The sequence below is a fragment of the Hibiscus syriacus genome, unplaced genomic scaffold, assembly GCF_006381635.1.
Source record: "Hibiscus syriacus cultivar Baekdansim isolate YM2019G1 unplaced genomic scaffold, ASM638163v2 tig00110410_pilon, whole genome shotgun sequence".
Classification (NCBI taxonomy): domain Eukaryota; kingdom Viridiplantae; phylum Streptophyta; class Magnoliopsida; order Malvales; family Malvaceae; genus Hibiscus; species Hibiscus syriacus.
The window spans coordinates 8,031-80,119 of NW_024062726.1; the positions used below are offsets into that span (position 1 = coordinate 8,031).

At 35.0% G+C, this 72,089-nt stretch overlaps 3 protein-coding genes, 3 long non-coding RNA genes and 2 pseudogenes across 6 annotated transcripts in view; 3 read left to right on the forward strand and 5 right to left on the reverse strand.

The window, feature by feature from the left end:
- Positions 1-9,654: 9,654 nt before the first annotated feature.
- LOC120124072 lies at positions 9,655-10,202 on the reverse strand. Its single transcript, XR_005516247.1, has 3 exons — positions 10,060-10,202; positions 9,858-9,949; positions 9,655-9,699 (listed from the first exon to the last, which is right to left on the reverse strand). It is a non-coding gene; the product is annotated as an uncharacterized LOC120124072 (long non-coding RNA).
- A 60-nt stretch (positions 10,203-10,262) lies between these two features.
- LOC120124059 lies at positions 10,263-12,750 on the reverse strand (annotated as a pseudogene).
- A 10,865-nt stretch (positions 12,751-23,615) lies between these two features.
- LOC120124020 lies at positions 23,616-25,521 on the forward strand. The gene is made up of 6 exons (XM_039142789.1): positions 23,616-23,829; positions 23,971-24,176; positions 24,297-24,415; positions 24,835-24,901; positions 25,279-25,333; positions 25,436-25,521. The coding sequence occupies exons 1-6, from the start codon at positions 23,616-23,618 to the stop codon at positions 25,519-25,521; spliced, it is 747 nt and encodes a 248-aa protein (XP_038998720.1).
- Positions 25,522-29,656: 4,135 nt separating this feature from the next.
- Positions 29,657-30,121, reverse strand: LOC120124063. Its single transcript, XM_039142821.1, has one exon. It carries the CDS (start codon positions 30,081-30,083, stop codon positions 29,766-29,768), a length of 318 nt encoding a protein of 105 aa, XP_038998752.1. The 5' UTR covers positions 30,084-30,121; the 3' UTR covers positions 29,657-29,765.
- Positions 30,122-36,565: 6,444 nt separating this feature from the next.
- LOC120124017 lies at positions 36,566-39,389 on the forward strand (annotated as a pseudogene).
- A 26,517-nt stretch (positions 39,390-65,906) lies between these two features.
- LOC120124048 (non-specific lipid-transfer protein-like) lies at positions 65,907-69,884 on the forward strand. Its single transcript, XM_039142808.1, has 2 exons — positions 65,907-66,285; positions 69,751-69,884. Exons 1-2 carry the CDS (start codon positions 65,946-65,948, stop codon positions 69,765-69,767), a joined length of 357 nt encoding a protein of 118 aa, XP_038998739.1. The 5' UTR covers positions 65,907-65,945; the 3' UTR covers positions 69,768-69,884.
- A 373-nt stretch (positions 69,885-70,257) lies between these two features.
- The window catches only part of LOC120124006, a 7,341-nt gene continuing 5,509 nt past the window's right edge, over positions 70,258-72,089 (reverse strand). The window contains exon 3 of the long non-coding RNA XR_005516241.1: positions 70,258-70,359. This is a non-coding gene — a long non-coding RNA (uncharacterized LOC120124006). The remainder of the gene's footprint in view (positions 70,360-72,089) is intronic.
- Positions 70,651-71,463, reverse strand: LOC120124005. The gene is made up of 4 exons (XR_005516240.1): positions 71,425-71,463; positions 71,047-71,212; positions 70,881-70,941; positions 70,651-70,780 (listed from the first exon to the last, which is right to left on the reverse strand). It is a non-coding gene; the product is annotated as an uncharacterized LOC120124005 (long non-coding RNA).

Here is a 72,089-nt window from a genome sequence, read left to right on the forward strand (position 1 = left end):
AAGGATTATAAGGATGTGCAGATTATAAGTTTGATTAGAAGTAAGAAAAGTATGTAAGGTTATATGAAGAGATTATGTGTATCGTAATATAGACAATGATGAAAGAATGAGTAAAAGTTTGGATTGTGGCGCATTAATTAGAAAATGAGGAAAGGAATCAAATTGATTGATTTTTTTGATTTGAGTGATAAGAATTGATGTTAATGTCTACAGGATGAGTAACATTATGTGGATTTTAGAAAGGTCAAAGGAAAAATGCATAATCGAATGAGAAAAAAAAATAGAAATGGATTGATGTTATTGGTTATTGTTTATATGATAAGAAACAAAAGATGAACGTATAAACGAAAAAGATAGTTGGAAACTAAAGGATTGAAAAGTAAGTTTCTGATGATGACAAGAAAGAATAAGTCAAGGAAGCAACATAAGAACATTAGAAGGTATGTTCTTATTATGATGTGCAGTGAAAATTCGAGGACGAATTTTCTTATAAGGAGGGGAGAGTTGTAACACCCCAAACTATGGGTTAGTGACTAAATGGTAATCTTTCAGAATTTGGTGATTAAAGTAGAAGAATGGATTAGTTCAATGATTTATCTGGAAATAAATCCTAAAATATGTTAGTAATTATAAAAGGTATTAAAGAGCAAAAGGGTCATTTGACCAAGAGATGAATCAAATAATGATATATATATATATATATATATATATATGGATAAGGATGAGAGATTTTCCAGAAATCACTTCTCTCTTTTCTTCTTCATTTCTTCTTCCCCCTGTGAAAGCTCCAAGGCAAAGGTAAGATTTCTTGTTAGCTGATGATTTGTTGATTTTAAGAGTGGGTTTTGATCCTTAGGTAATACTTAAGATTATGGAAAGCCTAGGTTGTCCTAAAATCAAAAGATAAAGGAGATAGAGAAGATTAAAGATTAGTGGTTCTTGAATAAAATCTTGAAATAGAGTTTATAATAAGATTGAAAGTTGGATTTGACTTGTCATCAATCTAAGTAAGAGATATGAAGTAATATAATTGGATTTGAAACATGTTGCAAAATTGATGTAATTATTGAATTACATATGGAAGATAGGATTTTTAGGTTTAAGATGAAATAAATGAGTATAGATTGGTTTAAGTATTTGTACTAGAGTTAAGAATGAAAAAGGGGATGAAACATGAAGGATTTAAGCCAAAATGAATGAATTTTCGGGTTCAAAAAGAGGATTCTGGGCAGAGTGCATCGATGCATCAAGGTTAAAACCCAGAAATTTGTTTGAAGGTGTATCGATGCACAGGTAGTGCATCGATGCACTCTTTTAAAATAGAAACATCGAATGCAATTAGTGCATCGATGCATAAGGCATGCATCAATGCATCCCAATAATAATACAACATCGAATGTATTTTATGCACTGATGCATCAGTAGTGCATCGATGCATACCCTTATTGAAAGAAGAAATTGGCATTTATCTTAATCTAAAGAGTGAACCATTAGAGTATATTAGTTATAACACTAATATAGATCTATGTATGATTATGTAGATATAAAACGTGATCCCGTTCTGAATCAATTGAAGGATTATAATCGAATCAAAGCAAAGCTAAGGTGAGTGCACATTATTTAGTATATGATGTTAAATGGAAAATAAGACTTATGATAAGTATATTTCCAATAGTAAAATGCATGAATTCATAGAGGTATGTGTTTGTTATGATTTATATGTGTGCATGAGTATATGTGTTATTGATATGATTCTATGATCATAGGATGTAAACTATGTGATAAGTGACTATATGAAATTATATGAGAACAAGAGATGACAATGATTTACATGTCATATGAAAACTAGAGAAGGGTTATAAGCAAAGTGACATATATGTGATAAATGAATGATATGAAAAGTGAGATAAACAAAGTATGGTTGATATAGGGTAATATAAGAATAGCTCATAGGTTATATGATAAAGATGGAACCATATAGGAACATTAATTGAGTACTTGATAATAAGTCATAAGGTTATAAGCATACGTAATATAAGTTATAAGATGAGAATATATATGAATATCAAATAAGTTATGAGATAAGTTATATGACATTGATATATAGGCTAAATGAAAGTATACACATGAATACATATATAAGTTTATATGTTATTTTATATGCTATGGGATATACCCATGAACATATGTGATGTGATATATGTTATGAGAAATGACCCATGTGACTAAGTGTGAATTGATATAAGTATGTGATATGAAGTTATGTGTATATGTGTCATATGTTATTATAGGTGATATATATGAGTTTATGCGATATAAAAGTGTATATGTGAAATAACATGATAGGTGATAAAACCGTGAGCCTATATGATTATGTGTTATATGTTACATGATATGACATGCGAGTTATATGAACAAATGAGAAATGATATAAGTCATATGAAACGATCTACGTGAATACATGCACTTGTGATACAAGTGATATGAAATGTTATAAATGATAATGCCCATGTTATGTGATATGAGAGCTAGGGGTATAGTTGGCATGCCAAGAGTCGAGGGTATACCTATGCTCTACGGAACATATGAACATAATTACCTATGTCTTTCGAGACATATAGACAGTATACCTATGTTATAAGGAACATAAGAACAGTTGCCGAGGATCTTTATGACCTCTGGATAGTTACCGAGGATCTTTATGACCTCTGGATAGGTTCTTCGGGACATTGATCGAGCTGTGGTGACATCATATGTGTGCACAACCTCAATGTACTCACATACCTTAAGTTCTCACTAGTGTACATGGGCTAATAAAGAGATTAAACAAATATACTGAATGTGATATGTATACGATGGGTTTATAAATGGTTATCAAAAGTAAGTGGTTTGAAATGTGTTACACGAACCATATGATGTTATATGTGTTTCTTAATGATAATGATAGAGATTATGATAATGATGGTATATGTTTATGTATGCTTTATGTTATATGAAATATTATATGTTTTATATGCCTCACTAAGTCATCGACTTAGCGTGTGATTGTTTCACATGTAGGTTTGGAAAGCGAAAAGAGAAATAAAGAAGAACAAGACATGTCAGTTCTCTTTACCGAATGTCAGATCAGAAGAGAGGTGAATAATATGTATTTTTGTATATAAAGTTCTAGTTGGCATGTAATCAAAAGAATAAATTGTATAAGCTCTGAATAGTTTTGTAAATGTTTTGAATAAGTTAAATGTTATAAAAGTTTTTAAAATTACTCACTATTTTATATGAATAAATGTTTGAAAAGTCAATGTGACACTTCGGACTCGTATCCGGGTCGGATACGGGTTAGGGTGTTACAAAAAATCATCCCCAGAAAAAAACCATTAAAAAAAGAGATTTACCTTTTCTTCAAAAGCTCGAACTTGGAAGAGGATGAGGCCAAATAAAATCAGAATGTAAGCCTGTTCAGCAAAAACTTCGAAGGATGAGGCTAAATATGCTATTAAAGATAAAGGAAGAAGTAAAAAACAGTTTGATGTTGGTTTCTTACAAGTTGCCAAATACCCTGAATGGGTAGAAAACATAGTGTCGGTCCCAAAGAAAGATGACAAAGTTAGGATGTGTGTTGACTACCGGGATCTCAATCGAGCGAGCCCCAAAGATAATTTTCCACTCCCACATATCGACACTTTGGTTGACAATACGGCTGGTCATGCTCTTTTCTCCTTCATGGATGGCTTCTCAGGGTATAATAAAATCAAAATAAACCCTGAAGACATGGAGAAGACAACGTTCGTGATAGTGTGGGGCACTTTTTGTTACAAGGTGATGCCCTTTGGACTTAAAAATGTCGGGGTAACATATCAAAGAGCCATGGTTACTTTATTCCATGATTTGATGTACAAAGAGATAGAAGTATACGTGGATGATATGATTGCCAAATCATAAACTAAGGAAGAACATGTGAAGGTCTTAAGGAAGTTGTTCTTGAGGTTGAGAAAATACCAGCTCAAACTTAACCCAGCCAAGTGCACTTTTGGAGCTACTTCAGGGAAATTATTGGGATTTGTAGTCAGTGAGATTGGGATAGAGATAGATCCTGATAAAGTCAAAGCAATATTGGAACTACTAGCCCCTAGAACGCAAAAAGAAGTACGGGGGTTTCTAGGGAGCTTAAATTATATTGCTAGATTCATCTCTCAGTTAATTGAGAAATGTGATCCAATTTTTCGTTTACTGAAAAAGCTAAACCCAGGAGAGTGGGATGATAGTTGCCAAGAATTTTTTGATAAAATTAAGAGTTATTTGACTAATGCCCCAGTCTTAATGCCACAAATCCCAAACAAACCATTGATCTTGTACTTGACTGTATTTGAGAAGTCAATGGGATGTGTATTGGCACAGGATGACGAAACTGGAAGAAGAGAATGAGCTATTTACTATCTCAGTAAGAAATTCACTAATTGTGAGACTCGATATTCCTCGATTGAAAAGTTGTGTTGTGCCTTAGTATGGACTACTAAGAGGATGAGAGAGTATTTGTTGTATCACACCACCTGGTTGATATCAAGGTTGGATCCACTAAAATATCTGATTGATTCAACGACTTTAACTGGAAAGATGGCAAGATGGCAAATGTTGCTATCTGAATTTGATATAGTCTATATGAATTGAAAAGTGGTGAAAGGAAATACTATTGCCGATTTCCTAGCAAGCAGAGCATTAGAAGACTATAAGCCAGTGAAGTTTGATTTCCCAAATGAGGACTTAATGAGTATATTCACTGCGGAAGAAGATGCTCTGAAAGATGAAACCTGGAAAATGAACTTCGATGGTGCCTCGAATGCTGTGGGGCATGGAATTGGGGCAATACTAGTTTCACCAGAAAGGGATCATTATCCTTTTACTAGTAGGCTTGCCTTTGAATGAACAAATAACATGGCAGAATATGAATCATGTATCCTGGGTATTCAAGCAGCAATTGAGCGCAAAATTAAAATCTTAGAAGTATTTGGTGATTCTGCTTTGGTCATTTATCAACTTCGAGGGGAATGTATGACTTGAGACTCTAAATTAATAGAATACAAGACTTTATGATGAATTTGATCAAGGAGTTCGAAGAAATTTCTTTCACTTATCTTCCTCGTGAAGAAAATCAAATGGTAGATGCTTTGGCTACGTTGGCAACCATGTTTAAGGCCAATAATCAGTTTCGAATGATGCCTATTCGAATAAGTATAAGAGAAATGCCATCTCATTATTGTAACATTGAGGAAGAAGAGGAAGACGGTATCCCTTGGTATTATGATATTCTCCAGTATGTGAAGTATCGAGCTTATCCAGCTGAGGCAACTGAAAATGAAAAACAAACTTTGAGAAGATTGGCATTGGAGTATGTTCTCGATGGAGACATTTTGTACAAAAAAGCAAAGATCAGGTGCTTTTAAGATGTGTGGATATAATTGAGGCCAAGAAAATAGTTGAAGAAGTCCATGAAGGGGTTTGTGGAACACATGCAAATGGATTCACAATGGTTAGAAAGATCATGAGATTTAGATATTACTGGTCTACTATGGAAGGAGATTGCATCAAATTTGCTCGAAGATGTCATAAATGCCAAATCTATGATAACCAAATACATGTTCCCCCTTCACCACTCAATGTAATGAATGCACCTTGGCCATTTTCAATGTGGGGCATCGATGTCTTTGGAACAATTTCACCGAAGGCTTCAAATGGATATCATTTTATCTTAGTGGCTATTGACTACTTTACCAAGTGGGTTGAAGCTGCCTCATATGCTAATGTCACAAAAAGAGCGGTTTGCAAATTTTTAAAAAAGGAAATCATTTGCAGATATTGAATACCAGAAAGGATCATCACAGATAATGCGTTGAATTTGAACAATGATTTAATGAAGGAAGTATGCACAAAGTTGAAGATCAAACATCACAAAAATGAATGAGGCAGTGGAGGCAGCAAATAAAAACATCAAGAAGATCATCACAAAAGCAACTGAAACATATAGAGACTAGCATGAGAAATTACCTTTTACACTGCTTGCTTATCGCACATCTGTTCGTACATCTACTGGGGCAACACCATTTTCTTTGGTATATGGGATGGAAGCAGTTTTACCTGTTGAAGTAGAAATCCTTCTTTAAGAGTATTGATGGAATTGAAACTTGATGAGGTTGATTGGGTACAAAGTAGATTTTATCAGTTGAATTTAATTGAAGAGAAAAGACTGAGAGCTATTTGTAATGGCCAAATGTACCAGAAAAGGATGATGCGAGCTTATGACAAGAAGTTCAGGCCTCGAGAATTTCATGAAGGTGATTTTGTGCTAAAAAAGATCCTCCCTATGCAAAAAGACTTTCATGGGAAATGGATGCCAAACTAGGAAGTTCCTTATGTTGTAAAAAATGCCTTTTCAGGAGGAGCTTTGGTTTTAACTGAAATGGATGGAGAAGATTTGCCTAATCCTGTGAATTATGATTCAGTCAAGCGATATTACACTTGAAGAAGAAGAGAAAAGAAAAGAATAAAAAGGAAAATAAATAAAGGAGGGTTCAAGATTAAAACCTAAAATGGGTATCTTGAAACCAAAGGAGGATTCGAGTTGAAAATCCATAATGGGTGGCTCGAATATTCAAGATTTGAGATGACATATTCCCTTGAAAGCCTAACAGTTCAGGGAAAAAATTCTCATACTCGCACATCTTTTGTATGATCTGAATCTTCGAGACACATGTCAACTTTCAGGAAAGATTTGGATGAGGAAATATAGTGATTCAACATTTGATATCCATTGTATTTATTCCTTTGTTCTTCTTGTAATGTTTACTGTTTCTTATCCTAAAGGATTATACTTTCTCATTACCTCTTTTAAATGAAAATTTTGAGTTTTATTCATTATTCATTACATTTAATCACCAAAACAGTGGTCAATAACAACATTGTTTATTATTCTTTACACTAAAAAGTGTCAGAGTATGGGGATTTCAAAAACAGGTGTTTATCGGAGAGCACATACACAAATGTGATCATTGAAAAAGAAGGGTTAAATTGAATAAATCAGTTTTAACCTAATCTTACCTTTCCCAAGCAAAGAAGTCCCAATTTGAAGAAGAACAGTAAGAGAAGTCATTCATTCTGATTGGATTTCTCAGAAAATCAACTAGTGGCTAAATAATCAACAAAGCAAGATAAACTTTCTCGGGATGGATCATAGAATTCAAGTTCATGAACGAGAGGTTAAGAAAGTAATTCAAAGTCATAACCTAGACATTGAAAAAAGATGAAACTTCATGTGTTTCAATCAAAGAGCACGAGAGAACTCAATTGCCAGTCTCGATTTACACATAACCCTTTAAACATGCATGACAACTCACATACATTTAGATCATCTTTAGGGCATGAAATCATGGCATATGACATTTTTTACAGGATCTTCAAGACTTATATCATCAATAAATCAATCATCATCAGCTATGACTAGATCTCCTCATCACGTAAGAGCCGTGTCAACTCTGGGTAACCAATATTCACCATAGTATAAGCAGTGACGACCAACTTTCCTCATCGTATAGGAAATATGTTACCCCAGATAACCAGCCGTCCTCATTACGTAGGAACCGTGTTATCACCTTTAGATGGCCAGAACTCTTCATCACGTTTGAGTCATGTCATCACCTAACCTGATCTCCCCATCACATAGGAGTTGTGTCAACCTTTGATAACCAGTCGTCCTCATCGCATAGGAATCGAGTTACCATCCTTCTTAAAGATGGCCAAGAACTCTTCATCACGTATGAGTAGTGTCATCACTCGACTAAATTTCCTCATTATGTAGGAGTTATGTCAACCATTGATAACCAACAGTCTTCATCGCGTAGGAACCAAGTTATCATATTTCTAAAAGATGGAAAAGAACTCTTCATCACGTATGAGCAGTTTCATCCCTTGACTATATCTTCTCATTATGTAGGATTCTTGTTACCCTTAGACGACCAGAACTCTTCAACACATATGATATGTGTCGTCTCCCAAATCAAACAACAAAACCAAAAAAAGAGAACCGGACAAAAAACTGGTTGTTTTTTCGTCTTTGCCTTATTCTTGTTAACCCAAGAATGTACAAAGAGGGGCAGCTGTAAACACCCATTTTTGTCCGAGTCTCGCCTTCAACTTGTCAGCCTCTCCACCGACGAGTCACCAAGGCGAGTCACCTCCGAGCAAGTTGAAATGTCATCATCACTCATGTCAGCCAACTGAACAACAAAACAAATAAAAATTTTATCAAAGTCAAAAGCAAATCCATAAATCATACCTAAACCCGTCAATATCCTACCAAACACAAAGAAAATGCAGATGCATCTATGGAGATTAGGTGAAGATTTCAATAATAAAATTGAAGAGGAATCAAGCAAAAAAGGGAGGAGGATGAGATTCGAACAAAGGGGGTCTGGAACGAAAAAATGAGAGAGGAGATTCAAACAAGAGCATTCGAAAAAAAGTAGAACAATAGCGTTCGAAATGAAAAAAATCATCCAAAAAAACCATTAAAAAAGAGATTTACCTTTTCTTCAAAAGATCGAACTTGAAAGAGGATTTTCGGTCTTCAAAGGTAATTGTTCAAAATCGCAGCGTTTACTTTAAAAAAATCCTTTGATGATTTTGGTATTTTACCAAAGGGGTAACAATGGTTGTTTGGGGATTTGAAGGAGTTCTCTGGAACTCTCTCTTTATCTATTTTGAGTGGATGAAGTAAAATCCTTAAAAATGATTTTTTATAAGCCCCACGTGATGTAGTTTTTGCTACTAGAGAATTGCCTTGCTTTGGTAAAAGTGGAAACTACGTTTTAGATCCCTATTACTCTCACTACATCAAAATAGAGTTTTAGTGGCGTTTTTTAGTTCTATAGCGGCGTTTTTATGCGCCGCTAAAAGCACTCGCGGCGATAGTAAAAACACAACAAGAAGCGCCGGCTATACCAGCGCCGGCCATACCAGCGCCGCTAATGTTAGCGGCGTTTGTGAAATAAAAACGCCACAAAAAGTCAAGATCTATAGCAGCGTTTTTGAAACAAACGCCGCAAAAGGTCAGATCTATAGCGGCGTTTTTGTATACAAACGCCGCAAAAGGTCAGATCTATAGCAGCGATTTTGTATACAAACGCCACGAAACTTCAGATCTGTAGAGGCATTTTTGGATACAAATGCCGCAAAAGGTCAGATCTGTAGCGGCGTTTTTGGATACAAACGTCGCAAAAGGTCAGATCTGTAGCGGCGGTTTTGGAACAAACACCGCTAATTACCATTCTTTAGCTAAGATTAATTGATATTTTGCATATTTCATTTATGCTCTACATCACCTAAATTTAATATCATGTAACTTTATATAAATAACAATAACCATAAATTTTAACAAAATAAATTAAAATTTATAAACATTAAAATTAAATGTAATGTAGTTTGACATTGTTCTCTAGAAGTTAGTCTAGGTTATTTCACTTTCAATTAAAAAAAATATTATTCACTATAATTTAGTCTTCATTGCTCCAGTTCATCAAGAAGACTCCTTGCACGCTTCAATGCTTCACTTGAAACAGATAACGATCTTCCACCTATAGTATGAAAATTGAGAATTAGCAAATTTCAGTTCTCATCTCATCCATTGTTTTGTCAACATCATCTATATTCCTGTAAAGAATGCAAATTTCAGTTTAACTGTGAGAATTAGCCTCTGCTCATGCTTCATGAAAGACCCAAATATAAGTGCTAATTTAGACAGCATAAACCGCAGGCCAACAAACATCAATGATATGGTAATGATATAATGAATTTAACGGAATACATACATTGCTTTCTGCATTGCTTTCATTACAGCAGCTCCAATTCTCAATGCATCTACAGTTTCGGTTGTGGCTTTAGCACATTCTAACATTATCATCTGTGGAAATTGATATATACAATTAAGTAATGCTATAGTTATAATAATAATAATAAGCCCTCCAAGGGAATAGTTAAAACAATGAAAAAGAAGAAAAAAATCAAGCTCACTTGATCATGAATACGAAGCTGGAAGTTCCCAAGCTGCTCTATTTGTTGTTCATATAATCTCTTCCTCTTCAGGCACTGTATAGCAGCTGTACAAGAATAGCAGTAATGAATAAAAAGTTCGCTATAAATTTAACCAATATGGTTTTAAATGATACATAGCAGTAATGAATACAAAGTTCGTTATAAATTTAACCAAGATGGTTTTAAATGGTCAGTGACGTAAACATAACATAGTATATGGGAGAAACAACGGTTGTGTTGAAAGTATCAAGTGCCTGCAATTATGAAGGCAAAATAACAATAACAAAAAAAGGAATCAGACTGTGAAACTGAAGTCTTAAATTAGCTAAAATCAACAACAAAAATTCAAGGTAAGGGAACATTGATTCGGAGTAAGAAAATAATAAATAGATAAATTTCAACTGATTAAAGTTTAAATTAATGATTATGAACACCATAAAAAATTATCCATGAGAAACATTTTGGAGGTAAATGAAATAGATTTTGAAGTAAAATGAAAAAAATTCTTCTTGGATTGTTTTTCATTCATTCCAACATTTCTTTCGTCTCATTTTCTTTGAGGGGCATGAAAAGTAATCAAAAGAAAAGCACAAATCTAGACATTTTAGGAAATAGAGAGTACCAAAAGAAGAAAAGACCATGTGTAACCATTACCTTGTTTAAATAATTCATTTGGGTAATCACATAAGTAACCACAACTAAAGTAAACGCCCATGTCTGCGGATACACAAGCTGATTCATTCTTGAACATGTTAACTTCAAGGCAATACCGAGTGCTTTAACGCTCATGACCTGTCAAAGAACACTCTTAAAAACAACAATATGAGGGGAGACAATACAATCGAACGGACACAGAATTAAGCAACCAATAGACTTGTCCTGATGCATACCGAAATAAAACCCACGAGAGAGCATACTCCAATGTAAACCATAATGTGTGTCTGTCCATATTGTGGAACAAAATGGAATATAAGTATAATGACAATTGTTATGACCAGAGCCACGTAAAACAAAAATCATGCAAAAAATATCAAATATGGTACATTCATTTCCTATTCTGTAGTACACCAATTTCAAGAAGAAAAACCATATGAGCTAACAACAATATCTTTAAGAAAAAACAACCTGTCTCTGTAGCAAGAGCCCAGACTTCTGCTATGGATTCAATCTGACGTTCAGGGGGAGCGTGCAATACGATTGTTATTGAGCCCACAACACAAAGCACAATCGAGAATCCCAAAAGTATGTAACCTCTCCCGCAAAATGATATATGCAAGTACTGCACTATATCAGAAGTGATGATTAACAATAAACACTTAAATGCCAAACCTAAATTTGAGAGACAAATTCGCATGCCTGATAATGATGCTGAGAGCACCGAGAAGAGTGACCAGTATGGCCGGTGAAAATGCATAAGCAGCAAAATTAGCAATTTCCCCGACGACCACTGTTGTAATGTTGATTAAAAATTAGAATTAACTACATTTTCCTCTAAAATCATGAATCATAATAAAAAAAACTTGACCATCTCACTAGTATTTAAAAAGACTGCAGTCTGATAACTTCCTGAACATTCAGGTGTAAGCATGCAAGTAGGAAGAAAAAAATACATGAGATAGAGTTAATTATCAATGAGAAACCCATAAAACTTACTTGTTATCATGCCAGCCCACCAAAGTGGTTCAAGCAAGTACGAATACCCTCCAACTCCTGTGTAAGAACCAGAAAAACTAATGTAATTGTGATTCATCATGCATAAGAACAACAAAAACTCCTCATAAGGAACAAAAAGGTGAAGAATCACTAAATGATAACAAATACATTCAAAATTTCATTAAATAATCGAGATAAAACAAAAATTATATATCTAATTCCACATACAGCAGGAAATTTCATGCAATAAACACAAAATTGTAATGAATAGAAAAAACTTTGTTCAATAGGAACAAAACATACATGCAATACCAAAGAAAATCTGAAGTTTGAAAAATCAAAAACATATCATTTTCATCAATTTCATTCAATAGAGACATATTGTATCTTTCTTTCACACATTATGCAAAACTTCAGCATACAGAAACTTGGACAGATTAAGGAATTTCGTAAACAATTCATATTCAATAAGTTAGAAGATACATACAATCAAAGATGACACTGAAACCCACCATCAAAAGGATGCAAATGAAAAGGCCGGTGCAATTTGATAGACATAAATGATTAGTTTTATGAAGAAAAAGAAAAACATGAAGACTAGTTTACTAAATACAAGCTTAAATACTAGATTGACAAGAGTTCAAATCGATTAATTCCCTTATTGATGAATTAAATTCAAAGGTCAAATAAATATTCATCACTTGCACTTCACTCAAATTCGTTTTCTAAATTGCGTAAACAATTATTCATAAAATCTTACAACACAACAACTTATTTAACCTAATAGCAATTTCCAATTAAAGAAGAAAAATGAAATCCGAAATCAAATCATCAAAAAAGAAGTAAACATTTGATAAATTGCATACCTGCCCTGACGCCAGAAGCACCAGCTATTTTCAAGCATTTTTTCTTAAAGATGAAACTTGCCCTGATGAATAAACTGGAAGAAATAGCTAAAACCAAACCATTAACATTATCCGAGGACATTCCCTCGCTCCATCTTCGTACAGCCGACATACTGGAACCCTACACTTGAAAAAATTCCTAATTTTGAAGAGGGGGTATAACTCTATTCACACAGCCGGCATACATATGTTCATTCCAGTTTTTGGAAAGTAATCAGGAGTTCTCTCGAGTGATTAAAATCTAATAAAAAAAGAAACACGAATCACGAAAGAAACTCTAATATACATCAAATTAGAAGATCTATAAAGAGGGGAACGTGATTTGATAAATAGTTGAAATAAATCAAAATCAGCAACACATTCTGAAAAACGCTCCTGGTCATTCCCCAAAACTCAATGCAAAGTGAACCTCGGCACATCCTAAAATCAAGTAATTAGTCATGAAGGAGAAGAAACATGGTTACAAGAAACAAATCAAAGAACCGAAAACGAGTCTAAAGTCGAGAGGGAGGAGAGGAGATGAAACATTTTTATGTTTTAGAAAGGGGGTGTGGGAATGGAAAAATAGGTGAAGGGGGAAAAATGAAAAAAAGTTAAAGAGACAACTTGCAGCGTTTGTAAAAAACGCCACTAAAGACGAGTCTATAGCGGCGCTTGTAAAAAACGCCACTAAAGACGAGTCTATACGGCATTTGTATAAAAACGCCACTAAAGTGCAAGCCTATTGCGGCGTTTGTAAACACAAACGCCACTAAAGTACGAGTCTATAGAGGCGTTTGTATAAAAAAAAGCCACTAATGTACGAGTCTATAGCGGCGTTTGTACAAAACGCCACTAAAGTACAAGCCTATTGCGGCGTTTATAAACACAAACGCCACTAAAGTACGAGTCTATAGCGGCGTTTGTATAAAAACGCCACTAAAGTACAAGTCTATAGCGGCGTTTATATAAAACGCCACTAAAGTAGGCGTCTATAGCGGCGTTTGTATAAAACACCGCAAAAGTACTACTCTATAGCGGCGTTTGTATAAAAACGCCACTAAAGTACGAGTCTATAGCGCCATTTTGTATAAAAATGCCACTAAAGTACGAGTCTATAGCGGCGTTTGTATAAAAACGCCGCTAACGTTACCATTTTGTGGCGTTTGAAATGTAAACGCCGCTATATGTTTAAAGTTAGTGGCGTTTACTCTTAAAACGCCACGAAAAACGCCGCTGTAGAACATTTTTGCTGTAGTGTCTTGTAACTTTGTTCTTTGGTCATTAAATCAAATTTGAATTGTTTTATTATGAGCCTTTGATATCTTACTGTTTTATTCTGATCTATTTCATATATTTGCTCATGTTTTTGTGTTGTTCATACTTTGGATATATTATTTTGTTTTTATTATTCGTTTTAGTCCATGTTATATTTCTGAGCATATATATAATGTTTCTAATTAATTATATAATATTAAATATATTCTATATGTTGCTCTTCTCATTACATACATGCATGATGTTATATATTTTTTACGTGTGTTTCAATCTTTATACTAATGTTTGTTTTAGTCCATGTTATATTTCTAAGCATATATATAATGTTTTTAATTAATTATATAATGTTCAATATATTTTATACTTTGATCTTCTCATTACTTATATGCGTAAACTTTATATATTTATGCATATTAAGGTTTATTATATTATACATAAATACATATACACATATAAAATAAAAATTATCTTATTTGCACTAGATCTATTTCTATATAAGTATGCGTATATATTTTTTATATATATTTTCAATTTAATTTATTTTACTAATTAAAACTTTTATGATTCAATTTATTTTTATATAGCAATGTAATTTATGCAAAGTGTCAATTTTTAATTTATAATCGATTCGCGTTTTATCACTGCGGAAGAATATTCTTTACGAATGAGAAATGATTGAAATAGCTTTCTCGACGGAAGATAGTAAATTAATTAAATTTCAATAAATGAATCATAATTTAATTTTGTATTCGATTCATTATTTCCACCATTATGACAATGTGTAAGCGAAACAATACCAATTTTGGGCGCTGTGGGGGTGTTAATCCTTCCCCACGTGTAACCGACTCCCGAACCCATTTTAATCGAAACTTTGGTAAACGCAGACCAACTTTTGTCTTAAAAATGATTTTTCTTAAAATTATTTTTAAAAGACATTTTAAGGTAACTCAAAAGTTGATGGTGACTCTTTTCAATTTTATCCAAATTAAGTTCAAATCACTCATTTTCAAAAATTAAAAGTCGTAACTGTTTTTAAACAATAAATAATTTGTTCAAACTAAAAAGTGGTTATGGCAGATTGGCGACTCCGCTGCGGAATATTTTTAGAAAGTCAGGCTGTAAATCGTTTACACATTGTCGTTTGGTGGAAATAATGAGTTCGAGTCCTTAGTTAACTTATGATCCTTTTATTGAAGTTTAATTGTTTCATTTTATTATTGTCTTACTAACATTTTTATTTTTGCTTTCAGCTCAATTCAAGTTTTGTGGAGTTGTTTATTGTTTTGTTTTCATCTTGAGTCAAACGTTTGAATGTTATTCTTCACGCACATCACGTGCATTAGCATGACATGAGCTCTAGACCCGAGCATTGATCCAAATTAGTCGGGGTGAATGTTTTACTCTCGTAAGAATTTATTCTTTGTATGAGTTTTAGCAAATAACCCACGGGATACATACTTTATACCTTCTTAGGGATTTATTCCTCGTATGGGTATAAGGTAGTGAATTCCCTCGAATTGAACTCGTTCCGTTCGAAACCTGTAATGGGTGAGAATCGAGGGTTTGGCAGCGCAAGGGGGCACCGACATTAAGGACAATTCAAGTACCCTATTCCCATTAGAGCCGAAACCATGCATATAAATGAACCGTAGATCGATCACCATAGGTATAATCATACCGAACTTATGCCCGTCAATAAGTACCCAAAAATAAGTGTACACGTAGGAGGGTAGATTAGGATCTTTTTGATGAATTTTATTTGGGTAGATAATATAGAAATAGATTCAGTTTATTTATCTTTTCTTTTATATTGAATTTATTCACTTATTTTTTACTAATTGTTTTGTTTATTTTGTTTTATTTTTTTCATATTACATGTACATATCATTAGAAAAGGCATTTGATCTGAGAATATCGATAAAGTGGAAAAACTTTCATGATGAAAATGAGTTTCCTAAAAGAAGAAGTAAATCCGACAGATGTAAGGAATTGGTCTGAAGCAAAGCAGAAAGAGCAAGGAGATAGTCTCCCAAGGATCTATGTATCAGAGCTGTCTGATTATACATCAACCTCATTAAAACATAATGATCTTCAGGGATTGAAGGCAATTTGGGAAAGTTGGAATTTGACTTAGAAATATACTTTTCAACAAGTCTATGGGGACATATTTCATCTGATATATGTCAAGGTAGACACGGTTCTTATTCAAAGTATGATACAGTTTTGGAATCCGGCTTATAGCTACTTCACCTTTAACCAAGAGGATATGACCCCGACCCTGGAGGAATACCACTTTTTTGTTGAATATGCCAAATGTTAAGGTAAACCAAATATACTCTCGGTCAATAAAAGGGCCTTTGTTTAAATCAAAGCTCGCAAAGATTTCGGGTACAAGCGATAAATGAATAAATGATCGTTTGCAACGAAGAGGGGAAAGCATAGGAGTATCATGGTTACACCTACAAAAGATAGCTGAAACACATGTAGACGAAGATGTATTTGCTCTGGGAATATATGGTTTGGCAATTTTTCCAAGGTGTTTGGGGATTGTTGAGCTGACGGTAGTTGACTTGGTTTAGAAGTTAAAAAGAGAAACAAATCCGGTCCATGCGATTTTAGCTGAAACTTTTTTATCTTTAAATATGTGTAAAAGGCTGGGTGGAGGTCGCTTTATGAGATGTGCTCAGTTGCTTACTATATGGATCAGAAGTCATTTTCGGAAAGAAGGAAAAGTCAATTACAATCATTTTTGAAAGATTATTCTCCCATTGCTGAGTACCTTACGAAAGAATGACCTGAAGTATCACAAAACAAAATCAGTGGATTGAATTTTTCAGGAATATACAGGGTCATAATGTAACATGGCGAGCTCCGTAGATGATGCAGACACAAATTTTATTCAAATGTGGAGATTTGGACTGGATCATACTACTGGGAATGTGGGGAGGAGTCGGATATGCTCCTTTGTTGGTATTGAGACAATACGGGGCTAGACAATTTGTTCCAGTGACTCATGGGCTAGTCGGTGCTGAATTTGATTTTAAAGAAGCCAATTATAAGAAGAAAGTCATGATGTGGTTGATTCATGAAAGTTGACTTTCATGACTAAGGTAGTTGGAGCAGATGTTATCTTGACACCTGATTATGAAACTTGGAGAATTCAAAGGGTAAATGACAAGATTCCTTTAGCATCTGGAGAGGGATCCAGGTCGATGGAGGAACAAATCAGAAACATCCCTTCGAACTTGGAGATCCACAGAAGCGAGTTTGAGATAGAGAAAGCTAAGTATGTTAAGAAAATAAAGGAGATTGAGAGAGAAAACTTCATATTAACTCTCGAGGCTGAATTTCATGCCAGGCAGTTTGAAATGATGAGGAAAAGGAAAGAGGGGGTAGAAGCCAACCCTGAAGAACTAAAAAATGATTATCAAAGGATGCAGCAGACAAGAAGCGGATTTGGGTCAAGTAAAACGCCACATCAATGGGTTAGAGAATTAGTAGCTGCAAAGCGACGAATTAAAAGTCTTGAGGTTGAGAATAAATGTCAAGCCAAGAAGATAGAAGCAGGTAAATCAAAAATAGGAGAATTGGAAACTGATAAGAGAGAACTGATCAGACAATATAAAGTCGAGGCTCATAAAATGCAGAAACTCCAAGAGGAAAAAGAGATCAGCATGAATGAATTAGAGGAAGAAAAGGTTAAGTTCAGGGGTTGAAAACTGAGATAAACAACATAATTGAAGACTTCGAGGATAAAGATCGAAGAATTATAGAGCTCGAAGTAGAAAGAGATCGAAAGAATAAGGAGATGTGGTCTGAAAGACATGGATGAAACTGAATTCTTGAAAGAAAACATGCTGAAATTGGGTCCTGGATGCAAAGATTCCAAACAAAGAGCAGGAGAGTGGAGCAATTAACAGAAGAAATGGAAGATTTATAGACCAATTTTAAAGAGGAGGTGAATCGGTCTCGAGCTATGAATGGTGAACTCAAATATTATATCTCACATCTTGAGGAGTCCTTACTTCAAATGCAATGCTGCCCGAATGGATGAACTTAAGGCTTACTCGTGAGGAGAATAACTCTTTACGAGAACAAGTCAGAGGATTAGAGAGTGAGTTTCAACACTGTCGAATATGCATCATCAATCTCGAAAGGGAAATTACTCATATCAAGGAGGAATGAAAGGACACATATGAACATCATCGGATGTTGGTAGAAGAACGAGAGCATATGATGGGTGAAGCTATAGCTCAAATGGGTGTAGTTGCTCGGTACATGAATGAATTGGCCAATAGAGCTGAGATTATCAAACTGTGAACAAGTCCAGTTTCTGAGTATGAAAGGGAGATCATTGCTATTATGAATGAAATTGTAGAGCTAAGTCTGAGGGCTAAACCTTATATGTAATGGATCTCTTTGTAATAAGGGAAACTTGTTATCCAATGAAGTTAGTTTTGAATGGTAACTTTTTGGGTTAACGCCTTTAGGTTGCATTTTTGTATTAACATCATTCATTTTGCAAATTTATTATTTATAACACATCAAAATGCATCATTATAAAGCATTACCAATAACATGCATCCAAAATTTTTAAATTTTAAAAAACAAAGAGATTAATTTTTAAGGGTTATGTGATAGAGAGATTCTGGCAAGTGAAAACATTAACCATCATCATACATGAAGTAAGACCATGGATGGTAAGATTGAGTAGTTAAAGAAAGAGATGCAAGAAGAGTTACAAAAGATACAACAAGAATGACACTTGAGAATGGAGCAGTAAAAAAATCAATTCTAGATCAAATATTGCAAAGTCAAGCCAGTATGATGAATGAAATGATGACCAAGATGTTTGGGTTACAAATAAAGCAGCTAAAGAGCCAAGTACTACTTTGGCTTCTGGCCATGAGTCTACCCCGAGATTAATTATTTCCCTTGAAAAGTTAATTGAACATCCTGTAAGGTCTTCAGCAACAAAGATTCAAATGGTGGGCACAACTAATCCTCAAAATAGACCTCATGTATATATGGATGTAGATCCTGAGGAAATGGAGAAATCTAAAACCGATATACTAGAACATTTAAAGGATTGGTGCAAAGGGTTTCTTAAAGAGATGGGAAAGTAGAGTTATTAAGATGGAATGGAGGCAGAAGAACTGAGTCTAGTGCCAGACTTGATCTTACCACCAAAGTTCAAAATGCTTGAATTTGAAAAGTATGATAGAAAAATGTGTCCAGTCGCTCATTTGACCATGTTTTGTCGAAGAATGACGGGATTGGGGAAGGATGATGGACTGTTAATTCATTGCTTTCAGGCCAGTTTGACAGGGACAACTGCCAGATGGTATAATCAGTTGACTCGAGCTAAAATAAGGTATTGGAAGGATTTGGCCAACACATTTAAAGAACAATATCATCATGTTACTAACATGATGCCTGATCGTGTTACTCTTCAGAACATGGAGATGAAGCACAATGAGATCTTTCGTCAATATGCTCAGCGCTGGAGGGACATTGTCGCTTAAGTGCACCCACCACTTATTGAGAGGGAGTTTATAACGATATTCATTGATACATTAAAATCTCCATATATTGATCATATGTTAGGAGTGGCGACTAAGAGTTTCTCTGATATCGTGATGTGCGGTGAAATTATCGAAAGAGCACTGAAGAAGGGACAGATTGCTGGTAGCCAAAATCCTACAAAAAACCTTATATGAAAAAGAAAGAAGGAGAGGTGAATAACATAAATTTCTCTGTGAGTAAGACAAAGATAGGAAAATTTTCATCTCTAGGAGAAACTAAGCGCGAGTATAACAATGAAAAAATGACGTTCACTCCTATACCAATGACTTACAGTGAGCTTTTTCGTAGATTAGTCCAAGCTCATGTAGTGTCACCAAAATATATAGATCCAATCAAACCACCATATCCAAAATGGTTCAATGAAAATGAGACATTTGAATATCATGCAAACCTCCAAGGACATAATATTGAAAAATGTCTCGCTTTCAAAATAGTGGTTGAGGATCTGATTAGGAGAAAAGTAGTGTCATTCAATGATTCAGAGACACCTTGTGTAATTACAAACCCACTTTCGAATAATCAAAACCAGGGAGTGAATGCCATTGAAGAGAATCGAAGAATTAAAAGGAATGTTAAAGATGTGAGAGTGACATTGAAGTGGGTATATATTCAAATGAAGAAGAGAGGGTTGTTGAGTCCCATAAAGAAATGTTCAATTGAAATGACGAAAAAGTTCTGTGAGTACCATGATGAAAAAGGTCATCAAATTCAGGATTATCAGGAATTCAGGCAGATAGTCCAAGAATTGATGGACAAGCATGAGTTATAGTTTTATGAAGAAAGAATGATAGAGATTGAAAGGTATATCTGCGCTTCTGAAGAAAATTCAGGAGAAATTGAAAAGAAATTAAAGAAGCATGTCCTGGTCATATCCAAGCCAAGTTATAAGGCAAGCGCTGGAAGTACAACATCCAAGGTGGTGATTAAAACCCCGATGCCTTTTTCTTACAATAGTGACAAGAGCATTCCCTAGAATTATACATGCCAAATTAATACTCCAGAAAACAAGGAGAAAGATATTGATGAAGTTGGATTTTTCACCAGAAGTGGAAGATGTTATGCTCTTGGAAAATCCAATAAAGCAAGAGCTATGATTATTGAAGATCTTGAGGAAAAAGTAAACGAACCTGTCAAGATTGAGGAGACTCGGGAGTTTTTAAAATTTTTGAAACACATCAAGTATAACATTGTGGAACAACTTCTTAAGACCCCAGCACGAATTTTGATGTTATCTCTCTTATTACATTCTGAGGTACATCGAAATACCTTAATCAAAGTGCTAAATGAAACTTTTGTGGTGAAGGATATTCCAGTTGAGCGTGTAGACAAGATGGTAAACCATATTAATGCAGATAATTTCATTTATTTCTATGATGATGAAATACCTGAGAAAGGAAAGGGCAGATGTAAAGCATTACACATTACTGCCCATTGCAAAGGGGTTATCATCTCTGGGGTATTAATTGACAATGGGTCAACCTTGAATGTTATGACATTTGCCACTCTGAATAGACTTCCTATAGATGCCTCTCAAATGAGGGTTTATGGCAATGCTATAAGGGCGTTTGATGGGATGAAACGTAAAATAATGGGGAAAATGATTATTCCTCTCAAAGTTAGCCCTACGATGTTTGAAATAGAGTTTGTTGTCATAGATATACATCCATGTTACAATTGCTTGTTAGGGAGACCCTGGATTCACATGGTTGGGGCAGTTCCTTCTTCCCTTCACCAAAAGCTTCAATTTATCATTGATGGGACTGTAGTAACCATTAAGGCGGAAGAAGATATCATTGTCTCTCTCACCACTGATGCACCATATGTAGGGGTAGATGAGAATACACTAGAGTCTTCATTTTAATCTTTGGAATTTGTTAATTCCACCTTTATCCCCTGAAGGTAAAAGAATTCTCATTCCTCAGCTTTCGAAGAATACAAAGATGCAGTTAAAAGAGAAAATAGCTAGAGGAGCAAAAGTAGGGAAAGGGCTAGGTAAGAAACTGCAACGCATCATTGAATGTTTGAATCCAATTCCTAAATGAAATTATTTTGGCCTCGGATACAAGCCAACTTACTATGATAAAGTCAGAGATGCACAAAAGCTTAGGGAAAGAAAGAAGGGGAGAACACAAGGTGAAGACGTTGTTTGGGGTCCCATGCTTATACCATCACTCTTCAAATCTTTCGTGTCTGGAGGATTTGTGACTGATATACTACAGCAGTCAGGGGAAAGTGAAGAAATAGGAATTGAAAGCCTGAGCATCAATGACATCACAGATGATTCTACTGGAGAATGCTCATTGGCATTAATTCACCCATGTCCTCTTGATTATGTTGAGAGCAACTATACTGTTGAAGAACTCCCTGTGTTCTATAAGCACTTTTCAAAGTAATGCATAAATAACAAATCTGTCTTTTAACCAAAAATATAATGTGACTGTTGTTATTTGTCATGGTTTTAATAAAATGGTGTTTTATCTTCATAGCAAATATTGCATTCAATTATTTAAATTCTTAATTCTTTATTGATAATTATTCTTTTGGTAAATAGTAAATAAAATTTTTGTCCATAGTTAAATATTTTTTTCCATTAACAGGTTCTTAGATATCAACTGTTCGAATAATGATATTCCAGAACCATAAATTAATTTTGAAAATGACACGTGTCTTGAAGAATCTGAGGGTTATAAAGATGATGAGGAATGTGAGTTAAACTCTGAACTTGTTAGAATGATGGAACAACAAGACAGACAAATACTTCCCCATAAAGAGAAAACTGAAACAATAAATTTAGGAACAGAGGAGGATAGAAAGGAGGTCAAAATTGGCACTTCGCTATCACAAGAAACAAGAGAAGATCTTATAAGCCTTCTACGAGATGCAAATATGTGTTTGTCTGGTCTTATCAGGATATGCCTGGATTAGATACTGACATTATGGTACACAAGCTACCAATAAAATCAAAATGTAAGCCTGTTCAGCAAAAAACTTCGAATGATGAGGCCAAATATGCTATTAAAGATAAATGAAGAAGTAAAAAAACAGTTTGATGCTGGTTTCTTACAAGTGGCCAAATGCCCTGAATGGGTAGCAAACATAGTGCAAGTCCCAAAGAAAGATGGCAAAGTTTGGATGTGTGTTGACTACCGAGATCTCAATCCAGCGAGCCCCAAAGATAATTTTCCACTCTCACATATCGATACTTTGGTTGACAATACGGCTAGTCATGCTCTTTTCTCCTTCATGGATGGCTTCTCAGGGTACAATCAAATCAAAATGGACCCTAAAGACATGGAGAAGACAACGTTCGTGACAATGTGGGGCACCTTTTGTTACAAGGTGATGCCCTTTGGACTTAAAAATGTCGGGGCAACATATCAAAGAGCCATGGTTACTTTGTTCCATGATTTGATGTACAAAGAGATAGAAGTATATGTGGATGATATGATTGCCAAATCACAAACTAAGGAAGAACATGTGAAGGTCTTAAGGAAGTTGTTCTTGAGGTTGAGAAAATACCAACTCAAACTTAACCCAGCCAAGTGCACTTTTGGAGCTACTTCAGGGAAATTATTGGGATTTGTAGTTAGTGAGAATGGGATAGAGATAGATACTGATAAAGTTAAAGTAATATTGGAACTACTAGCCCCTAGAATGCAAAAAGAAGTACGAGGGTTTCTAGGGAGATTAAATTATATTGCTAGATTCATCTCTCAGTTAACTGAGAAACATGATCCAATTTTTCGTTTACTGAAAAAGCTAAACCCATGAGAGTGGGATGATAGTTGTCAAGAATGTTTTGACAAAATTAAGAGTTATTTGACTAATGCCCCAGTCTTAATGCCAACAATCCCAAACAAACCATTGATCTTGTACTTGACTGTATTTGAGAAGTCAATGGGATGTGTATTGGCACATCATGACGAAACTGGAAGAAGAGAATGAGCTATTTATTATCTCAATAAGAAATTCACTAACTGTGAGACTCGATATTCCTCGATTGAAAAGTTGTGTTGTGCCTTAGTATGGTCTACTAAGAGGATGAGACAGTATTTGTTGTATCATACCACCTGGTTTATATCAAGGTTGGATCCACTAAAATACCTGATGGATTCAACAACTTTAACTGGAAAAATGGCAAGATGGAAAATGTTGACATCTGAATTTGATATAGTCTATATGAATCAAAAAGTGGTGAAAGGAAGTGTTATTGCCGATTTCCTAGCAAGCAGAGCATTAGAAGACTATAAGATAGTGAAGTTTGATTTCCCAAATGAGGACTTAATGAGTATATTCACTGCGGAAGAAGATGCTCCGAAAGATGAAACCTGGAAAATGAACTTCGATTGTGCCTCGAATGCTATGGGGCATGGAATTGGGGCAATACTAGTTTCACCAGAAGGAGATCATTATCCTTTTACTAGTAGGCTTGCCTTTGAATGCACAAGTAACATGGAATATGAAGCATGTATCCTGGGTATTCAAGCAGCAATTGAGCGCAAAATTAAAATCTTACAAGTATTTGGTGATTCTTCTTTGGTCATTTATGAACTTCGAGGGCAATGGATGACTCAAGACTCTAAATTAATAGAATACAAGGACTTGGTGATGAATTTGATTAAGGAGTTCGAAGAAATTTCTTTCACTTATCTTCCCCGTGAAGAAAATCAAATGGCAGATGCTTTGGCTACATTGGTAACCATGTTTAAGACCAATGATCAACTTCGAATGAGTATAAGAGAAATGCCAGCTCATTGTTGTAACATTGAGGAAGAAGAGGAAGATGGTCTCTCTTGGTATTATGATATTCTCTAGTATGTGAAGTATCGAGCTTATCCAGCTGAGGCAACTAAAATTGAAAAACAAACTTTGAGAAGATTGGCATTGGAGTATGTTCTTGATGGAGACATTTTGTACAAAAAGTCAAAGATCAGGTGCTTTTGAGATGTGTGGATAGAATTGAGGCCAAGAAAATAGTTGAAGAAGTCCATGAAGGGGTTTGTGGAACACATGCAAATGGATTCACAATGGTTAGACAGATCATGAGATTTGGATAATACTAGTCTACTATGGAAGGTGATTTCATCAGATTTTCTCGAAGATGTCATAAATGCCAAATCTATGATAACCAAATACATGTTCCCCCTTCACCACTTCATGTAATGAATGCACCTTGGCCATTTTCAATGTGGGGCATCGATGTCATTGGAACAATTTCACCGAAGGCTTCAAATGGACATCGTTTTATCTTAGTGGCTATTGACTACTTTATCAAGTGGGTTGAAGCTGCCTCATATGCTAATGTCAAAAAAGGAGCGGTTTGCAGATTCTTAAAAAAAGAAATCATTTGCAGATATGGAATACCAGAAAGGATCATCACAGATAATGCGTTTAATCTGAACAATGATTTAATGAAGGAAGTCTGCACAAAGTTGAAGATCAAACATCACAATTCAGCTCTTTATCGCCCGAAAATGAATGGGGCAGTGGAGGCAGCAAATAAAAACATCAAGAAGATCATCACAAAAGCAACTGAAACATATAGAGACTGGCATGAGAAATTACATTTTGCACTGCTTGCTTATCGCACATCTGTTTGTACATTTACTGGGGCAACACTATTTTCTTTGGTATATGGGATGGAAGCAGTTTTACCTGTTGAAGTAGAAATCCTTCTTTGAGAGTATTGATGGAATTGAAACTTGATGAGGCTGATTGGGTACAAAGTAGATTTTATTAGTTGAATTTAATTGAAGAGAAAAAACTGAGAGCTATTTTTCATGGCTAAATGTACCAGAAAAGGATGATGCGAGCTTATGACAAGAAGTTCAGGCCTCGAGAATTTCATGAAGGTGATTTTGTGCTAAAAAGATCCTCCCTATGCAAAAAGACTTTCGTGGGAAGTGGATGCCAAACTGGGAAGGTCCTTATGTTGTAAAAAATGCCTTTTTCAGGAGGAGCTTTGGTTTTGGCTGAAATGGATGGAGAAAATTTGTCTAATCCTGTGAATTCTGATTCAGTCAAGCGATATTACACTTGAAGAAGAAGAGAAAAAGAAAAAAGAAAAAGAAAAAGAAAAAAAATAAAAAGGAAAATAAATAAAGGAGGGTTCAAGATGAAAATCTAAAATAGATGTCTTGAAACCGAAGGAGGATTCGAGTTGAAAATCCATAATGGGCGGCTCGAATATTCAAGATTTGAGATGACATATTCCCTCGAAAGCCTAACAGTGCAGGGAAAATTCTCATACTCACACATCTTTTGTATGATCTGAATCTTCGAGATACATGTCAACTTTCAGGAAAGATTTGGATGAGGAAATATAGTGATTCAACATTTGATATCCACTGTATTTATTCCTTTGTTCTTCTTGTAATGTTTACTTGTTTATTATCCTAAAAGATTATACTTTCTCATTGCCTCTTTTAAATGAAATTTTTTGAGTTTGATTCATTATTCATTACATACAATCATCAAAACAGTGGTCAATAACAACATTGTTTATTATTCTTTATACTAAAAAGTGTCAGAGTATGGGGATTTCAAAATAGGTGTTTATCGGAGAGCACATACAAAAATGTGATCATTGAGAAAGAAGGGTTAAATTGAATAAATCAGTTTTAACCTAATCTTACCTTTCCTAAGCAAAAAATTCCCAATTTGAAGAAGAACAACAAGAGAATTCATTCATTCTGATTGAATTTCTCAGAAAATCAACTAGTGGCCAAAGAATCAACAAAGCAAGATAAACTTTCTCGGGGTGGATCATATAATTCAAGTTCATGAATGAGAGGTTAAGAAAGTAATTCACAATCATAACCTAGACATTGGAAAAAGCAGAAACTTCATGTGTTTCAATCAAAGAGCATGAGAGAACTCAATTGTCAGTCTCGATTTACGCATAACCCTTTAAACATGCATGACAACTCACATACATTTAGATCATCCTTAGGGCATGAAACAATGGCATATGACATTTTACACATGACCTTCAAGACTTATATCGTCATTGAATCAATGAATCAATCATCATCAGCTATGACCAGATCTCCTCATCACGTAGGAGCCGTGTCAACTCTGTGTAACCAAGATTCACCATAGTATAAGCAGTGACGACCAACTTTCCTCATCGCATAGGAAATATGTTACCCCAGATAACTAGCCGTCCTCATTACGTAGGAACCGTGTTATCACCTTTAGATGGCCAAAACTCTTCATCACGTATGAGTCGTGTCATCACCTGACCTGATCACCTCATCACGTAGGAGTTGTGTCAACCTTTGATAATCAATCGTCCTCATTGCGTAGGAACCTAGTTATCATCATTCTTAAAGATGGCCAAGAACTCTTCATCACGTGTGAGTAGTGTCATCACTCGACTAAATTTCCTCATTATGTAGGAGTTATGTCAATCTTTGATAACCAACAGTCTTCATGGGGTAGGAACCAAGTTATCATCTTTCCTAAAGATGGCCAAGAAATCTTCATCACGTATGAGCAATGTCATCCCTTGACTAGATCTTCTCATTATGTAGGAGTCTTGTCACCCTTAGATGACCAAAACTCTTCAACACATATGATCCGTGTCGTCTCCCAAATCAAACAACAAAACCAAAAAAAGAGAAGCAGACAAAAAACGAGTTGTTTTTTCGTCTTTGTCTTATTCTTGTTAACACAAGAATGTGCAAAGATGGGCAACTGTAAACACCCATTTTTGTCTGGGTCTCGCCTTCAACTTGTCAGCCTCTCCACCGACGAGTCACCAAGGCGAGTCGCCTCCGAGCAAGTTGAAATGTCATCATCACTCATATCGGCTAACATAACAACAAAACAAATAAAAATTGTATCAAAGTCAAAAGCAAATCCATAAATCATACCTAAACCCGTCAATATCCTACCAAACACAAAGAAAATGCAGATGCATCCATGGAGATTAGGTGAAGATTTCAATAATAAAATTGAAGAGGAATCGAGCCAAAAAGGGAGGAGGAAGGGATTCGAACAAAGGGGGTCTCGAACTAAAAAACGAGAGAGGGGATTCGAACAAGAGCATTCGAAAAAAAGCAGAACAATAGCGTTCGAACTAAAAAAAATCATCCCCAAAAAAAAAACCATTAAAAAAAAGAGATTTACCTTTTCTTCAAAAGCTCGAACTTGGAAGAGGATTTTCGGTCTTCAAAGGTAACTGTTCAAAATTGCAGCGTTTACTTTAAAAAAAAAATCCTTTGATGATGTTGGTATTTTATCAAAGGGGTATCAATGGTTGTTTGGGGATTTGAAGGAGTTCTCTGGAACTCTCTCTTTATCTATTTTGAGTGGCTGAAGTAAAATCCTTAAAAATGATTTTTTTATAAGCCCCACGTGATGCAGTTTTGGCTACTGGAGAATTGCCTTGCTTTGGTAAAAGGGGAAACTATGTTTTAGATCCCTGTTACTCTTGTAACTTTGTTGTTTGATCATTAAATCAAATTTGAATTGTTTTGTTCTGAGCCTTTGATTTCTTACTGTTTTATTCTGATCCATTTCATATATTTGCTCTTGTTTTTGTGTTGTTCATACTTTGGATATATTGTTTTGTTTTTATTATTCGTTTTAGTCCATGTTATATTTCTAAGCATATATATAATGTTTCTAATTAATTATATAATATTAAATATATTCTATATGTTGCTCTTCTCATTACATACATGCATGATATTATATATATATATATATATTTCATGTGTGTTTCAATCTTTATACTAATGTTTGTTTTAGTCCATGTTATATTTTATAAGCATATATATTATGTTTTTAATTAATTATATAATGTTCAATATATTTTATACTTTTATCTTCTCATTACTACATGCGTAAACTTTATATATTTATGCATATTAAGGTTTATTATATTATACATAAATACATATACACATATAAAATAAAAATTATCTTATTTGCACTAGATCTATTTCTATATAAGTATGCGTATATATTTTTTATATATATTTTTCAATTTAATTTATTTTACTAATTAAAACTTTTATGATTCAATGTATTTTTATATAGCAATTTAATTTATGCAAAGTGTCAATTTTTAATTTATATTCGATTCGCGTTTTATCACTGAGGAGGAATATTCTTTACGAATGAGAAATAATTGAAATAGATTTCTGAGGATAGTAAATTAATTAAATTTCAATAAACGAATCATAATTTAATTTTATATTCGATTCATTATTTCTACCATTATGACAATGTGTAAGCGAAACAATACCAATTTTAGGCGTTGTGGGGCTGCTAATACTTTCTCATGTGTAACCGACTCCCGAACCCATTTTAATCAAATTTTTGGTAAACGCATACCAACTTTTGTCTTAAAAATAATTTTTCTTAAAATTATTTTTAAAAGACATTTTAAGGTATTCAACCTACCTAATCCAAAAGTTGATGGTGACTATTTTTAATTTTATCTAAATTAATTCCAAATCACCTATTTTCCAAAATTAAAAGTCATAACTTATTCAAACTAAAAAGTGGTTACGACACATTCATTATGGATATTACTCTGCTTATAATGATCTTCTTATTATTACTGTTCCATGAATACAATTCAAATGCATGCACGGTTAAAACCGCAACTAAAATTTCAATTAACTCAAATCATTAAAAATAATGTAATAAATATTTTAGAGAAAATACTATCAATATTCTAGAGAATGATCTATAATAAATTAAAATTTAGAAGTGATTTTTGAAATGATTCCATGATTTTCAATAAATGACTAAAGAATTAATTTGTAAAACTTCAAAATTTAGGGGCACTTTTACTTAATTTTGATACCACTACACCGATATCAGTACCATCCAGATGGGCATCGGTACTCACTTAGAATACATATATTAAAATTAATTTCATAATTTGAATATTTCCTCTTGGTATCGATATTTTAGAAACATTATTGATACCAAGATATCAATACCTAAAATTTTTCTTACCAAAAATTTCCCAAACTTTCAAGGAATATCGATACTATGATTCAAAGGGTGATGATAATAAAAAGCATAAACATGGACGATGAACTATTTTATTCATGATTGTATATAATAATATGAGCATGGCTTTAAGCTTTTTATTCATACAAAGGTAAGCTTAAGCTGTATATTCAGTAGTACAAGTGAGCTCCAGCATCAGTTTTCCAGTCCCCAAATCTCCACTTCAAGGAAGCGTATAAGCTGCAAAACAAACGGTTGTGATGTAAGAACTCGGAAATGGAAGTGTAAAAAAAATGGAACAATGGAAAATCATGACTCACGTCCGCATTTGTACCCGACGGGACGGTTGGCGAAGTTGCAGCGTTTAGGGATGGATATGGCGTTCTCGAGCTTAATTCCGGAAGCTTTAGCGGTGTTGGATAGTAAAATGGCGCAGAGACAGCTCGGATTTCGACCCATGTTCTTCACCTTGGCGCAGCAAGCGGCTGAAACAGGAGCTTTCTTCAGTGCCTCATTATCAGGAGACGATTTCCCACATTCCCCTGCTGCAGCAACATTTCCTATCGCCAAAATGCTGATGAGCACAATCAATCCCATAACACACATAAGTTTCAATGCAGCTGCCATTTTTCTCTTATCTGAACAAATCCAAGAACACTCAGCTGAGCCTGAATGCAGATTACCGATCCCGAGGCGGGGTATTTATAACTGAAACTTGAGCATGAGATGGAATTAGAGACCCAGCACTACAGCAAAACTGATATGTAGCGGCGTTTTTAGCGGCGTTTGGAGAGAAAACGCAACAAAATTTAAACTTATAGCAACGTTTACAATCGTAGTGCCACAAATTGATACTTTAGCGGCGTTTGTTGTAAAAACGCTGCAATAGAGTTGACATATAGCGGCGTTTTTACAACAAACGCTACAATAGAGTGGTAAATTAGCGACGTTTATACCACAAACGTCGCAATAGATTAACATATAGTGGCGTTTTAGCCAAAACGCCGCAATAGATCGGTAAATTAGCGGCATTTATACCACAAACGCCGCAATAGATTACACATATAGTGGCATTTATTCTTAAAACGCCGCAATAGTTATAATAAATAGTGGCGTTTTTTTAACAAACGCCACAATAATGTAATCAATAGTGGCATTTTTTTGTATAAACGCCGTAAAATGTTAAATATATAGTCCTCCTTTTTTTCTACCCGAACCCTAAAATCATTTAAACTCTTCTTCCATCAAAGCTTCTTCTCTGGAACAACAATAGCTCTCAAACGATTCCTACGACGTCATCGTTTGTATGTCCCGGCGACCAAATCAGGCCTCTCACCGACGAACTATAACACAACTGTACGGTTTGATCCCTCTTATCATTAATGATCTTTTTCATTTTTTTTGGTCTTCTGAAAATGGGGAAAACCCAAAAAGCTAACATATTTGTGAAAAAAAGAGCAGGTGTTGCCTTGAGTAAGAGAAATTATCGTCATCGGAATGTCTAAGTGGCGTTTGTATTATCTGAAAATGGGGAAAACCCAAAAAGCTAACGTAAAATCAAATAATGTTTCTCCATATACTGTTTATACATATATCAGTCAATTTAGTTGATGTACAGTAGAAATGAAATATGTAAAATATACTAATATTATCTAAATTAAAGGTAATTAGCGGCGTTTGTATCCAAAAATGCCGCTATAAACTCTACTTTAGTGGCGTTTTGAATGCAAACGCCTCTAAAGACTCGTACTTTAGTAGCGTTTTTATATAAACGCCGCTATAGAAATTATCACATAAAATCACAAGGTTTAGATATTAGGAAATGAAGTAGCTCATTGGTTTTTTGCATATGATTGCAAGGTAAGTAAATCCAGAAGATCTTATGCCTATGACCATGTAATGGAAAATGGAACTTCCCAGATCCAGTGATTTTGGACTGTCACATGAAACATTGAAATTGAACTGCTTGAATTGAGAATGTAAGTTCTTTTTGTTTGTGATTTAACAGGAAAATATGTTGTGATGCAGGAGAAGTTGCCAAACTATGTTGCCCCTGTTTTGGAAAATTAATGCTTGAATGGCTAAAGCGCACATGTAGTAAAGCCGGTTTGTTTGTAGTAAAGACGGTTTGTTTCCATTAAGAGCTTTTACATATGGCTTTAATTAGTTAATATTGAGTACAGATTCAAGGAACGCCCAATTTTTGGCTTTTCCATTTGCCTTCTCAATGGAATTATGTTGTTGTAGGTTCATTCTATATAAATTGCTCTTCACATAAGCACATCCATGTATCTTGTAAAATTGTAATATAATGTACGACTTGTATAACATACTAACATATGGTTAGTTTTTTATCAACATAAAATTAGCTAATAAGAAAATGAGTATTAACTAAACTGACAGGGTTATATGCTGACATCCTGGGAGCCATTCTCCCCTGTATATCTGATAAATAACAGAAAAATAGTGTGGTTAGCTTATTTCTTCTATAGTCTCCTTAACGCATCTTCAATAACTAGCTGCAATTCCTTTTATACACTCTGCTGGAGTTTTCTGTGTCATTTTGTGTGTTTGTTTTCATATTCTTATATTAGGTTGCTCGTGAAACCAAAGAATCGCTTCGTGCAATTGAGGCTAATCTGATAGAAAACTTTGATGTGGGTGCCATTCTCCCATTGTGAGGAGGTGTAGTCTTTGTTACCTAGGGAAAATGCTATGTTTAAAATGTTACTGGTTGTCTGCACTTTGGGAATATTTAGCTCTACTGAATTATGAAGAGCTATAGAAAAGTGTTTTAAATGAGTTTCTAATTCTTTTTAAATTATTTCACTTTGCAATTATTTTTTAGTAATTACCATCTGTTTTGACTGATCATGCAACTAGATAGTCAGTGGGAGGCCACTAGAATTGAAGCATTGAACTGGATATTAACCCTTTTAAACAGATATCGTGCTGAGGTGAGGAAGCAGTTATTTTCTCTTTTTTTAATTATGTGCATATTGTTCATGTGTTTTTCTCGTATTTTGTTTTTTCTTTTTACTATCAGTTTTGACTGTTCATGTGCATACTGGATATTTTAGCATTTTTGGTGGAAGAACATCTGATGCTTCCTAAAATCTTATCATGTAAAAAAATGTAAACCTTAAATTATTCTTCCATGTTTACTGCTTGGAACTTAAATGATTTAAATTTTACAGTCCGGTTTTGGGACTGTCTCGGATTCTTTTGGACACTATAATTTATAAATAAGGATTGTGCAAAAGATCCAGTATTAGTTATTCTCTTGGCTATCTTGCGCTGATCCTTTTGGATAGAATGACTCTTCAGAACTATTGTGCCATCACTATCGTGGTTAAGGATATTAGTATAATAAACAAAATTAGTCTTGTTTAATGGATACTAACCCTAAACTTTTCATCACTAAAACTACATGTTCTGGTCCTGATGAATCAGGTTCATGTTTAGATTTTCTTTTTCACCTCTTCTCTCTGGTAGCAACTATTGATTGCAAAGGAATCTGTACCAAGTTCCATAAGACTTCTTAATAAATATTTACTTATCAAATAAAATTAATCACCAATTAATCTTCTTTCTTAATGAAGCAAGGGAAGCAGAGAGAGCAGCAGCCAGAGCAGCAGCGGAAGTAGAGAAAGAAGCAGCGGCAGCACAGAGAGAAGCAGCGACATCACAGAGAGAAGCAGCATATCAGAAGAGATGTGAAGAATTTGAAAAACGACTCAATGATATGATGCTGATGATTCAGAAAACGCAACCTCAGAATCCATCATTGTAGTCTCATTTATGTTATGAGCATTCTACTGAACCTTCTGTAACTAAACTTATATTACGTTAATGAAAACTTTTATTTATTATATTGGATTTGATGTTGTTTGTTATGAATGTAGAGTTTGATATTATTATTGTTTTGTTTGTTGGATAATGGAACAGGTTGAAAAAACAGTTTTGGGGTAATCAAGCATAATTTTTAGGATTGTTAAATTCTGTGTTATTTAGCGGCGTTTGTAAAAAAACGCCGCAATATACCATACATTTAGCGGCGTTTTTATCCTACAAACGCCGCTATATACAGACCTGTACCGGCGTTTTTAGCAGAAACACCGCAAAACATCAATACCTACTGCGGCGTTTGTGAAAAAAATGTCGCAAGACATCAACACCTACTGCGGTGTTTTAGCGAAAAACGCCGCTAAACATCATAACCTATTGCGGCGTTTGTTTGAAAAACACTGCTAAATATTAACACCTATTGCGACGTTTTTATGACAAACGCCGCTAAATATCAACACCTATTGCAGCGTTTGTCTGAAAAACGCTGCTAAATATCAACACCTATTGCGGCGTTTTTATAACAAATGCCGCTAAATATCAATACCTATTGCGGCGTTTTTATGACAAACGCCGCTAAATATCAACACCTATTGCGGCGTTTGTGTAATATCAATACCTATTGCGGCGTTTTTTGTGAAAAAACGCTGCAAACTTTAGCGGCGCTATTTTCAACGACGGTTTTTGCGGCGTTTGTCTTAACGCCGCATGTGTTTTTAGCGGCGCTTATAAACGCCGCTAAAGGTTAAAAAAAACGCCGCAAAAAACCTGTTTTGTTATAGTGCAGGCACTAATGGTATAATGGAGGTTGCACTATAATAAGAGATAATTTTATAATCATCTCAACAACTCTGTAAAACCGACCAAAGCTTGCCATTTAGCCACTTCATCCAATTAATTTCTTTATTTTTTTTTTTGCGGCAACGTGTAATCAACTACTCCCATCTTTATTAACATTCTCATTAGGCCATTACAAGAGTTACATTTAACGTGTTGGCTATTCGTATAAAGAGGCACAGCTACGACCTTCAAACATAAAGCTTAAAATGGGCATATATGAAGATACTAAAACAGAAAGCTTTTTTCTTTTCTTTTCTGAGTTTGATTCATAGAATGTTCAACCATGATCAAATTTGAGACCATAAATGATGCCCTGAGAAAGCATGAATAACTCCACTTATTTAACATTTACAATGACCGGGGTGAATGTTTGTCATTCTTAAGCATCTTCCTATTCCTACCAAATTTAAAGCAAAAGATAAAAATAAAATTGGCTCATGGTGTGCTGTATCTGGGCTCTTTCTCTTCGAACGAGTTCTTCCTATATAGAAAATATTTTATTGTCGACAATATTTAGAATAAATAGTTAAAAGATTTCCGTTAATATTTTTTTAGCTTGTAATTTTAATATCTATTAAAGACATAAATAATAGTTCGGTGACCAAAACATAACAAATAATTAGGGTACTAAACTAAATAAACCCTTAAACTTAAAAAAATAATTTGACCCTCGAATGTAATAAAAAAGAATAGTTTAACTCATCTAGCACGTCATTACAGTGGATCTCCACGTCAGCATCATAGTCATAGTAATCAACGTTTGATTTCGTTAGTTGAAGGGTCAAATGATTTTTTTTTACTTAGTTTAAGGGTTACATTGAGTGTAAAAAAGTTCAGGGTCACATTATTTTTTAAAAAAGAAAGTTTGAGGACATAAAATAGCATTAAGTATTTTTAGAGCATATTTTCTCACAACCCATTCTAGGTAAGGATGTTCATGGGTCAGGTTTTTGACCCATCGACCCAAAAATTAAATAATCAACTCGCAGTTTACCCAATTTATTTATTGGATAAAATAAGGAATTAACTGAAAAAATTAAAAAAGAAAAAATATACAATTACCCCTAACTATGTAAGAGATAATTATAATATTATACTGGGTTGTGTAAGATATATTCATTTTTAACTCGAATCTGACTTAAAAAAATCTTGACTCAACTCAGTCAAACTCGAACTCATATTTTTAAAATAAAAAAAATCAATTCGACCAAATCAAGTAGGATTCAAATTTGAAAACGGATGAAATGGAATCATTATTCATTCACTTGGTCACGTTAATGTGCATGGCATTGGAACGTACACGTAACATTCAAAGCTCAACACCATCAATAAATAAGCATATTGAACATATCCCGCTGTAACTAACCCAATTTATGCTTCTAAGCTCCAACCCAACACACCCAAAAAAAAAGGGCTTCCTTTCTTGAATGGGTTGGTTCCAATTTTCAAAACTTGAGCTTCGATAGAGATGGATCAATAAAAAAATAAAATCTTTTAGGTAAATATAAATTTTGGTATTTAAATCTGATACCTATTTTATTTTTAAATCAGTATTTGAATTAGATATGTTCTTTTAAATTGATCCTCAAAGAATTTTTTTAACAAAGAATATCTCAAATCCTATAAATTCGACGTCTAACATTTAAAATTCTATGTTTAATGAAGTGAAGTTATCATCGATGTTATATTAATTGAAAAGTTTGTTTCAATAGTAAATACACAGTTTTATTTGAGTAATTTTAAGAAAAATCACACTTCAAATTAAAAAAAGGTGAAAATAAAATGAAATAATAAAAGAAAAATGAAATACCAAGAGTTTACACGTAAAAAACAAATGATATTTTATATCACGGTAGAATAAAGAATATATTAAAAGTTCAAATAAAATTAACAAATACGTAAATCTAGACTAATCAACTAAAGAAAATTGGTAAAGAATAACCCTAACTATGTTTATTATGCAAAAACAAATGAGGTAGGGTTGTTTTCGTTTGAGACTACCTAAGAAATTACTTAAGTGGTTTGCCCTTCATATCGATGTTACCCAAGAATGTCACCCATAGTATTCATCGCAATGATGGATGAATGATAAGTCCGTCGCCTAACGGCTCCTCAATTAACTTGCTTTATCATTAATTTTCAAACATACCCTGCAGTGTGTTAAGATTTTGTTCGTTTTGATTCGGTTAAAAATTTCAAAGTAGGGGGAAAAATGGGAAATATAAGGTCTAAAATAGTTTTACAGATGAAGAAGAAAAGGCTCTCCCAGTCATGTCTTTGAGCAGGCCTCAGTAATCATCACCAGCTTTACTCCCCCACGTATAAGAACACAAAGCTTCTGCCTTTTTCTGAAGAAAAAAAAACACCCAAACCAAACTTTCTGCCTGTTTTTTGTTACTTCCATTTTACCCCATTGAAACAGACGTGCTGGCAGCCTTATGGAAGTAGCTTTCACCAACCAAGAGCAAATAGGGTCTACCAAACAGCAACAACAACAACAACATCATTCATTATCAGTTCAAGCCTCATATGCCTTTGCCAAAGCTAAAAGCTAAGAGCTTTTGGGTTTCGAAATCTTTTAGAAGCTTGTGTTACAGAGTTATGGAGTCCAATTTTTGTTGCTCGCAAAGGTTGGAGTGTAGTGGTATGATAGTTAGCAACTCTGTCTTTTGTCCTTCCCCTGCTGTTTCTGAACAGCCGGCTGAAATGGAGCGTTTGGTTGAGAAAATGGAAGCTTTGAAGAGAAAGATGAAAGCTTCAGCGAGAATGGGGTTCAAATGGGGACATTGGGCGAGTTGATTGAAGACAAGGGTCGTGAAAGCAGTTCAAGTTCCCATTTTTTAACATCTGAAACAACAGTTCATGAGGAAGAACACAGCCAGAGTAGTTCCGAGGAAGGGTCAGCTTCATCACCTTCATTAGGATGGCCTGTAAAGGAAAATGCCGGGGAAGAAGACTGCACCAGTACTAATTGTAGCGAAGATGGAAAGAAAGCCCCATTGGATAACAGGAAATTAGAGAAACAAGGCTCCACAATTTCAGGTATTATTATTGACATCATATGATTATCATGTCTCACCAAAACCATTTGTTTTGATTTGTTTGGTTAATGGGGCTACAGAGATTGAGTTGATGAAGGAAAGATTTGCAAAACTGTTGCTTGGAGAAGATATGTCTGGCTGTGGAAATGGTGTCTGCACAGCCTTGGCTATTTCAAATGCCATCACCAATCTTTGTGGTATGATAGTTTTCATCAATTCTCTTTTGACTATTTGTCTATCTGGGCATTTGTTATGTTGGTTAATTGCCATTGACCTTTTTTGTTTGGTGGTTATTTCCCATTCATTCCAATTTTGAAGCTACCTTATTTGGGCAAATATGGAGGTTAGAACCAGTTCCCCCTGAGAAGAAAGCAATGTGGCGAAGAGAGATGGAATGGCTTCTTTCTGTTAGTGATCACATTGTTGAGTTGATACCTTCGTGGCAGACATTCCCAGACGGAAGCAAGCTCGAGGTAAAGCAGTCGAAGACGACATTAGGCCACTGTTTGAGTTCTAGGGAACAAGTTCTATCCAATGGATGATTTGTACCTTAAAATGGAAAATGCCGTTGGTGATGAAATACACCCTAAGAAGCTTATATAACCAAGATGAAAAGTTTCTAAAAATGGTTTATGATTGTATAATGTATAAGTCTAAATAAGTTTGTATATTATTTGCACTGTGTTACATGGTGGTTCCTGTTGTGGTTGCAGGTCATGACTTGCAGGCCTCGTTTGGATCTTTACATTAATCTCCCGGCTTTAAGAAAATTGGACAACATGCTTCTTGTGAGATCCACTGTCTTCTATAACAATGTACATATCATTCTTGTTGGAGAGTTGTGTTTTTTAAATATAACATTATTTTGCAGGAGATATTAGATAGTTTTACCGATGCGGAGTTCTGGTACATTGACAAAGGGATTCTAGCCCCAGAGGCTGATGGATCAACATCTTTCCAGAAAGCCCTTCAACGACAAGAGGATAAATGGTGGCTCCCGGTGTCTCGAGTGCCTCCAGGGGGCCTCCATGAAAATTCAAGGAAGCAGTTGCAGCATAAACGTGACTGTACAAACCAGATCCTAAAGGCTGCAATGGCAATCAACAGTATTACTCTAGCTGACATGGATGTCCCTGAATCATATTTGGAATCTCTTCCAAAGGTAAAAGAGAATGAATTAATACTAGTCATTATTCATTTTATGTTCTTATTGTTAAATCTTTGGTGCAAACTTGTTTCAGAATAGCCGAGTGAGCCTAGGAGATCTCATATATAGCCATATTTCATCGGATATGTTTACACCTGAATGCCTTCTTGATTGCCTCGATCTATCATCTGAGCATCAAGCTATAGAAATTGCCAACCGAGTGGAGGCCTCGATATATTTATGGCAGAAAAAATCTAACACCAAACCTGTTGGCACAACCCGGTCTAGTTCGAGGTCGTCATGGGATTTGGTCAAGGACCTAATGACCGATGCCGACAAGAGAGAGATGCTTGCTGGTCGAGCAGAGAGCCTCTTGCTTTGCTTGAAGCAACGTTTCCCTGGTCTTCCCCAGACCACATTAGATATGAGCAAAATTCAGTATAACAAGGTTTGTGCCAATATTTCTATTTCGAGGTATGTTATGAATTCTTTTAATTACAAAAATCATGCTGATGAATGAACATTATGGTGGTTATTAGGATGTTGGGAAATCCATTTTGGAGAGCTACTCGAGAGTTTTGGAGAGCCTTGCGTTCAACATTGTCGCACGTATCGATGACGTGCTCTATGTAGATGACTTGACCAAGCATTTGGATCAGTTCTCTTCGCTGTCCAGGATTGGTGTTATTGGTCAGAAGAGTCTTTCTATCCCATGCTCAGTGCCCTTCCCCAGCACACCTTATAGAACAGCATTTTCGACCCCAAACTTTTCACCCGCACCGCTAGCTACCCCTTCGAAGGGTGATAGATCACCGTTTCTCTCGAGAAGCAAAGTTCTTCAGCGTGGGATGAGCGTGGCAAAGGTCTTGACAGATTATCTTAGTATCGATTTAAAGCCGAAGGAATACAGTAATCCAAATGAAGGAATTGAATCTGGTTCGACCATAGCTAAAGAAACATCGGTATCTTCAGAACCTCTAAAAGAAGCAGTGAGCTTACCGAAATTGGAGGCAGTTCCAGAGAAAGAGCCCTGATACTGCACACCATGAGCCAATTTTATTTTTGTTTTAAATTTGGTAGGAATAGAAAGATGCTTAAGAATGACAAACATTCACCCAGTCATTGTAAATGTTAAATAAGTGGAGTGATTCATGCTTTCTCAGGGAATCATTTATGGTCTTAAAGTTGATCATGGTTGAACATTCTATGAATCAATCTCAAAATAGAAAAAAAGCTCTGTTTTAGTATCTTCATACATGTCCTTTTTACGGTTTATGTTTTGAGGTTCGTAGATGTGCCTCTTTATACTGTTAAATTTACAGTTAGTTTTCTGTTAATATGTAGTTAGGAGCAGTTTGAATTAGTTAGTTTGTTAGAAATGATACTTGTATATAATATGGATGAATATATGTGAATATGAGAAGTAATTTTTTTACATTCTATTTCTTTATACTTTAACATGGTATCAGGCTAATCGAATCCGTTGGGCCTTTCCTTCTTGGGCTCTTTCTTGTTCTCTCATTTCACATTTTGCTCAGTTAGTTTTCTGTTGAGTTGTTTGACTTTTTTTTCTCTAAACATGCCACCGACGACGCTTCCTACGGCGGACTCCACCATGATTGATTTCAATCATCCCTTGTATCTTCATCCTTCAGATACTCTTGGTACGGTTCTAATTTCGCATCAGTTGTCTGGGCTCGATAACTATACTATCTGGAGTCGATCTATGAGAATCGCTCTTCTTGCCAAAAATAAGTTAGGGTTTGTCGATGGTGTGTGCTGTCGCGATGATTTTCAACCTCTTCTTCAAGCTCAATGGGACATATGCAATGCTCTTGTGCTCTCTTGGATCATCAATTCTGTTAGCAAAGAGTTGTTTGTTGGTATTGTTTTTGCCTCCAGTGCTGCCTTGGTTTAGGTAGATCTCAAGGAGCGATTCGATAAGGTTGATGGTTCGCGAGTGTTCTTCCTCCATCGCGAGATTGTGACATTGGTTCAAGGTGAATTCTCTATTTCTACCTATTTCTCGAGTCAGAAACTTCTCTGGGATGAGTATGATTCGTTAGTACCTTTTTCGACTTGTACCTGTGAAAGTGCCCAATCTAATTTAAGGCATATCTCTCAGCAACGACTTTTTCAGTTTTTAATAGGGTTGAACGATTCTTATGCTGCTCTTCGTAGTCAACTATTATTGATGCAACCTTGGTCATCGGTTAATAGTGCATATTATATGATAATTGATAACTCCGTAAAAAGGTCATATTTGGGACTTTTTCACTTAAGTTATTGACGGTCTAAAAGCTCATTTAGGATCATATAGATGCATTTAGGAGCATATAGTTGCATGTGGTGAAATTTTGTTTGCTGCAGCATTTTATTTTGTAATCAGTGTTGCGTTATGGGGAAGGTGTTTTGTTTAATGATGTGCGGGATTTGGGAGCAAAGATAAGCAAAAGGGAATTGCCATGACATGATGAGACTACTGAGCAAAATGTGATTGTCACGACATCTCGGACGGCATTTCTGGGCAGAAAAAGTCAAAGAATATATTTTTAGTAAGAGCCCACTATCATGGCATAAAAAGTGCTTTCTGCAATCAGCCATAATGGAGGGGCCAGTTACCATCTTGGCACCGACTCTCACACAAAAGGAATGAACTTTAGGGTGCTAGTGTAATTTTAACACAAAACCCTAGGTTCTTTCGCCCCTATAAATAGGAGATGAAGCCTGACTTTTTAAAAAGACTTGGAGATTTTTAGACAGCCGTCAAGAGCCTAAAAATTTGGAGAAAAAGTTCTCTCTTTTTCGTCAATCTTTTTTGCTGTGGCATTCCTCCGCTGACAAGCTAGAGGGAGTGGCATTCTAAGCATCCGAAAGGAGCTAGTTCGTTGGGGGCAGTTCGTGGTAGCCGAGAGAAGCTCCGGCAGTGCACGCCGAAGGCTTTTTCTCCTTCCCTTAGATCTTTGCTATCATATTTTGTTATCCGGGTTGTAAGGAACGAATGATGTTTGCTTTGTGCTTGGTTATTTCGTACCCCACCATGAACTAATCCTATTTGGTGGGAGTTCACTTGGATGTTTAAGTTTTTATTTCAATGAATGATTGTTTTTCTATGCTTTATTCTGTTTTGTTTATGATACTTAATGCCTTAAGGTTGTAGGAGCTACGAGAGTAACCTTTCCTTAGGAGGTTCTTAGGGTTCGAGAGAATACCTTGGCAAAATATCCTTAGTATTCGAGAGAAACTAGGGAGGAACTACATAAACAAAGGGTTCTAGGTAGTAACTAGGCCTAATCCACCTTAGAGGTAAGGCTAGGATTTCATTAGACTAAAAAGAGTTGTGTAAGAACGATAGGTTAGATGTTAATGCTGCCACAAAAAGGTATTGCCTAGACATATCCTATTATCTGGACCAATAGGATCACTGCAGGGGTTTACGCCAATCGGTTTTGCCAGGGCATCTTGAATCTGTCGAGTCCCTTACTAGAGATAGCATAGGGAACCTTAGTATTCTCTGTCGGGCAGGAGAGGCATAGAGATAAAATGTAACATCCGCAATACCGGGTTAGTGACCAAATTGTAAAGTTTCAGAATTTGGTGACTAAAGTATAAGAATGAAATAGTTCAATGATTATTGAATATATATGATGAAGGTTATTTAGTAATTATTAAAAGAAGTTAAGGGTTAAATGGTCATTTGACCAGAAAGATTTTTTATCTTTCTTTTAAAGGTGATATAAACGTGGGAAATGAGAAACATCCAGAGTTCTCTTCTCCTTTCTTCTTCTTCATACGTGGGAGAGCCAAGCTAAAGAATGAAAGCTTGTTCCGAAACAAACTAAGGATTAGGATTGATTCAAAACAACGAGGCCCAGGTGAGTGCATCTTATTGTATAAGATTATATGGAAATTGGACTTGTGATAAGTCTATTCTTATAGTAATAGCTCATTAAGTATTGATTATAAGTATGTTAACGATATGAAGTGTATGTATGTTTGATTATATGAATTGATATGTTTTGTTTTGTATGTGCTATGTGATTTATGTAAAAATTCGGTTAAGTGTTAATGAGAGAATATAAAATAAGTTATGAAATTATATGAATATAGAAGATAAGTCAAGAGATGTAGGGAAATGAAAATAGATGTTTATAAAGAGTCATAGGAGAACAAATATAAGTAATATGATAATGAAATATAAGGATATGTGAATACATGGTTATGAGATAAAATATGTAAGAATAGGAAAAGATGATGAGAGTGAGTTCATGAGAAGTGATATGAACTAGGTAAACATGAGTTGGACAAGTACATAGTGGTATGATCCATTATGGGAATTAGTGTAATAGAGCTTTTTGATTTAATGAGAGTTAAGGGAACTAAATAAGATTGAATTATAGAATGAAATGGGAATAGTATATCAATTAGGAAACTTGAATATAAAGGGACGATACGAATATACAAGATAAGTTATGCTAAATATCTATGGAGCTATATGAAAAGATTATAATGAAATAATGAAATTGAATTAAGTAAATAGATTAAATTATTACCTAAATAAAAATACTATTAAATGATATATATTTAGAAATATGATATAAGCTATGTGAAAGTGTTCTAGGTGTTTCTATATGTTATATGAAGTCTATGATCATATGTGAACAAGATATGATAAGTATGTTTACATGAATAAATGTGATTGGGTGAGAAATGATAGAAATTATATGAAAACATGTATATGTGAATTAGCTTTGTAATTAGGTAAATATATGAAATCATAACTATGAATTATGTGATGTGAAAGTAATCTATGTGATTATATGTTATATGAATACAAGAACATGAGATATGTGACAGGTGAATTATATGGAAATGATCTACGTGTAAGTGAACTATGTGACTATGTGATAATATGAAAAGAAGCTATGTGATACGTGATATGTGAAAGTGAATTACATGTTAATGTGAATATTTGAAATGAAATAAATGATAATGCCCATGTTATGTGTCATGAGAGCTAGGGGTATAGATGGCATGCCAAGAGTCGAGGGTCTACGCGGTCCTTCGGGACATATGTATATTCTTTGGAACATTTATGAGGTCTTTGAGGCACATACTTGGTCCTTAGTATATGTATATAATTCTTAAGGAATGATATGTGGTCCTTATGGACATTATTATATGGCACTACGGTGCAATTCTACGCGGTCCTTCGGGATATATATATATTCTGTGGAACATGTGTGAAGTCTTGTAAGACACATACTTGATCCTTAGTATATGTATATAATTCTTAAGGAATGATATGTGGTCCTTATGGACATTATTATATGGCACTACGGTGCAATTCTACGCGGTCCTTCGGGATGTATATATATATTCTGTGGAACATGTATGAAGTCTTGTAAGACACATACTTGATCCTTAGTATATGTATATAATTCTTAAGGAATGATATGTGGTCCTTATGGACATTATTATATGGCAATACGGTGTAATTCTACGTGCACTTCGGTGCAATGATACGAGCTGTGGTGACAGCATTAGTGCACAACCTCTATAGACTCACATATCGATAGTTCTCACAAGTGTACCATGGGCTAATCAAAGAGATAACATAAATACAATATATATAATGTATATGCTTTTGGTGAAATGATATATGAGTGATATGATATACAAAAATGATAAGTACAAGATCATGTGATAAATAATTTGATGATAATGATAATAATATATATGATAATGCTAAAAAATAGATGATGATATATGTACATGTGTATTTGTTATATAAAAAGGTGTGTGATTTTGTATGAAATTGTTATATGATTTTGTATGATAAGTTAGTATTAAATGTTCATGTGTTTTGTTATATGGAATGTTTTATGATTTCTATTATATGTTTTATTTGCCTCACTAAGTCATCGACTTAGCGTGTGATTGTTTCACACGTAGGTTCGAGAAGAATATAGAGAGCAATGTGGAGCAAGACAGGTCAGTTACTTCTTACCGAAGATCAGATCAGAAAAGATGTTTTGAATTAGATGTATTATGTACATTGAAAATGGTTGGCATGTAAATAAATGTCTGAATTGTATATGCACTGAACGGTTTTACAAAAACATTTAAGCTCTGAATAGTTATGGAAATCTTTTGAATAAGCTACATGTATAAAAGTTTTAAATTACTCACTATTTTATACAAGTAAATATTTTGAAAAAGTTAATGTGACACCTCGGACTCGAATCCAGGTCAGGTACGGGTTGGGGGTGTTACATTTAATGGTATCAGAGCTACGGTTTAGCCGATTCTCGGCATAAACTAAAGTCCAAAGTGTCATAAAATATGTACATGCCAACACAGAGTGAAAATTTCTGATCTGATAGGGTAAGGAGTATGTTGTCTTGCCAATAGAACAATATTTGTATAATATAGTAGAAATTGATTATAGAAATTGTCGAAGTGAATCGATAGCTGACAAATCTGATGGTGATAGCAATTCACTTGCCCTGGCCAGGCAGGATGAAGAGCAGCAACCTCAGAAAGTGTCTTATAAGATTAAAGGTTGATTTCATAAAGTTGAAATCATATTATAATAGTGAAAGAAGATCTTTATTATTTTGAATCAGAAAAGCGATATGGATTAGTTTTGTTAGTATGTGGATAAGATAGAATATGGTGAACAAGTGTCACCATAAGAATGTTAAAAAGATCTAATGACGTGGTGAGTACTTATAGAAGAACTCAAGGATAAGTGCATCACTGACAAGTGTATAAGATGTATTAAGTCAGAGCTTATGAGTTTGACGAAGTGATAGTATTGAGCATAAACAAGAGTATGTTTATGATAAGGGTTTGCAGTTAAGATGGAAAGAGTTAGCGTTGGCTAACCAGAGTATGTGATAAAAATGTACTGGAATTATAAGATTATAAGATATTGTCAGGATATGATAACCAAATCTGAAATGGATCTGGATATAGTTGCATATTTGGATCATAGTAATGTGGTATAGTAAAGGAAAAGAAAGTAAGAATTTGTATATTTGAGTAAAACTGAGAATTGATAAGAAGAGTTTGAGAATGTGTATATCGATGATCAGATTATAGGACACATGAAGTCAGAATGTTGAGTTTGAGCAAAAGAAATTTCAGGATGTATGAGAATAGAGGTGAAATTGATAAGTTGAGTTAATTGATTATGATGTGAATTTGAATATAGTTGTATATTCTGAGAAGATAGCTATGATGTAGAAACAGAGATAAGTATTTGCATGGAACCTTCAGGAAGGAAAATACAAGTATAAGAAATGATAAAGAATGAAGTTATGTATAATAAATGGGTTATCAGAGTAATGAGGATGCAATGAAGATTGGTACATAAAGATGAGTATAAGTGATAAGACAAGAGTATGTGGACATGAAAGGAAATATATGATTTATGTATAAGGAATAAGGAATAAAGAAATGAAAGGGATTGATTTAAAGGATCAAATACGATAAATATGGAAGTACAGATGATAATTTTGATATAGAAGTAAGAAAAGTGTGTAAGGTTATGTGAATAGATTCTTTAAAAGGGTATGTTGAATCCTATTTAAAGAAGATTTAAGGTCGTGTTTTGGTTAAATGATGATGGAAAACGAATTTGGTTAGAGATGGATTTAGGTTGTTGATTGATGAAAATGGATTGAAGTTACTGGTTGCTGTTTAAATGATAAGTGACATGATATGGATATATATATAAAGGAAAAAGGTAATTGAAAAGCTAAAGAATTGAAAAGTAAGTTTCTGATGATGACAAGAAAGATTAATTAAATGAAGCAACATGAGAACTTTAGAAGATATGTTTCTATTAAGATGTCCAGTGAAAATTCGAGGACGAATTTTCTTAAAAAGGAGGGGAGATTCGTAACATCCGCAATACCGGGTTAGTGACCAAATTGTAAAGTTTCAGAATTTGGTGACTAAAGTATAAGAATGAAATAGTTCAATGATTATTGAATATATATGATGAAGGTTATTTAGTAATTATTAAAAGAAGTTAAGGGTTAAATGATCATTTGACCAGAAAGATTTTTTATCTTTCTTTTAAAGGTGATATAAACGTGGGAAATGAGAAACATCCAGAGTTCTCTTCTCCTTTCTTCTTCTTCATACGTGGGAGAGCCAAGCTAAAGAATGAAAGCTTGTTCCGGAACAAACTAAGTATTAGGATTGATTCAAAACAACGAGGCCCAGGTGAGTGCATCTTATTGTATAAGATTATATGGAAATTGGACTTGTGATAAGTCTATTCTTATAGTAATAGCTCATTAAGTCTTGATTATAAGTATGTTAACGATATGAAGTGTATGTATGTTTGATTATATGAATTGATATGTTTTGTTTTGTATGTGCTATGTGATTTATGTAAAAATTCGGTTAAGTGTTAATGAGAGAATATAAAATAAGTTATGAAATTATATGAATATAGAAGATAAGTCAAGAGATGTAGGGAAATAAAAATAGATGTTTATAAAGAGTCATAGGAGAACAAATATAAGTAATATGATAATGAAATATAAGGCTATGTGAATACATGGTTATGAGATAAAATATGTAAGAATAGGAAAAGATGATGAGAGTGAGTTCATGAGAAGTGATATGAACTAGGTAAACATGAGTTGGACAAGTACATAGTGGTATGATCCATTATGGGAATTAGTGTAATAGAGCTTTTTGATTTAATGAGAGTTAAGGGAACTAAATAAGATTGAATTATAGAATGAAATGGGAATAGTATATTAATTAGGAAACTTGAATATAAAGGGACGATACGAATATACAAGATAAGTTATATGCTAAATATCTATGGAGCTATATGAAAAGATTATAATGAAATTATGAAATTGAATTAAGTAAATAGATTAAATTATTACCTAAATAAAAATACTATTAAATGATATATATTAGAAATACGATATAAGCTATGTGAAAGTGTTCTAGGTGTTTCTATATGTTATATGAAGTATATGATCATATGTGAACAAGATATGATAAGTATGTTTACATGAATAAATGTGATTGGGTGAGAAATGATAGAAATTATATGAAAACATGTATATGTGAATTAGCTTTGTAATTAGGTAAATATATGAAATCATAACTATGAATTATGTGATGTGAAAGTAATCTATGTGATTATATGTTATATGAATACAAGAACATGAGATATGTGACAGGTGAATTATATGGAAATGATCTACGTGTAAGTGAACTATGTGACTATGTGATAATATGAAAAGAAGCTATGTGATACGTGATATGTGAAAGTGAATTACATGTTTATGTGAATATTTGAAATGAAATAAATGATAATGCCCATGTTATGTGTCATGAGAGCTAGGGGTATAGTTGGCATGCCAAGAGTCGAGGGTCTACGCGGTCCTTCGGGACATATGTATATTCTTTGGAACATTTATGAGGTCTTTGAGGCACATACTTGGTCCTTAGTATATGTATATAATTCTTAAGGAATGATATGTGGTCCTTATGGACATTATTATATGGCACTACGGTGCAATTCTACGCGGTCCTTCGGGATATATATATATTCTGTGGAACATGTGTGAAGTCTTGTAAGACACATACTTGATCCTTAGTATATGTATATAATTCTTAAGGAATGATATGTGGTCCTTATGGACATTATTATATGGCACTACGGTGTAATTCTACGCGGTCCTTCGGGATATATATATATTCTGTGGAACATGTGTGAAGTCTTGTAAGACACATACTTGATCCTTAGTATATGTATATAATTTTTAAGGAATGATATGTGGTCCTTATGGACATTATTATATGGCACTACGGTGTAATTCTACGTGCACTTCGGTGCAATGATACGAGCTGTGGTGACAGCATTAGTGCACAACCTCTATAGACTCACATATCGATAGTTCTCACAAGTGTACCATGGGCTAATCAAAGAGATAACATAAATACAATATATATAATGTATATGCTTTTGGTGAAATGATATATGAGTGATATGATATACAAAAATGATAAGTACAAGATCATGTGATAAATAATTTGATGATAAAGATAATAATATATATGATAATGCTAAGAAAATAGATGATGATATATGTACATGAGTGTATTTGTTATATAAAAAGGTGTGTGATTTTGTATGAAATTGTTATATGATTTTGTATGATAAGTTAGTATTAAATGTTCATGTGTTTTGTTATATGGAATGTTTTATGATTTCTATTATATGTTTTATTTGCCTCACTAAGTCATCGACTTAGCGTGTGATTGTTTCACACGTAGGTTCGAGAAGAATATAGAGAGCAATGTGGAGCAAGACAGGTCAGTTACTTCTTACCGAAGATCAGATCAGAAAAGATGTTTTGAATTAGATGTATTATGTACATTGAAAATGGTTGGCATGTAAATAAATGTCTGAATTGTATATGCACTGAACGGTTTTACAAAAACATTTAAGCTCTGAATAGTTATGGAAATCTTTTGAATAAGCTACATGTATAAAAGTTTTAAATTACTCACTATTTTATTCAAGTAAATATTTTGAAAAAGTTAATGTGACACCTCGGACTCGAATCCAGGTCAGGTACGGGTTGGGGGTGTTACATTTAATGGTATCAGAGCTACGGTTTAGCCGATTCTCGGCATAAACTAAAGTCCAAAGTGTCATAAAATATGTACATGCCAACACAGAGTGAAAATTTCTGATCTGATAGGGTAAGGAGTATGTTGTCTTGCCAATAGAACAATATTTGTATAATATAGTTGCATATTTGGATCATAGTAATGTGGTATAGTAAAGGAAAAGAAAGTAAGAATTTGTATATTTGAGTAAAACTGAGAATTGATAAGAAGAGTTTGAGAATGTGTATATCGATGATCAGATTATAGGACACATGAAGTCAGAATGTTGAGTTTGAGCAAAAGAAATTTCAGGATGTATGAGAATAGAGGTGAAATTGATAAGTTGAGTTAATTGATTATGATGTGAATTTGAATATAGTTGTATATTCTGAGCAGATAGCTATGATGTAGAAACAGAGATAAGTATTTGCATGGAACCTTCAGGAAGGAAAATACAAGTATAAGAAATGATAAAGAATGAAGTTATGTATAATAAATGGGTTATCAGAGTAATGAGGATGCAATGAAGATTGGTACATAAAGATGAGTATAAGTGATAAGACAAGAGTATGTGAACATGAAAGGAAATATATGATTTATGTATAAGGAATAAGGAATAAAGAAATGAAAGAGATTGATTTAAAGGATCAAATACGATAAATATGGAAGTACATATGATAATTTTGATATAGAAGTAAGAAAAGTGTGTAAGGTTATGTGAATAGATTCTTTAAAAGGGTATGTTGAATCCTATTTAAAGAAGATTTAAGGTCGTGTTTTGGTTAAATGATGATGGAAAACGAATTTGGTTAGAGATGGATTTAGGTTGTTGATTGATGAAAATGGATTGAAGTTATTGGTTGATGTTTAAATGATAAGTGACATGATATGGATATATATATAAAGGAAAAAGGTAATTGAAAAGCTAAAGAATTGAAAAGTAAGTTTCTGATGATGACAAGAAAGATTAATTAAATGAAGCAACATGAGAACTTTAGAAGATATGTTTCTATCAAGATGTCCAGTGAAAATTCGAGGACGAATTTTCTTAAAAAGGAGGGCAGATTTGTAACATCCGCAATACCGGGTTAGTGACCAAATTGTAAAGTTTCAGAATTTGGTGACTAAAGTATAAGAATGAAATAGTTCAATGATTATTGAATATATATGATGAAGGTTATTTAGTAATTATTAAAAGAAGTTAAGGGTTAAATGGTCATTTGACCAGAAAGATTTTTTATCTTTTTTTTAAAGGTGATATAAACGTGGGAAATGAGAAACATCTAGAGTTCTCTTCTCCTTTCTTCTTCTTCATACGTGGGAGAGCCAAGCTAAAGAATGAAAGCTTGTTCCGGAACAAACTAAGTATTAGGATTGATTCAAAACAACGAGGCCCAGGTGAGTGCATCTTATTGTATAAGATTATATGGAAATTGGACTTGTGATAAGTCTATTCTTATAGTAATAGCTCATTAAGTCTTGATTATAAGTATGTTAACGATATGAAGTGTATGTATGTTTGATTATATGAATTGATATGTTTTGTTTTGTATGTGCTATGTGATTTATGTAAAAATTCGGTTAAGTGTTAATGAGAGAATATAAAATAAGTTATGAAATTATATGAATATAGAAGATAAGTCAAGAGATGTAGGGAAATGAAAATAGATGTTTATAAAGAGTCATAGGAGAACAAATATAAGTAATATGATAATGAAATATAAGGCTATGTGAATACATGGTTATGAGATAAATTATGTAAGAATAGGAAAAGATGATGAGAGTGAGTTCATGAGAAGTGATATGAACTAGGTAAACATGAGTTGGACTAGTACATAGTGGTATGATCCATTATGGGAATTAGTGTAATAGAGCTTTTTGATTTAATAAGAGTTAAGGGAACTAAATAAGATTGAATTATAGAATGAAATAGGAATAGTATATCAATTAGGAAACTTGAATATAAAGGGACGATACGAATATACAAGATAAGTTATATGCTAAATATCTATGGAGCTATATGAAAGATTATAATGAAATTATGAATTGAATTAAGTAAATAGATTAAATTATTACCTAAATAAAAATACTATTAAATGATATATATTTAGAAATACGATATAAGCTATGTGAAAGTGTTCTAGGTGTTTCTATATGTTATATGAAGTATATGATCATATGTGAACAAGATATGATAAGTATGTTTACATGAATAAATGTGATTGGGTGAGAAATGATAGAAATTATATGAAAACATGTATATGTGAATTAGCTTTGTAATTAGGTAAATATATGAAATCATAACTATGAATTATGTGATGTGAAAGTAATCTATGTGATTATATGTTATATGAATACAAGAACATGAGATATGTGACAGGTGAATTATATGGAAATGATCTACGTGTAAGTGAACTATGTGACTATGTGATAATATGAAAAGAAGCTATGTGATACGTGATATGTGAAAGTGAATTACATGTTAATGTGAATATTTGAAATGAAATAAATGATAATGCCCATGTTATGTGTCATGAGAGCTAGGGGTATAGTTGGCATGCCAAGAGTCGAGGGTCTACGCGGTCCTTCGGGACATATGTATATTCTTTGGAACATTTATGAGGTCTTTGAGGCACATACTTGGTCCTTAGTATATGTATATAATTCTTAAAGAATGATATGTGGTCCGTATGGACATTATTATATGGCACTACGGTGCAATTCTACGCGGTCCTTCGGGATATATATATATTTTGTGGAACATGTGTGAAGTCTTGTAAGACACATACTTGATCCTTAGTATATGTATATTCTTAAGGAATGATATGTGGTCCTTATGGACATTATTATATGGCACTACGGTGCAATTCTACGCGGTCCTTCGGGATATATATATATTCTGTGGAACATGTGTGAAGTCTTGTAAGACACATACTTGATCCTTAGTATATGTATATAATTCTTAAGGAATGATATGTGGTCCTTATGGACATTATTATATGGCACTACGGTGTAATTCTACGTGCACTTCGGTGCAATGATACGAGCTGTGGTGACAGCATTAGTGCACAACCTCTATAGACTCACATATCGATAGTTCTCACAAGTGTACCATGGGCTAATCAAAGAGATAACATAAATACAATATATATAATGTATATGCTTTTGGTGAAATGATATATGAGTGATATGATATACAAAAATGATAAGTACAAGATCATGTGATAAATAATTTGATGATAATGATAATAATATATATGATAATGCTAAGAAAATAGATGATGATATATGTACATGAGTGTATTTGTTATATAAAAAGGTGTGTGATTTTGTATGAAATTGTTATATGATTTTGTATGATAAGTTAGTATTAAATGTTCATGTGTTTTGTTATATGGAATGTTTTATGATTTTTATTATATGTTTTATTTGCCTCACTAAGTCATCGACTTAGCGTGTGATTGTTTCACACGTAGGTTCGAGAAGAATATAGAGAGCAATGTGGAGCAAGACAGGTCAGTTACTTCTTACCGAATATCAGATCAGAAAAGATGTTTTGAATTAGATGTATTATGTACATTGAAAATGGTTGGCATGTAAATAAATGTCTGAATTGTATATGCACTGAACGGTCTTGCAAAAACATTTAAGCTCTGAATAGTTCTGGAAATCTTTTGAATAAGCTACATGTATAAAAGTTTTAAATTACTCACTATTTTATACAAGTAAATGTTTTGAAAAAGTCAATGTGACACCTCGGACTCGAATCCAGGTCGTGTACGGGTTGGGGGTGTTACATAAAATCATTCGAAGAAGTAGACTTAGATTTTCCTAAGTAACTCCTATCACTCATTCCTATAGTAGTTTGTCGTGTGAGGAGTCTAAAGTTCTTATAAGCAAATCTAGTATTTACAGTTTATTTTGCCTTTACATTTTCAATTGTTTTCACTCAACATAATTTAATTTGCCATATCATATCCATTTGCTACCATATTACCATCAGACAATTTTCACAACATCCATTCATTTTGTCATAGCATTTTAATTTGTAAATACCGTCACTAACTTTACTTAGGTGACAAAGTAAAGTGTCGTGACAAACTTATTTGATTTCCTCCAATCCCTGTGGAGAACGATATTCACTCATCACTGTATTACTTGTTCGATTGTGTATACTTGCACATAATTCCGCATCCATAATTAGTACTCACAAATAGCAGATAAGTTTTTGGCGCCGTTGCCGGGGATTGACAACTGAAAGTTAATTTGTTTTGTCAAAGCATTTTTATTTTACTTGTTTATTTATTTATTTTATTTTTTTAGATAGCTTTACTTTTTATTTCCTTTATCTATTTCAGGTTTTTCGCGGTGTATGACCAGAAGACACTCGAACAAGCCATTAGAACTGGTTGAACCTGAGATCGAGAGGCTTTTTAGGCAAAGAAGACGTGCTCAACGGGCAAATATGTATCAAATCGGAAATCAAGCCATTGGTCATGAGGAAGATCAGAATGTCGGGGCAATTCTAAATACTGGGAATGCAGCCAGACCTCGTGCCATTTGTGATCTCTTAAACCCTATCCTGGATGACTTAAATCCTGGAATTGTGGCACCAGAAATTCAGGCAGCCCACTTCGAGCTTAAACCTATCATGTTCAATATGCTGAATTCTATAGGGCAATTCGGGGGCATGCCAAATGAAGATGTCAGGCAGCATATTCGTAACTTCTTGGAGGTATGCGATTCTTTTCGCCAACAATGAGTGCACGAAGATGTTCTAAAGTTAAATTTATTTCCTAATTCTCTGCGTGACCGAGCAAGGGTTTGGTTGAGTGGCGTTCCAGCGGGTTCAATGGAACCGTGGACAGATATGTGCAAAAAATATTTACTGCGGTATAATCCTCCAAACATGAACACCCAACTGAGGAACGACATTGCTTCTTTTCGTCAAGCTGATGACGAGTCGATGTATGAATGTTGGGATCGATATAAGGGATTGCTTCACAAATGTTCGAATCATGGTTTTTAAGATTGAACGCAAGTGGTGATGTTCTATAATGGAGTAAACGCACCCACGAGGATGATGCTAGATGCCTTGGCAAATGGGGCGTTACTTGACAAATTACCAGCAGAGGCGTTTGACATACTGGATAGGATTTCCACCAATGATTATCAGTTTTCATCCACAAGGCTTGGAGTTAGGCGAAAATTTCATGGAGCTTTCGAGCTAGATTCTAAATAATCGGTGTCCGCCCAACTTGCTGCTATCACCAACATGTTGAAGAACTTGCAAAGGCCAAGTGAGGTGAGAGAAGTGAAGGCATCTCATTCAGCATGTTTATTATGCCACGGCAATCACAATGAGAGTGACTGCCTGACCAATCAAGAATCCATCAACTTTGTAGGCAACTTCAATCGAGGTAACAACAACCCCTATTCTAATACATATAATCCGGGATGGCTTCAGCATCCAAACTTTTCGTGGGGAAACCAAGGAACCAACATTGCTCATCAACCAGTTCGGCAGTAGAATTTTAATGACTCCTAGGGTTATCAATCGAATATGCCATGTCATAATTCTAACAAGGGAGGACTATCTTCATCTAACACCAGTTCTTTGGAGGCCACAATGCAAGAGTTCATAGCAACAACGAAGACAATGTTGCAAGACCATGCGACCTCCATCAAAAACCAAGGAGCCCTGCTCCAGAGCCATAGTTCATCGTTGAGGGCAATGGAGAGTCAGGTTGGTCAGATTGTCGCGGCATTACAAGAACGCATACCAGGACATCTGCCGAGTGACATTGAAGTCACAAAACCTCATGACAAAGAGCATTGTAGTGTGTTAACTCTACGAAGTGGTACATGAATTAATGTCGAAGACAAGTTTGGAGGAAGATCGAAGGATAATTCACCCCCTGAGACTGTACAAGCTGATCAAGAAGTGCTAGAAGAAGCACCAGAGAAAGAGGATAAGGATGAGAGTTCATCAAGTAAAGTGACTGAGGGAGCAAACAAAAATGCCAAGGCAAATTCTGTTCCCACCCCGTCAGAACAGGAAGCCAGACCCCCACCTTCTTTTCCGCAAAGACTGAAAATATTCAATTTAGAAAGTTTGTTGACATTCTGAGTTAACTTCAAATCAATGTTCCTTTTCTGGAGGCTATGGAACAAATGCCTATATATGCTAAGTTCCTCAAGGAGATTGTGACCAAGAAAACAAAGGCTGAGCAGTACGAGACAATTGTTACGGCAAAAGAATTTTGCTCATTCTTAAGCAAGCTGCCATCGAAGAGACATTATCTGGGCAGTTTTATCATCCCATGTTCGATAGGAAACAAATTTGGCACTATGTGACCTTGGATCAAGTGTGAACTTGATGCCTAAGTCAATTTTCGTAAAGCTTAGGATAGGAAATGCGAGACCCACATCCGTCATCTTGCAATTAGCCGATCGTTCACATGTGCGTCTTGAAGGGTGAATTGAAGATGTCATCGTGCGGGTTGACAAGTTCGTTTTTCCTATTGATTTTCTGATTCTGGACTGTGAGGTCGATGCCACAACACCTATCATCTTGGGGAGACCCTTCTTAGCAACTGGTCGTATTCTCATAGACTGCGAGAGGGGCTAGCTGACCATGAGAGCGGCCGATCAACATGTCACTGTGAATGTCTTCCGATCTCTCAAGTACATGGATGATTCTGAAGAATGCTAAAGCATTTTTCAAAGTGGATACAGTAATTATAAAAGAAGCAGCTCAATTTTGCCAAGACAATTTCATTCAGCTGGGACCTGATGAGGGGCTATTGGAAGACTTAGAGGCCGGAGAGCCTAATAATTTTTCATCTGAGGAACAACAGGCTAGCTTCCTTAAAGCTAGCTCAGGTACGCATTTTGAACCTTTGAATTTTGAAGAGTTTGTTCCTCCCAAGCCCTCATTACAACATGCTCCTACCCTAAAACTTAATAATTTGCCACAACATCCTAAATATGCTTATCTGGGTAGTAATGAAACTTCACCTGTGATTATTTCCTCTTCCCTTACTCCTAACCAAGAATCGAGTTTGCTAAGTGTTTTGTCACAGCATAAGAAAGCGTTAGGATGGACGATGACATATCTCAAGGGAATAAGTCCAACAATCTGTATGCACAAAATCCTGCTGGAAGAATGCATGACAAATCCATAGAGCCACAGCGCAGACTAAACCCAATCATGAAATAAGTCGTGATGAAAGAGATTCTCAAATGGCTTGACGCTGGAGTGATATACCCTATTTCGAATAGTTATTGGGTGAGTCCCGTCCAATGTGTACCAAAGAAAGGAGGCACGACCGTGGTGGCAAGTGAGGACAATGAGTTGATACCTACACGTACGGTCACCGGATGGCAGATTTGTATGGAATACCGTAAGCTTAACAAGGCCACCAAGAAGGATCACTTCCCTTTACTGTTCATCGATCAAATACTGGATCGACTTGCTGGCAAGGCATTTTATTATTTCTTAGACGGATACTCGGGGTATAATCAGATTGCCATCGCACCAGAGGACCAAAAGAAGACAACATTCACGTGTCCCTATGGCACGTCTGCTTTTCGAAGAATGCCTTTTGGACTCTGTAATGCCCCGGTAACTTTTTAACGCTGCATGCAAGCCATATTTTTAGACATGGTTGAGGACTTTCTGGAAATTTTTATTGATGATTTTCAAAAATGCCTCGGTAATTTGGTGAATGTACTAAAGCGATACGAGGAGGCCGATCTCGTGCTGAACTGGGAAAAATGCCACTTAATGGTGGCCGAGGGTATTGTTCTTGGCCATAAAATTTTTGTAAAAGGCATTGAGGTGGAAAAAGCAAAGATCGAGGTGATCGAAAAGTTACCCCCACCAAATTCTGTCAAGGGCATTCGGAGTTTCCTTGGACATGCTGGATTTTATCGGAGATTCATCAAGGACTTCTCCACAATTTCCAAGCCCTTGTGCACCCTGCTACAAGAGAATCAACCGTTCGTGTTCGATCAGAAATGTCATGGCGTATTCGATGAGCTAAAGAAAAGACTTATCTCTGCACCGATCGTAGTTCCCCTAGATTGGACATCACCATTTGAGTTTATGTGTGATGCAAGTGATTTTACCGTGGGAGCTGTGCTTGGGCAACGAAGATATAAAATTTTCCATGTCATTTACTATGCTAGTCGTACCTTGAATGAGGCACAATTGAACTATACTACCACTGAGAAAGAATTACTTGCCGCGGTATTTGCATTTGACAAGTTTAGGCCATACTTGATAGGCACCAAAGTCATAGTTCACACCGATCACTCGGCTATAAAATACTTAGTGAACAAGAAAGATGCCAAGCCTAGACTTATTAGGTGGATATTACTGCTGCAGGAGTTCGACTTAGAGGTAATAGATAGGAAAGGTACTGAAAACCAGGTTGTTGACCATTTATCTAGGCTAGAAAACATTTCAGAATGCCATGACATTTTTTATATTAAGGAAGAATTCCCTGAAGAGAAAATTTTATATGCCACGGCAATTTCGTGGTACGTTGACCTTGTTAATTTTCTTGTTAGTGGTGTTTTTCCTTATGAATTGAACAGTCAGGGTAAGAAGAAGTTTCTGCATGATGCCAAGTTTTATTTTTGGGATGAGCCGTACTTGTTCAAGCAATGACCGATAAAATGATTCGACGATGTGTCCCCGAAGAAGAGCAATGTGATATCTTACACCGCTGTCACACAACACCCTATGGAGGGCATTTTGGAGGTACAAGGACTGCTGCCAAGGTCATCCAATCAAGCTTCTACTGGCCATCGCTATTTAAAGATGCCCACGAATTTTGCAAAGCATGCGATAGATGTCAACGTACTGGGAACATTTCCAGATGACACGAAATGTCGCTGTAAAATATTTTGGAGATATAGCTTTTTTATGTTTGGGGCATTGATTTTATGGGACCATTACCATCATCTTTTGGAGACTTATATATATTGCTTGCGATGGACTACGTGTCTAAGTGGGTTGAAGTTATTGCCACACCGAGGAATGACTCTAAAACGGTACTCAAGTTCCTTCACAAGAATATCTTTACTCGATTTGGAGTACCGAGAGCCATCATCAGTGACGAGGGCACCCACTTTGATAACAAGCTAATTGCCAAGGCATTACAGAAATACGGAGTGCGTTATAAAATTGCCACGGTATATCACCCACAAACAAATGGACAAGCTGAAGTGTCCAACCGTGAAGTCAAGCAGATTCTCGAGAAGGTGGTGAACCCTCGAAGGAAAGACTGGTCCCCAAAACTCGATAAAGCACTCTGGGCATACCGGACGGCATTTAAAACACCTTTGGGAATGTCGCCCTTCAAGATGGTATATGGAAAAGCCTGCCACCTGCCAGTTGAGCTAGAACACAAGGCATACTGGGTGATAAAGAAGCTAAACTTCGACGCGCAACTCGCTGGGGAGAAACGATTGCTCGATTTGAATGAAGTGGAGGAGTTTCGAGCGCAAGGATATGAAAATGCCAAGCTCTACATGGAAAAAAAACAAGAAGTGGCATGACAAAATGCTTTTGCCACGGTATTTTCATGTGGGCTATAAAGTGCTGTTGTTTAACTCTAGGCTCAAACTCTTCCCGGGCAAATTAAAGACACGTTGGTCGGGATCATTCGAAGTCCACCATGTTTACCCGTACGACGTTGTTGATATCAAGAACATGGATGATGGATCCATCTTTAAAGTCAATGGATAGCACCTGAAGGCTTACCAAGGAGTCTCGCCATTGTGTGACAAGACTGCACTTCTCTTGCATGAAGTTGATACTGGCCCAGCATCTTGATGATGCCGTTACATTTTGGATTTACTCCTATGCATAAATAAATGTTTATTTTGTTACTGTTTTTTATTCATTTTCCTTTTAATTGGCTATTTTATTTTTCTTTGCAAGGTTAGGATCCATCCAATTTTCAACCGTACCAGCATCAGAACACTCCAGCCCCACACAATTTCAAAAGCGCACACGTCGTACGACCGCCGCACCACCACAAGCATGAAGTCAAGGTACCTTGCATTGGATTGCATGTCATAACATGTAGTTTAATTTTCCTTAGTTTTTAAGCATTGAGGACAATGCTTCTCTCAAGTTTGGGGGAGGTAGGGTTCTTAAATCATTGCATGATAGTATTAGTAGAATGAATATGCCATGACATTAGTAAGTGGTTGAATTGGTTTTCTGGAATAAATTAAGGATGCCCGATGATGATGAATTCTTGATGGCTAGGATTGAATGTACATGACTATTGAGGATGATAGAACCAACTCTAGGACTTGTTTCTTTGAAACCTTTGAATACACGATTGTATGTTTTTCATGCTTAAGGAACTTAGAATTTTTTTATAAGAGAGCTCTTGCATGTCTTGGCATAAACGATGAAAACCCCACTTTGTAAAAAAAAAGGAAGTTGTGAATAAATGTTTCGGCATATATGTAGAGGGACACTCCGCTATGCCATGGCATTTCCTAGAAACTACAAATAAATAAATGGCAGCTATGGTATATGAGTGAATGAAAGTAGTCAAGGGATGACTCTACTTGAGCTCGGGGGTGGAAGGTATGCTCCCTTTCACCTAGAGTGTGGGATGATAGGTGTGATGGGCTGACTCCCCTCGTAGCAGTGTTAAAAAAAAAGGAAAAGAAAATAATGTGGGAGTAAAAATTGTAAATGTCGTGGCAAAACAAGAAAACTTGCGTATAAAATTTTTAGGTTTGTTCAGCATGGACTATATACAAACACGCACACACCCATACAAAGAATCTTGCCCTAGGGGACAGTACTTGATTTATCAAACCAGTCTAGCATGTTGAAGTCAAATGTTCTAAGGGCTGAAATTCTATCCGATGTAACTATTATGCTTCTAAATTTGCCATGGTATTTTTATTTTGCTTAATACTATCCATTGCTTGGGGACAAGCAATAGCTTAAGTTTGAGGGTGTGATAACTTCGTAAAAAGGTCGTATTTGGTACCTTTTCACTTAAGTTATTGATGGTCTAAAAGCTCATATAGGATCATATACATGCATTTAGGAGCATATAGTTGCATGTGGTGAAATTTTATTTGCCGCGACATTTTATTTTATAATCAGTGCTGCATTATGGGGAAGGTGTTTTGTTTAATGATGTGCAGGATTTGGGAGCAAAGATAAGCAAAAGGGAATTGCCATGACATGATGAGACTAGTGAGCAAAATACGATTGCCGCGACATCTCGGACGGCATTTCTGCGCAAAAAAAGTCAAAGAATATATTTTTAGTAAGAGCCAGCTGTCATGGCATAAAAAGTGCTTTATCAATCAGCCATAATGGAGGGGCCATTTTCCATCTTTGCACCGACTCTCACATAAAAGGAATGAACTTTAGGGTGCTAGTGTAATTTTAACACAAAACCCTAGGTTCATTCTCCCCTATAAATAGGAGATGAAACCTGACTTTTTAAAAAGACTTAGAGATTTTTAGACAGCCGCTAAGAGCCTAAAAATTCAGAGAAAAATTTCTCTCTTTTTCGTCAATCATTTTTGTCGTGGCATTCCTCCGCCGACAAGCTAGAGGGAGTGGCGTTCTAAGCATCCGAGAGGAGCTAGTTTGCTGAGGGCAGTTCGCGGTAGCCGAGAGAAGCTCTGGCAGTGCACACTGAAGGCTTTTTCTCCTTCCCTTATATCTTTGCTTTCATATTTTGTTATTCAGGTTGTAGGGAACGAATGATGTTTGCTTTGTGCTTGGTTATTTCGTACCCCACCATGAACTAATCCTATTTGGTGGGAGTTCGCTTGGATGTTTAAGTTTTTATTTCAATAAATGGTTGTTTTTATATGCTTTATTTTGTTTTTTTTATGATACTTAATGCCTTAAGGTTGTAGGAGCTACAAGAGTAGCCTTTCCTTAGGAGTTTCTTAGGGTTCGAAAGAATACCTTGGTAAAATATCCTTAGTATTCGAGAGAAACTAGGGAGGAACTACATAAAAAAAGGGTTCTAGGTAGTAACTAGGCCTAATCCACCTTAGAGATAAGGCTAGGATTTCATTCGACTAAAAAACATTATGCAAGAATGATAGGTTAGATGTTAATGCTGCCACAAAAAGGTATTGCCGAGACATATCTTGTTATCTGGACCAATAGGATCACTGCATGGGTTTACGCCAATCGGTTTTGTCAGGGTATCTTGAATCTATTGAGCCCCTTACTAGAGATAGCATAGGGCACCTTAGTAATCTCTGTCGGGCATGAGAGGCATAGAGATAAAATCATTCGGAGAAGTAGACTTAGATTTTCCTAAGTAACTCCTATCACTCATTCCCATAGTAGTTTGTCGTGTGAGGAGTCTAAAGTTCTTATAAGCAAATCTAGTATTTACAGTTTATTTTGCCTTTACATTTTCATTTGTTTGCACTCAACATAATTTAATTTTCCATATCATATCTATTTGCTACCATATTACCATCAGACAATTTCCACAACATCCATTCATTTTGCCACAACATTTTAATTTACAAATACCATCACTAACTTTACTTAGGTGACAAAGTAAAGTGCCGTGATAAACTTATTTGATTTCCCCCAATCCCTGTGGAGAACGATACTCACTCATCACTGTATTACTTGTTCGATTATGTATACTTGCACATAATTCTGCATCCATAATTAGTACTCACAAATAGCGGACAATAATTCAAGAAGAGTCCCACTGTCTCCAATTGTCTGGTGTTGTTCCTCTCATGGAGTCCACTGTCTTGTATTCTAATGTGTATGGCACTCACATAAGGTTTAATGGAACCTATGACCATTCCAAGATCAAGGACCATAAGAAATAAAACTACTATACGCTTATTGGCCTTCCAGCTGACTTCAAATTCAACAAGAAAAAGGGCTCACAGGTTGTCATGGCAGTTCATTATGAGTCTGACAATTTTGTTCCTGAGTTAGTTTCTCCAGCTCCACTAGTCTTCACATCGGAGCAATATAAGCAACTTTTGGGTCTTCTGAATCGTACTTCGAATCAGACTTATTGTCCAGATTCCTCTATGAATTTGGCAAGTACTTTATGTTTTCTCACTCATACTTCAATCGAATGGATTCTGGATTCTGGAGCAACTGACCACATCTCGTCAGACTTCACTTGCATGCTTAATCTTGTGCCTTGTAACTGTGTTCCTAGATATGTTCAGTTGCCTAATGGCAAGTCTTCTTGTGTCACTCACATAGGTTTTGTTAAGTTACCAAATGGTCTTCATTTGTCCAATGTTCTTTATGTTCCCCACTTCACTCATAACCTTATCTTTGTTTCCAAATTAACTCATGATTTAAACTGTGTTGTGTTGTTCTATCTTGATCTTTGCATCTTGCAGGATCTTTACAATGGCATGATGAAGGTGATTGGTAAAGAGTTTAGGGGTCTTTATCTTCTTAGGTTTCCTTCAAATATTGTTTTTTCTGTTTTTGGTTTACAAAATTCTGCTTGTAAATCTTCTACTGTTTCTGAGATTTCACTCAATTTTGTAAATATGTTGATGCAAATAAAACACATCTTTGGTATGCTCGTTTAGGACATGTTCCAGCCTCTCAATTGAATAGATTATCTATATTTCATAACACTCTTTTGCATCATGATTCTGTTCATAATTTCTCTATTTGTCCTTTGGCTAGACAATCTAGGCTTCCATTCCCAATTAGCATTTCTAGGACTAATACTCCCTTTAGCTTGATCCACATTGATTTATGGGGGCCTTATCGAATATCAACTCATGCTTATCATCGTTTCTTCTTGACTATTGTTGATGACAATACTAGGATGTCTTGGGTCTACTTATTGAAGCTTAAAAGTGATATTGTTTTTTATCTTCAAAACTTTATCTCTATGGTTCAAACTCAGTTTTCTGTTTCAGTTAAAATCATACGTATTGACAATGGTCGTGAGTTTTTTAATTCTGAATGTTCTCCCTTGTTTGCTTCCTTGGGAATTATCAATCAAAGTTCCTGTGTACATACTCCTCAGCAGAATGAAATTGCAGAACGTAAATATAGGCATCTTTTGGAGATTGCTCAAAATCTCCATTTTCAATCTCAAGTTCCTTTCAAATTCTGGGGAGAGTGTGGTAGTTTCCTGTTATATCATTAATCGAGTGCCTTCTTCAGTATTATCTTGGAAAACTCCTTTTGAACTTTTATATCATAAATCACCTATTTATGCTCATTTTAGGGTTTTTGGTTGCTTATGTTTTACAACAAATCTCACCCCTCGTGATAAGTTTGATTCTCGTGCTTTTGCTTATGTTTTTTAAGATATTCTCCAACTCAAAAGGGTTACTTGTTGTTTAATCTCGATTCAAAGAAATTGTTCATTAGCAGGGATGTTAAATTTCATGAAGACCAGTTTCCTTTTCATCATTCTTCTTCTTTTTATTATCATGTTTATTCTTTTGTCCCACCTATTCCTTTTGTCCCTGATGCTTATTTTTTGGTTTTAAATTCTCCAAGTTCTCATACTTCTAATTTTTCTGTTCCTCAAAATACTGTTACCACTAATCAAGTTTCTACTCAACCTTCAGCTGCTACTGAACATGTTTCTCCGGTTCATGTCCAGTCTTTTGCTTCAATAAGTGCACATGTCCCTTCCAGGAAATCTTCTCGAGTGTCCAAACCTCCTTCTTGGTTATATAATTGTCTATTCTTGTCAATCTTCCTCACCAGGCCTAGTTTCTTGTTCTCTTTCTTATTCTCATTTACCCACATAAACTCAAGTGTTCTTGTTTTCTATTTCTCAAACTTTTGAGCCTCATTCTTATTCTGAGGCTGTTCAAAATCCCCTTTGGGTTTAGGCAATGAAAGAAGAAATTCATGCATTGGAGTATAACAAAATGTGGTCCCTTGTTCCATTACCACCAAGAAAAATCCTATTGGATGTAAGTGGGTTTACAAAATTAAGTACAAAGCATCAAGTGAGATTGAGCGATATAAAGCTCGTCTGGTTACTGAAGGATACAATCAGCATGAGGGAATTGATTTTGTTGATACATTCTCTCATGTGGTCAAAATAGTTAATATTCGAACTATTTTTGCTCTTTCTTCTGCTTTCAATTGGCCATTGTTGTAGATGGATGTATTCAATGTTTTTTTACAAAGAGGTCTTTCTAAAGAGGTTTATATACAGTTACCAGAAGGGTTTTGTAGTCAGGTGGAATGGGTTGTATGCCGACTAAAAAAATCATTGTATGACCTTAAGCAAGCCTCTATACAGTGGAATCTGAAACTTACAGAAGCATTGATTTCTACTGGCTATGTTCAGAGCAAACATGATTACTCTTTGTTCATTAAGAGGCAGCAAGGTAAAATGGCTTTGTTGTTAGTGTATGTTGATGATTTGGTAATAACTAGTGATAGTAACGTTTTGATTATTGAATTAAAACAAATCTTAAATTGTCATTTTAAGATGAAGGAATTGGGTGGTTTGAAGTATTTTTTTAGCCATTGAAGTATTAATATCAAGGGAAGGAATACTATTGAATCAGTTAAAGTATGCACTTCAGTTAATTAAAGATACTGGTTTGGAAGAAGCAAAGTCTGTTGCTACTCTACTAGAGCAAAATTTGAAATTAACTTCTTTGGATTATGATAAAGTTGTGCAGCATAGTGTTGAAAGTGAAGATGATATGGTTGAAGATAAATCTGTCTACCAAAGACTCATTGGGAGATTGATTTATTTGACATATACAAGGACTGACATTACATATGCAGTTAATTTTCTCCGTCAGTTCATGCAGCAACCTAAAAAATCTCATATGGTGGCAGTTTTAAGAATAGTTAAGTATGTCAAAAAGGAACTAGGGTAGGGAGTTTTGTTGAGAACTTCTACAGATTGTCAAATTTTAGCCTATTGTGACTCATATTGGGGGGTCAACCAATGGCAAGAAAGTTTGTCACATGTTTTTGTATCAAGATTTGTGGTTCGCTGGCTTCATGGAAATCAAAGAAACAAAGTATTGTAGCAAGATCTTCAGCAGAAGTAGAGAATAGAGCTATGACAGTAGTTACCTTTTAGTTAGTTTAGTTACAAGGTTTACTTGCGGAACTTGATATAACTGATTTAAAACATGTAAAGCTCTATTGTGACAATAAAGCTGCTCTTCAAATAGCCATCAATCATGTGTATCATGAAAGGACAAAACATATTAAAATCGATTGTCATTTTGTGAGAGAAAAAATTCATGAGGGACTGATTTAAACAGAACACATTTCAACACATGAACATCTTGCATACATCATGACAAAAGCCTTGGGAAGGCAGCAACACAATTATTTGTTATCCAAGTTGGGAATTGAAAATGTCTTTTAAAACCCAACTTGAGGGGGAGTGTTAAATTTACAGTTAGTTTTTCGTTAATATGTTGTTAGGAGCATTTTGAATTAGTTAGTTTGATAGAAATGGTACTTGTATATAATATGGATGAATTGTAAGTTTATGGATATATGTGAATATGAGAAGTAATTTTTTTACATTCTATTTCTTTGTACTTTAAAATATACGAATAGCCAACGTTAAATGTAACTCTTGTAATGGCCTAATGAGAATCTTAATAAAGATGGGAGTAGTTGATTACACGTTGCCACAAAAAAAAAAAGTTTGAGTGGAGCGGGCACTGTATTGGGTCGTTGTCGGCAGAGTTTCAGAAATAAGGGGATGAAGTGGCTAAATGGCAAGCTTCGGTCGGTTTTACAGAGTTGTTGAGATGATGAAAAAATTGTCTCTTATTATAGTGCTACCTCCATTATACCATTAGTGCCTGGGTCTCTAATTCCATCTCATGCTCAAGTTTCAGTTATAAATACCCCGCTTCGGGATCGGTAATCTGCATTCAGGCTCAGCTGAGTGTTCTTGGATTTGTTCAGATAAGAGAAAAATGGCAGCTGCATTGAAACTTATGTGTGTTATGGGATTGATTGTGCTCATCAGCATTTTGGCGATAGGAAATGTTGCTGCAGCAGGGGAATGTGGCAAATCGTCTCCTGATAATGAGGCACTGAAGCTAGCCCCATGTGCCGAAGCCGCACTAGACGCGAAAGCTCCTGTTTCAGCCGCTTGCTGCGCCAAGGTGAAGAACATGGGTCGAAATCCGAGCTGTCTCTGCGCCATTTTACTATCCAACGCCGCTAAAGCTTCCGGAATCAAGCTCGAGAACGCCATAACCATCCCTAAACGCTGCAACATCGCCAACCGTCCCGTCGGTTACAAATGCGGACGTGAGTCATGATTTTCCTTTGTTCCATTTTTTTTTACACTTCCATTTCCGAGTTCTTACAGCACAAACCGTTTGTTTTGCAGCTTATACGCTACCTTGAAGTGGAGATTTGGGGACCGGAAAATTGATGCTGGAGCTGACTTGTACTACTGAATACGTAGCTTAAGCTCACCTTTGTATGAATAAAAAGCTTAAAGCCATGTTCATATTATTATATCCAATCATGAATAAAATAGTTCATCGTCCATGTTTATGCTTTTTATTATCGTCACCTTTTGAATCACATGCACGGAAACAACACCATTGATAATGTCACATGAAAATCCTAGTCAACTTTGATAAAAATTAGTAAAAAAAAATGGGAAGCGTAAAAACTCTAAAATTACCATATATTTTAGATTTTTTCTATTAAAAATTTATTTTCGTTCATTGAAATTTTATAAATTCAAATTTGTCCCCTTACTTAAAATCCTGCTTTCGTCCCTAATCGGTAGTCTTTGCCCCCGATGAGTTTTAGAGTATGTTATCTTTGGAACTACCATTAACCGAATTAACCGAATTTTTTTTTCTTTAACTGTTAACCGAACCGAACTTTTTTTTCGAAAATATTAACCGAACCGAATAAATTTCGGTTAATTTTTGAATTAACCGAAATTTTTTAGAATTTTCGAATTTAATACTTTTTTAATTTTCGAACATATAATTAATTAAATTTCATATCGAACATATGAACACAAACCCAATCAGCTACCTTTTAGGTTCAAATCGAAAATGCCAATGGAAACTAATCTAAAGAAAATCAAAATAACTTAATCCCATCATTCGTTTGCCTTGCCCTCGTTCCAAGCAAACATGAACCCAGAAAACAAAGGCGGGTGATTCAGAACAAACAAAGATCCACATCTAATTGCCACAATGAAAACAGAGTTATCTTAGGGAACACGAAAGAACATTCAAAACCAACCATTCATGAAAACACACTAGAAGGAAAACCACCCAAATTGCATGAAAAAAATAAAGACCCAATAGTTTATTCATCTTGAAAGACAACACAAAAGAAATTATTAACCCAAAAATCTTACCTCTCAATAGCCAGATTATTTCAAGCAAAGAACTCTTATTCTTTTCTTAAAAACGTGAGAGGTTGTTTGCTTCAACTAGAAAGATAGAAAGAAGACAATAAATAACAAGGCACATTGCTTCCTGTTTATTACTTTTTGTATTTGTTAGCTATAAACTTGTGAAACCACGCACTGCAAGTTCCTATGCTGTTAAACGCGTGCTCCACCTACCCATGCTCGAGTCAGAAAATCCAGAATGCTCGTGCTCCACATTCAAGAAATGGTTATAAGTTACACAAATCAAGGCATAAAATAATTGATAACCGAGTAGTAGGAAGTGGGGGCAGCATGGGGTGAAAAAAATAATAAAAAATATTCAAGGATTAATTCGGTTAATTAACCGATTTCGAACCGAATTAATTGTTAACTGAATATCCAAAAAATCATTAACCGTTAACCGACCGAATTAACCGAACTAATTCGGTTCGATCAATTAACCGAATTAATTCGAAAATTTCAACACCCCTATTTGGAACTACCACTTTCGGTTGTCTTCCATAAAAATATAATTTCATCTGATTTTTTGTACCAAACATTGGAATATACCAATCGGATACGGTGTCGTGTTTTCTGCTTTAGCATTCTCCTATAACCTTTAACACGCGAAGCATGTAAGATCATATTTGGTTTGGGGTTTTACTATGGAAAAGTTTATATTATTAGTTTTAGGATAAACATCGTATTTGTATATTTTTTCTCATAAATTCAAAAAATTTACATTTTGGTCACTTATGCTATCGATTGTTACATTTTTAGTCATTGAGCCTTTAGTTTATATTAATTTGATGACATAACACATGATTCAAAGGGGTTAATTTTTAATTTAATCCTTAAACTTTAGATAAAATATTAATATGACTATGTACTTTAGATAAAATATCATTTTAACCTTTAAATTTTAAATAAAATATCGATTTGACCCATTAATTCGACCACCATCGTCGATCATCGTCAGTCAGCATTTACCGTGTAACATCCCAAAAATCTTGAGTCAACATTTGGGGCGTTGACCCGAGTTAATAATACTGGGTCTAGTGTTATTGGGCTTGTAGAGTAATGTTACCCTTTGATGGTAAAGATTTGGGCCCAATTGGTTAGCCTAGGGGGTGATTTGGAGTAAAAGAGAAATGTGTGGGGACAAAAGTGCAATTACTCCTTTGAGAAAAATAGTTCGATTTTTGGACTTGGTATTTGGTTCTAGCCGTGGGGTTTGTAGAGTAAAAAGGGTAGAGCGACTTCATCCTTGTCTCCATCAGTTATCTTTCTCTTTCTTCTTCCCTTCTTTTCTTCCTCCTCAGTCTTTGTGTTGTTGAAGCAAGTTCTTAAGATAAAAAATAACCTCGCCCCTAAATTTGAATTGAATATGGTCCAATTCAATAAAAGTGCCCCTAAATTCTGAAGATTTACAAATTAATCCTTTAATATATCTTGAAAATATTGGAATAATTTCGAAAAATCACTTGTAAATTTTAAATTATTATAAATCGTTCTCTAGAATATTGATAGTATTTTTTCTAAAATATTTATTAGGTTTTCTTAATGATTTCACATAAATCCCCAGTTAATTGAAATTTTAGTTACGATTTTAACCGTGCATGCATTTGATTTGTATACATGGAATAATAATAAGAATAAGAATAAGAATCATTATAGAGTAATATCCATAATGAATTTTAGGAGGCTTAACCTGGTAATCTTGACCAATCATTTCATATTGGTTAGTTGTATTGAACAGGACTGAAGCTATTGGGTCTTACTGTCAGTGAAGTAGTCACTTATTATCAGGGATTCAAATAACGGTTGTATTTACGTTTTCGATCACTTTGTGTTTATCGCGATTAACGACATAGCGGACGCTATTACGAGGATTGCGGGTATCGGCGTATCGTGGACATATAATAACGGTCACAGAGGACACCACTACCATTATATTGCGGGATTGCGAGATTACTAAGATTGCGGGTATCGGCGCTTTGCGAGGATTGTTAGTAGAAATAGTAGGACGAAGTGGCTAAATCGCAAGCTTTTGACGGTTTTACAGAGTCGTTGTGATGATTACAAATGGTAGAATACTTTGATGTATGATGGGACTAAAACAAGAAGCAGATAATTAATTCTTAAATCAAAGTGCTACAATTATAAAATTCTCTCTTCTTATAGTGCCACCTCCATTATACCATTAGTGGCTCGGTGCTCAAGTTTCAGTATAAATACCCTGCATTCAGATTCCAAGGTCAGGTTCAGCTGAGAGTTCTAGGATTTGTTCAGATAAAAGAAAAAATGGCAGCTGCATTGAAACTTATGTGTGTTATGGGGTTGATTGTGCTTGTTAGAAAAAATGGCAGCTTATACACTTCCTTGAAGTGGAAATTTGGGAACTGGAAAACTGTTGTAAAAGTGCTGGAGCTCACTTATACTACTGAATATGTAGCTTAAGCTTACCTTTGTATGAATAAAAAGCTTAAAGCCATATTATTATATCCAATCTTGAATAATAATTTTCAAGATAATTGTGGTCTGTGGGGCGCAGCAATTGAAGGTTGTCTTTAACTTTTTATGGTGTGTGTCATCTTTAGAGACAATTTGTGAGTGCTCATGAAGTGGAAAGGTGGGGCTTTTAGTGTTTCAGGTAACCTCAAAGAGAGTTTTAAAGGGAAAAAATGTTCTGTCAAATTCATCCTTTTGACTTGTTTAAAGCAAAAACTACAACTGGGTTTAATTCATGTCCTTTGGATTGTAAATGAAGGATCTAAAGAAGATAAGAAAATTATGATAAGACTTGGATAACAAGTATTATTCCTATCCAAAACAAAAGGCAAAAGCAGAAAAAGAATCCATCCATGGATACTAGATTACTCAAGCAAAAGCAGAAATTTCATCATCTATGATATTACATCAAGTCACTTGAGCACATATCCTTCACAGAACCAAAAAGAAGAGCAAGTTCCATTATCCTTTACAGTAAACAACGGTGACCTATATAACTAAATTTATTTGTTTGGCTCGAGAAAGTAATACCGGTAAGCTGGCTGCGAGGTTTTGATTGCTAAAGTCCATCTACCACATGTATAACCAGAGATTGATTAAACCGCTATCTGTATGTTCCTAATTCCTATGAACTTGCTAAGGATAAATTCAACAAACAGAGATGCAATACTATCATAAAAAGGATAAAGGGAATATGGTGAAGTCATTTAAAGTCTTTTTCATATTATTTGATCGATCAAACTTTATTAAAAACAGTATTATTCTTGATATGAATTATGATCGCATGATATGATCGGTATAAAACTCATGTGACTATGGATATCTGACTAATGGTACCTTGATATGAGTATGTTGAGAGGAAAACGAGCTCTTAGTAATATGGAGACCCTGCAGAAAGAAAATATAGCAAAATAAAAACAAAGATGTCAACCTTAGAGTTAAAAGATTCTCCACTATGCTCAGTATATCCCATCAGATAATTTCATACCTTCCCACCAGTTTCCTCTTGTTGCACTCCCCGAATCATCTTCTCCACCATCTTTCTTGTACTATAATGATATGAAAACATGTTAGTAGATTCCTAAATCGAAAGACTCGTCAAACTAAAGAATGTTTTCGATATGTGATGCCCATAGGATAAGTTGTGCACGCACCACAGGGTTCAATCCAGATCCCTGGCTCTGGGGACTAGGGATACATCTTGTCCGCCATAGTAGATCGACGAACTTAAAGGACACGGCTGCACTCTCTGCTCCTGATATATGTAACTCTCGTCTCGTACATTCCGATTTTCACCTTCATGTCCTTTGGAAGAATCACCTGATGATTTACAGTGAACTGAGAATTCAAGAACTACTTGGTGTTTTAGAATCATTAGGGATAAAAGAACTAATTTGTAAAAGCCAAGAACTATAAAAAAAAGTGGTCTTGTTTGGGTATAATGTTCAACAAAAAACGAACCAACGTATGATATAACAAAAGTGCGCCAATTCATTTCCCAGTCATGTAAAAGCTAAGACTGATGCACAAACCAGAGGGTCCAGGATTTGTGTTCCATGGCTGACCTCTGGCCCCAGCAGGATGTAAAGAATCCCTTCCAAGTACCTAAATCAACACTAGCTTGGAGAAATTAAAATTTGCTAAACAAAATCTAAAAAGACTAAGACAATAGAGACGCACAAAGAGATTAATGGTCTCAATAGAGAGCTTGCATGCATTTGAGAAAGAAGAAACCATGGAAAAAGAAACAAGAAAAGAGTATCAAAGTAACATCAAACAAATAAAACCAAACAACTTTAGAACAATAGTTTCTTGAACCGTCTCAAATTGCCCAATTGAAAAAAAAAAAGATCCAATCTTTGAAAATAAACAATAAAAAACTCAAAACCCCATTATCAAGAACATGGAATACCTATGAAATACCTTAGAGGGAGGAGTAAATATAGAGCCGAAAATCCCAGTGGAAGGTGACGGAGAATCTTTTGAACCAAAGAGCTCTGAAGTAAAGGAAGAAGATGACGACCCCACTTTTTTCTTTCCCTCCATTCTTTTGTTCTCAACAAATTGCACCTACTGATTCTAATCAAATCTTTTAAGCCTATGAATAATCCTTGTTTAGCATCCAACAAAATGAGACACGTATATAGAGAGAGATACATTTGCAAGAAACAAAGCACCGTCAAGATAAAAAAGGAAA

What these genes read in the sequence shown, in the direction of transcription:
- LOC120124020 (XM_039142789.1), top strand. Translation starts at nt 23,616, where the DNA reads ATGGCAAGATGGAAAATGTTGACATCTGAATTTGATATAGTCTATATG. An exon ending in TACAAAAAGTCAAAGATCAG is followed by an intron (nt 24,416 to 24,834) that starts GTGCTTTTGAGA and finishes AATCATTTGCAG; the next exon opens with ATATGGAATACCAGAAAGGA. An exon ending in ACAATGATTTAATGAAGGAA is followed by an intron (nt 24,902 to 25,278) that starts GTCTGCACAAAG and finishes TAAATGTACCAG; the next exon opens with AAAAGGATGATGCGAGCTTA.
- LOC120124048 (XM_039142808.1), top strand. Translation starts at nt 65,946, where the DNA reads ATGGCAGCTGCATTGAAACTTATGTGTGTTATGGGATTGATTGTGCTC.
- LOC120124063 (XM_039142821.1), bottom strand. Translation starts at nt 30,083, where the DNA reads ATGGCAGCTGCATTGAAACTTATGTGTGTTATGGGATTGATTGTGCTC.